Source organism: Heteronotia binoei, chromosome 2, assembly GCF_032191835.1.
Source record: "Heteronotia binoei isolate CCM8104 ecotype False Entrance Well chromosome 2, APGP_CSIRO_Hbin_v1, whole genome shotgun sequence".
Classification (NCBI taxonomy): domain Eukaryota; kingdom Metazoa; phylum Chordata; class Lepidosauria; order Squamata; family Gekkonidae; genus Heteronotia; species Heteronotia binoei.
The window spans coordinates 93,163,048-93,230,598 of NC_083224.1; the positions used below are offsets into that span (position 1 = coordinate 93,163,048).

Sequence of the window (67,551 nt, forward strand, 5' to 3'; positions counted from 1 at the left end):
TCAGCCAGCATCATGTTTCAATGAGGCCTCATTCTGTTGCTATGGCGTGGTTATTGTACCTTGTACATCCATACCTTATTGCAGCATTTTGCTGTGACTCTTTCCTGGGCCTTCATTTATAGGAGTAGGTTTGGTAGGAAACTAAAACAAGCCCTTACTATGTACAAGTTAAAGTCAACGTGTCTCCTTTATGAACATTCATCACTCAAATGGATTTGACTTTCCTTTAAATGGCTCCTCCATTGTATGTAAAGTGACAGAAAATGAAGAAAAAAATCCTCAAAACCATTCACTTTATATACTGCGCAAATCCCGTTCAGTCTTCTCATCATGCCTGCAAACAGCTTCAGAAATGTCATGGTACATATTTCAATAAAGAAAATACTTTTCGGGAGTGTATCCCTGAAAAGGAAGACACAACTTAAAATAAAGAATTAAAGAATAGCTAATGAAAACAACCAGCATTTAATTATTTCAAAGGACATAAATAGTACTTGAAACTGTGAAAACAGAAAACAATAGGACAGGGTTTATTTAGTGCATAATACTCTTTAAATATGAAAAGAAATAAAGAAAACATATGGTATCCATACAACCCTGCCTATTAAAGCAAGTTTTTCTTCTCCGGACTTCACTTGACCTCATAGGCACTGGAGTTTCACTTCAATGCCTTGTCCTCATGACTGTCTTCACCTCTCTACACAGAAGCCGGGCTTGTTTGGGGAAGAAACCCACTCCTGTCCAAACAATGGTCTTTGCTTCATAACTTTGTTTTCTTTTTCAGATAAATTCAGGAGCCTGGCAAGGTTTGCTGCAAATGAGCTACAGGAGAACCCCAAGCTTTCACTTCCTGCCTCATGCCCAACAGTTCCACATCTTTGGAGTGCTGGATCTAAAACCTGCCAATCCCTTCCAGCTGATGCCTCTCACAGGGACAAAGTGAAGGAGGCTGCCTGAATCTTCCCTTATGTTTTCAAAAATGTCACACCCACCCAACTTGCTGCACTCCTAACAGCCACTTGCAGTAGTGGCTTCACTGCATTACATTACCCATTGTGTGCATGAGCTGATCCAGTGTCTACCATGCCTGAACTAGAGCGACTGGGTGGATCTAGGCCTCCTGCCAATGCTGGCCAGATCCAGAGGAACATCCTGGAGGAACATGTGGAATTGTGGTGGTTCCAGCAGCCCAGAAAATCGTTCCTTTGCTATGGGGGTGGCTGTGGCACTCATCCTGGCCTGCGGGGTCGGTGGCATTGCCCTGCTGTACAGTACTAGCAGCCGTTCTGGGGAATGGAGGCTAGCAGTGGGCACCACACTCTGCCTACTGGCACTCTTAGTATTACTGAAGCAGTTGCTGAGCTCAGCCATCCAGGACATGAATTGCATTCGCAGCCGGGAGCAGGTTGAGCTGCTGAAGAGTGGTGGTGCCTCAGGACTGTGCTGTGCTGCTCTTGACAGCCCTGGTGCTACTGGTGTGCGGCACAGTCCTCACTGCCCTTTCCTCCACTGCTACTACCAGTAGCAGCACCAGCACCACACGGCCCCTTGCCAGCATGTTCATCAGTGGTATTGTGCTCACAGCTTCGGGAGCTATCCTCTTGCTCAGCCTGCTTCTTTATTTGACATGGACCTCTTGTCGCTCCGTCACATCTCACACCCGAGACACTGGCAATGACCGGGCCCTCTTCACAATATCAGGACACATTGCAGCCAATCAGCAGCTCGCCACTACCTCTAGCACAACCAACCTTATTTAAGCAATAGCTGCTGCCTCTGGCAGAGAGTAAGGTGGCTTTAACTCAAGATTCAGAACTGGCATTTCTTGGGATATTGAAGACTTTTTATCAGTTCCCCTTTTTGCACTTGTAGGTAGCATAATTTCCAAAATCACAAAATGTACACAGCCCTGTTATGACCATCCTATGCAGAGAAAAGGGTCAGTAGAAGTAGGTTAACTAATATGCACTGAATACCTGCTTCAAGAGTTTGTCTTTGGTACCTCAACACTGAGGATGGCGGCGGCAAAGCTCACAGTCTACCAGCCTGATCTGGCACTTGCCAATGAGGAAGGATGACTTTGGATGATGTTTCGTTATCTGAGATTGGTGTATATGAATTTGGGTTAGAAACAAGGCTACAGAAATGTTTATCAGGAAAGAAACATACAGTGAGTGTATGCACAGGCACGCAAAAGTGTTGGTATATAAGGAATGGTATGGTGACTGACATGTATGTGTTCCAGAAAGGTGCTATGCAGGCACCTAATTCACAAGGCGTGAAGAATTAATACTACTTTGCTTACTGGAACTACTCAGGAAACCTCTGTTCACTGGAAACTGTTAGGGCTGACTGAACTTATCATGGACTATCTTGCCTTTGGCCCCAAATTGCTACATGTGTAAAGTTCTCCAGACTGGCAGCTACCCTCTCTATCCATTTCCAGTAATGTCAGTTTTTCAAAAGGCCATGAAGTAGATTCTCATCTGTAGTAAAAAAAATACATGAATAAATCCAGGACTCACATATTCTGTTTTCTGAAGCTTTTCCTAGACTAGTACTGGCACCATCTATATCGGCGTTTCCCAAAGGTAGGGTCATGACCCGGCACCGGGTCGCAGAGCCCTCAATGCCGGTCCACGGGGCCTCCAGTCCCCTGGCTGCCCCTCCCCCCACCTTGCACCTCCCTCCCCTGGGTTGCGTGCCTCCGTACCTCCTTCTTCCACCCTTCCCCACCTCAGGCAGATCAGTTTCATGCTGCGCAAAGCCCTTCCCCGCCCTGACCGATTGCCCAATCACTAGGAAATGGACATTGAGCTCATCCCATGCTGGGCCAAGCTGGCGGCAGCTCAAACAGACTGTGGCCGAAAAGGACGCATGGTTCCTCCCTCTCTGGCACTTTCTTTCCATCCAGGAAGTGCCGGGGAGGGAGGAGCCATGCGCCCTTTTCGGCTGCAGTCTGTTTGAGCTGCCACCAGCTTGGCCCAGCGTGGAATGAGCTCCACGCCGATTTCAGGCCGTCGGGCGGGGTGGGAGGCTTTATGCAAGATGAAACTGACCTGCCTGCGGTGGGGAAGGGAGGGAGAAGGACTCATGGAGGCGCATGACTGGGTGGGGGAGGCACAATGCGAGGGAAGGCGGGGGAGCGGCCAGGGGACTGGAGGCTCCGCGGCCTGGCATTGAGGGCTCCATGGCCGGATTTCCCACTGAGAGTGAGCAGTTTTAAAGGTGAGTTGCTCCTGTTTCTTTTCCTTTCCTTTCTTCCTTTTTGTCCCTCCTTTCTTTCACTCTTTCCCTTCCTTCCTATTTTCTTCTTTCTTTCTTTCTTTCTTTCTTTCTTTCTTTCTTTCTTTCTTTCTTTCTTTCTTTCTTTCTTTCTCTCTTTCAGTCAGTCTTTTCCCCTGTCATTGCTAATCTGAGAAGACGTGGGGGGGGGGGGAGAAGCTTTAAACGCCCTGCCATTTCATGTTTTCCCAGGCTGAGAGCATTTTATATTTTTAGTTTTCTGCTGTGTTGTCCTTGTGCTTTTTCTTAATGTTTTATTTTTAAAATTGCATTGCAAAATCCCACTATTCTCCTACCTTTCGTAAACAAAATATTGCAAGAGTTTTAGGCTTATTTGTACATTATTTCCTGTCTCCTGGCTCCACCCCCAAATTTTAGTGGGCCATGAAGGAGAAGTGTAAAAATAACCAGGCCCGGGGGGGGGGGAGTTTGGGAAACCCTGATCGATATGACATAAGCATATATCTAACAGTGATTACTTGATCGGCCACAGAGAGGGAGGTAACCAAGGCTATGGCATATGTTTTTAAAAAGATATGGGGATACTCTCCTAGTGATTGGTAACATTTGCACATGAGGAGGTATTGTTTTTTAAAAAATAACAACATTGGTTGGCCAAGAGGAAGAGACATTATGACTCTGATGCTTGGGGTGGGGTGAAAAAAACATGCAATTAGGCAGAGCAGGCAGGGAATAAAGAGGAGGGATGGAATCTCCCCTCCTTTGCAGGTCCTCTTCTTGGTCAGATCTAATATTGGGTTGGGCCTAAGTTCTGCTTCATGAAGGAACCAGAATCAGTCATTTTCTTTTTTTGTCTGGACACTGTACGAAGCCACGGTTGCTGAAGATGGCATGGTTAAAAAAAGTTACAGTGGAGAGACCTGGAAGTGGCACCCAGGCTCAAGCAACTACACAGTGACCAGGTTGATGTTACACCCTGACCACTCATTCTTCTACCCGCATAAGCACATTAGGTTTTATGTACTAAGATGCTCTAAAATATACACCAAATCATGCAAATTAGGCAAACATTTATGTATTTACCATTTCCATTCAAAATCTGTTCACATTTGGACGGGCAGAATGGGGAAAACAGGCATGAGGAATACTTCATTGGTGTAGGAACAGAATGGTGTATTTACTGCAAAAGAAGACATAGGCTCAAGTTCCCTATCAGTTTTTTTGTTTTGTATTTCTGATAGGGCAGCTTCATTAATCTTAATGAACCTGGCAGTCACATAAAGCTGGTTTTAAGAAATTGCTGTTAGGACGAGCCTCTTTTAAAATCTGTTTATCTAGGTGTACTGAAAACCAATAAGGTTACCCAGGTTATGGATTGTTTATGAGTGCAAATGCAGCCAGTTATTTGCCAAACTGGTTCAAGGCCGGATTATGAGCTCTGATTTAGTCACAGACACAGTCAAAGCAAAACATTTGCTAAATTTGGTCCTAAATTCCATGAATATGTATAGTTCCTGTCTGACCTAAGAGCTTTTAGGCACAGATTTAGAGTCTGTGATGTGAAATGAGTCTTTGACACTTTTTCCATTTGACACAAATTCTTTCCCAGTTATAACACAATACCAGTTCATCCAGTTCTGCTCCCAATTTGGAAATCTTTTACCTATTTATAACATTCTACTCCACCCTGCCTCCAAGGAGCATAGAACAATTTATATGGTTCTCCCAACTTCCATTTTATCCTAATAATCCTGTGGTACAGGGTAAGATTCTGGCCAATGGTCACCTAGTGAAATCCATAGCTATGTAGGTATCTGAAGACAGGTGTCTTCAGCTTCATTTAGATGCACTAATCACTTCATTACATTGATCCAGGAAAGCTCCTCAAGTCAACAGGATTCACCAGCTCTTTGCAGATAAATTGATCACCTTGCTTCGCCTTTGCCATAGCAGCTGCTTGTTTAATACATCACAGGTTTTGACCAAACAATAGAATCCATATGAGTGAGCTGAAAAAGAGCTCCTACTGAACAAGCCACCAAAAGGCTCAGACTAAGGTTTGTTATCAGGCTTGGAGCAAGCTCCACAGCTTCTGAACATGCACTCCAAAGTGATATAACACTGTGCATTTAAAATGATCTACAAAAGCAGCTCTAACACTATTCAGGCTGGCAGCTTCAAAAATACTCTCAGCTCCTGGTATCAGTTCCAGGTACAGAGGTGCACAAGGTTAGCTTTCTTCCACTGATTTCCATTGATTTTATACTATAGTGTGTTGGATGAATTGAGAAGGCAAGGTTGTAGTGAAAATCAGCTCTTTATTAGATACAGCATAGTATAGGGCTGCACTAAAAGACTGGAGAACAGGGCCAACGGGGCCAACTATATACAACTCTGGGTTCCTGTGCAAGCACATTACTGAATCAGCCAAACTAGCAGGGGACCCGTGATTGGAGCAGGGCAGCAGGGATTTGGATCCTGCTGCCCATTGTTCCCAAGTCCCCAAGCTCAGTCCTTCTGGCTCCAATAAGCCCAGCAGGAACACTCATATCAGTCTACAGTTTGGTCCGCATACATAACAGATTCCCACTATTGAAATTATCTGCAGAAAAATACTGCACACTACGTGACCAATCATAAGTCTTAGTAGTGAACACATGCACAAATACCATTCTTAAAGATGTATGTTTGAAGCCATGTGCCAGTTACAGAAGACATATAAAGAACCATAGTAGATCTGGCCCTTTGACTCTCCTGAGCCTAGAATGCATCATGCTTGGTCTCAGCTGCACAACAAGTCCCCATACAAAGCCAGCTATGTGTTAGGAAGAACAGCATGATAAGAGTCACAGCTTCCAGGCAAACTATGAATAAGCAACAAGATTAGGGGGAATTACAGAAATTCTGCAACTGGCTATTGTATGTGGACTCTGCAAAAGTACAAATGCTTGTGGCAAAATTAGTACATGGTTAAAAATGCACATGCTTAATATCCCAAACACAGAGAGAACACTTTGGTACTCAAGGAAAACTGATGGGTCTGTTACCCATAGGGGTGGTCTCCTAATATTTGGGGGAATATTAGCTCTTAAAGAAGACCTTAAGCCTGGCCAGAGGGGACAACGGCGAGATCTCTCCACAAATTGTATACTAGGATTTTTCCCTTCAAGAAACTCTCAAAATGAACCAGGTTGCTTAGCCAAGAAAAGGTTGTTTTATTGAAAGAAGAAAATGGTATCAAAGCTAACGCACATACAGGTATAAATACACATGGGAAGAAAACACACAAGATGAGATAAAATAGGCGAGAGAGGGAATTAAAGCAGGGCTTTGGGGGAAATACATTTACCGTTCAGAGTTCCAGAAGTCCATGGAGCTGAAGCTGTGAAGATGGAAAGTGACCCAAATGAAGTTGGGAGTGAACTGTTGTTAGGCACCCAGTACAGATACACTTCATTGGAATGTGTCCATCTAGTTATAGGTATAATGTTGCCTTGGGGCATGATGATGCAATTCCCCACTGAAATAATGTACTAATGAGGTTACTCTGAATGGTGTTCCCAGGAAGAAACAAATACATTGTATAACTGCATTTTGTGTGAGTAGATGGGTTTCCAGGTGTAAACAGGAACTCTTAATGTCTCGACATAATTTTGCCAAGAAGGTAAGCATTGCTAATGTTTGCTGATGATCCTAGAAGAGAAAAGGCTTCCTGGCTGTATGAATAGCCCATTAATCAGGGTGATTTGATCAGGAAGTAAGGAACCAGGTGTTTGGATTTTTCCAATAAGGAGGTCTTCTTTGCTGTGGGCTCCAATATAGAAATATCTTTGTTTTGAATTTTTTTTGTGGGGGGGGGGGGATATAAGCCTGACAGATGCCATAAACCCACCTCCCAAAATAGCAAGTCAGACTTGTTTTTAGCTACTAGGAACCATTGGTTGGCTCTGCTATATCTTGGGTTTTAGTGTACATTTTCAGGCCACACTCTGGCTTACTACTAAACCAAATATGGTCAGTACTTATACACCAAGAGAACTGGGGGTGAAAGATGATAAGGAGCATCTTATGCCAGTGGTTCCCCTTTGCAGGGACACACGGGGGGCCTTACAGGTCCACACCATTTTCACCACCAGGCTGAGTTCAAATTAATAACATTCCACTGCTTTGTCACTTACCCAAACTTATTCAGTTGATGGCAAAGCACAGTTGTTCACAGCCCACAGAAGCAGCAGGAGGAAGTGGAATGTAATATAAGGGCAACTCTCATGCTTGGAATCTGCATATTCAACTGGAAAAGGAATAGGGAGTTTATTCCTCAATGAACACACAGTCCAAAATTTCTGCTGCCCCAATGGGTATCACTACCACTAGTGTCAGAGAAACCTGAAACGTTGGTTTAGGGGAAGAAGCAGTGCATTTCTCCTCAAGGGCTTGAAGAGACAGATTGATGCAGTAAGCACTAGAGGTCTAGACAGAGATGAGATCAGAGCTGTTCTGTCAATGCAGAACATAGTTCAAAGGCACAGTGAAAGACTTTGTTCAACAAATGTTATTCCCAGGTCAGGTATTCACAGATATCCACACAGCAGAAAGGTTGCAGCAGTGTCATATGAGTGCAACGGTGTTTCTTACCCAGATTCTGATCCAGCTTTGGCTTTAGTAAAGGCTAAACTTGTTCCAATATCTAGGGAATAAAATAGTGTAGGGCTCCCCAGGCATCTCACCAAAAGGATAGGCCAGAATTGCCATAATACTCTGGTTCACACTATGAAATAGAAAACTATAGGGAATAGATATCAGTTTTTCCATCTTCCCGCACCAAAATGAGGTTCTCACCAAAAGGATAGGCCAGAATTGCCATAATACTCTGGTTCACACTATGAAATAGAAAACTATAGGGAATAGATATCAGTTTTTCCATCTTCCCGCACCAAAATGAGGTTCTCACCATTGTGGACAAGCACCCTGGATCTTCTCACATGACTCTGGTCATTCAGCACCACCTTCCCAGTCTAATTTTCTGGTGAGAACTGTATTGTCTTGAACTGATCAGTCAGAATCACAGTGGTCATCACTGAGGTCAAAGGCTTCAGTACACTGAGAATCAGCTCAGCTTTCTTCATGATGATAATCTGCTTCTTGATGAAGTCTGAAACAATAAACTCCTCCCAGCTCTTGAGTCAGTGAACAAAAATTTCCCTCCTTGATAATCATGTGGCTAGACTCTGCCAACACAAAAGCCTGAAGAGCTGTACAAAGAGATAGAACAGAGTCCCCTCACTAACAGCCACATATGAGCTCTGGTATAAGGCAAGAGCATAGGAGGACTCCAAGCCTCTCATCTGCAATTTATGGAGAAATACATCTTCAAGAAGCAAGAAAAAAGGCGAGTGTCTGATGAACAGAACAGGGTCTTTCTGCATACAGAGATTCCACAAAAAACAGTCATAAAGGCAGCCAGGCAAATGAATCACTTGCTGGAATTGACCAGTAGAGCTATATTGCTTCATCTCATTATTTGCCTGATCCAAAAGAAGGATTTGGCCAGTGTGGGGCAGAATAGTGATACTGGGCTTTCCCAGGGCCAAAAAGGATGATGGAATGGGCCTTTTCAGGACAAGGATTGTAAGACAAGAGGCTTTAAAACAGAAGAGATGCTGCCATCATGTGCCAGGATTGTGCCTGGGAGGAGCTCTTTGTTCACCTGTCTCTTGTGTATAGCCTAGGATTCCCAGATCACTCCTGGCAGCCAGTTGGGGATGGAAGGGGGTATAATTGCCAGATCCAGATTAGGAAACGCTTGAAGATCTGGAGATGGAACCTGGGGAGGACACATACCTCAGTGGGGTACAATGCCATAGAGTCTATCCTCCAGAGCATGCATTTTCTCCAGGGGAACTGATCTCTGTAGTCTAAAGATGAGCTGTAATTCCAGGGGATCCTCAGTCCCCACATGGAGGCTGTTATCCCTAGCACTGTGGCCAAAGCTGCCATTGTATAGCATGGAAGGCAAATTACCATAGTTCTGGCTCTTGACTGCTTGCATTTGTGACCTGAAATGCAGTTGTACAATTATTATGGGAACCTATATGATACTTAAAAAGAGCCCCATGGCGCAGAGTGGTAAAGCTGCAGTACTGCAGTCAGAGCCCTCTTCTCACAACCTGAGTTCGATCCCAGCGGAAACTGGTTCAGGTAGCTGGCTCCAGGTTGACTCAGCCGTCCATCCTTCCAAGGTCGGTGAAATGAGTACCCAGCTTGCTGGGGGGGGGGGAGTGTAGATGACTGGGGAAGGCAATGGCAAACCACCCCATAAAAAGTCTACCATGAAAACGTTGTGAAAGCAGCGTCACTCCAGAGTCAAAAATGGCTGGTGCTTGCACAGGGGAATACCTTTACCTTTTTATATGATCCTTGCCTGTGATGAAAATTATATCCAGGGACACAACTCCACAATGGCTCTACCATGTAATTTTTCTTGTAAAATATTTTAAAATGATGTGGAGGATCTATGTTAGCATGAGATGAAACTGAAAGGAGGGCTTAACAGACTTTTCCAGGGTCTGGGAGTTAGTTTTGCCTTAGTAATAATGTAATGAAATTGACAAGGCTCTCCCCCACCAGGGTTTCAGAAGGATTTGTTTCGTAAGTGAAGACAAAAGGTTATTTTACTTTTGCTAGCAGTAATAGAATGGACAAAACTCTCTGCAGCAAAGGAAATGAGACATGCACTGCTTCTACAAGGTGAGGGTTCTCATTATTTTAACATTCCTATGCTGCCTTTCCACCCAGTTCAGGGTTCCCAAGGTAACAAACACTGAAACATTCAAACTAAAAAAATTCAAAATACATACATATATATGTATTTAAAATGCTTAAATAAAACAAACCCATAAAACACACACAAATAAGGAGGGCGGCTAATAAGAGTTAGTGAGGGAATACCAAGCACAACAAAAAAGTCTTCATCTGAGGATGGACAACAATGATAAAGGGAGACAGATGAACCTCCCTGGGGAGGGAATTCCAAAGTTTTGGTGCAACCAAGAAGGCCTTTCACAGGTTCCCACACACCTAGCTATAGATAACAGGGGCACCCAAAGCAGGGCCTCTAAAGATGACCAGACTGGTCAAGTTGATTTATATGGGGATAGGGAGTCCTTAAGGTATGATGGCTCCAAATCATGTAATGCTTTGAAGGCCAATATCAGCACCTTGGGTTCAGAAGCAAACTGAGAGCCAGTGTAGATGGAACATGACTGGAGTGATAAGGTCCCTGGCCGCAGCTTTCTGTAGCAGCTGAACTTCCTGATATATTTCAAGGGCAGCCCCACATAGAGGTCATTGCAGTGGTCTAATCCATATGTTACTACTGGGTTAAATGTAAAAAACCCCATTTGTCTTGGAAGCAGAGAAGCTTTGCACAGTACTCCTGATTCTTCATGTTTTCTGGTTAAGGGGAAAATACTGTTAAAAAAAATTACAAAGATGATCTAACTCCAATGGTACCTCTCTCCCAGATGCCCCCCCCCCCCAGGATACTCTGTCTTTCACCAGTCACGGACCAGCGGGCGGGGGGGAGGGGTGGCACTATTCATACGAGAGGCTTATTCCTTCCGGGCTCTCCCGGCCCCAGAGATCAAGGGCATTGAATGTGCCAGTCTGGCATGGGACGTTGGGGAGGGGTTGGCGACCTGGCTGGTGTACTGACCGCCTAATGCACTGCCTAGCGCCTGACCATCCCTGATGGAGGCCGCAACAGGCTGGGCATTGGAGCACCCAAGGCTTGTGATCCTGGGTGACTTCAATGTTCATGCCGATGACGTGACCTCCAATCAGGCGATGGACCTGGTGTCATCCATGGCGACACTAGGACTCCTCCAAATTGTTACAATGCCCACTCACCAGGCAGGGCACATGTTAGACTTGGTCTTCACGGCAGGAGTTTCAGTGAACGATATTACTGTTAAAGCAGTGCCATGGTTGGATCACTATGCCCTAAAGGCTTGTGTGGAGGTCCCACCCCAAGCCTGTTTAGGCGGTGAGCGTATTTTAGCTCGCCCGCAGAGCCTGAGGGACCCGGAACGGTAGACACAGGATCCCTGGCCTCCTGGCGATTCCTTAGATGACCTGGTGGAGTCCTGGAATGATAGGATCGCCAGAGCCATCGATGAGATTGCACCTAGGTGCCCTCTGTGCCCTCGTTTAAAGCCGACACCTTGGTACAACTAGGAGTTGCGGCAATTAAAACAGGGACACAGACGACTAGAGAGGCAATGGCAGCGTACTCGAGACGAAGCGACTAGAACATCTTATAGAGAGTTTATGAAGTTCTATGAGATGGCAGTCAAAGCCACAAAGAAAACATACTTTGCGGCTAAGATTGCGTCTGCAATTTTGCGCCCGGCACAATTGTTCAATACAATTCGGACCCTTACAATGCTGCCACAAGGCAGACCAAATTCTAATGAATTGGCGATCGGCTGTGAGGCTTTTGTGAATTTTTTTGCAGATAAGATCGCGTTGCTCTGCCGCGACTTCCCTGCCCTATTAGAGACAGTTTGCAAACCCGAGGCTCCGTGCCTGTCTTCGGATCGTGTTCTGGATGGCTTCGGTGCTCTCAGCCTGGGGGAAGTTGACAGGATCCTCTTATCTGCACGCCCAACAACTTGCAATCTGGACCCATGTCCCTCCTGGCTTATTAAAACCTGCCAGAGGGAGCTTAGATATCCTGTGCGGGATATCATAAATAGATCCCTAACGGAAGGGCATTTTCCAATACCACTTAAAGAGGCAGTGGTCCGCTCCCTCTTGAAAAAAACGTTAGACCCAGCCGAATTGCTGCATTATCGACCGGTCTCGAATTTGCCCTTTTTGGGCAAACTTATTGAGAGGGTAGTGGCGTTGCAGCTACAGAGTTTCCTGGAGGATGCTTCCGTTCTTGATCCCCATCAGTCTGGCTTTCGCCCGGGCCATGGGATGGAAACAGTGTTGGTTGCCCTGGTGGATGACCTTCAACGGCATCTGGATCGAGGCAGCTAGGCGGTACTGATGTTGTTAGACCTATCGGCAGCGTTCAATACGGTTGACCATTGGTTGCTGACTTGCTGCCTCACCGACGTGGGGATTCAGGGGCTGGCCTTACAATGGCTTTCCTTGATGGTCGGGGACAAAGGGTGGCGATTGGGGGGTGAACTGTCTCGGAGACACATGCTTGATTGCGGAGTGCCTCAGGGGGCAGTGCTTTCCCCGATGTTGTTTAACATCTACATGCGCCCCCTTGCCCAGATTGCCCGAAGATATGGGTTGGGTTGTCATCAGTACACTGATGACACCCAGCTCTATCTACTTATGGACGGACGGACGGCCTGCCTGTGCCCCAGAAAATTTGGACCGGGCATTACAGGCCATGGCTAGGTGGCTCAGGCTGAGTGGATTGAAGCTGAATCCGGCGAAGACAGAGGTCCTTTGCTTGGGTCGTCGTGGCCCGGGAGGGGAAATCCCCCTGCCAGTTTTTGACGGTGTGCCACTGACAGCGGCGCACAAGGTCAAGAGTTTAGGGGTACTATTGAAGCCTTCCCTAAGAATGGAGGCTCAAATAGCAGCCACTACCAAGTCCGCATTTTTTCATCTTAGGCGGGCGAGGCAGCTGGCCCCTTTCCTGGAGCACGACGATCTAGCAATAGTGATTCATGCCATGGTCACCTCGAGGTTGGACTACTGTAATGCCCTCTACATGGGGCTGCCCCTGTGCCGAACTCGGAAGTTGCAGTTAGTGCAGAATGCTGCTGCCTGGCTGTTATTAGGGCTCCCAAGATGGGAGCACATTCGGCCGGGGCTCTGGGATCTGCACTGGCTGCCAATAATATACCGAGTCTCGTACAAGGTGCTGGTTATTACCTTTAAAGCTCTATATGGCCTAGGACCTGCCTACCTTAGGGACCGTCTCTCCCCACATGTTCCCCAGAGAGTACTGAGATCGAGCTCTCAAAACCTGCTTGTAATCCCCAGGCCAAAGGAGGACCGTTGGAAATCCACCAGGGACAGGGCCTTTTGGGTAATGGCTCCTTGCTGGTGGAACCAGCTGCCGGAAGAGGTGAGGGCCCTGCAGGACCTTGGGCAGTTCCGCAGGGCCTGTAAGACAGCCCTCTTCCGGCTGGCCTATAATTAACTGACATTGGAAACTTTATGGAAGGTTGTAGTGTAGCACTTTGGCAGATCATTTGTTCTATATGTTTTTTATTTTACTGTTTTAAATTGTTGCAAATTGATGTATTTTTAAAACCAAACTCTATGTTAGATTTTATATGTTGTGAGCCGCCCTGAGCCGCCTCGGTGGGAATGGTGGGATATAAACTGAAATATACTGAAACTGAAATAAACTAAGACAAAGAAATTTTGCTTACAAAAATAGAAGCACATCTTACATGACATATTCAGGTAGGTACATTTAACTTATTGTGACCAGATTAACTTCAAAAAGATTAACTTGCTACAGGTCCACGCTCAGGTAAGAGAGAGAAGAAAAGTCCTATATAAAAGGGGTGGCCAACAGTAGCTCTCCAGATGTTTTTTGCCTACAACTCCCACCAGCCCCAGCCACTGACCATGCTGGCTGGGGCTGATGGGAGTTGTAGGCAAAAAACATCTGGAGAGCTACCGTTGGCCACCCCTGCTATATAAGATAAAACAAAAGGCAAGCAATGGCCAAAGAGACTCAAAATCTAATCAGTGAGAGATGGGGCCAAGTGCCAAGTGTATTCCAGTAAGAGAATTCTCTTAACTCTTTTCCTTCCAGATCCTCTTGCATGCAGTTACCATGACATGTACTACAGTAGCCAGATTTTTGTGCCCAAGAATGGTCACAGTTGGCTCACCAGCCAAAGCTGGTAAAGGAATCCCTGCTTACCGTTGTCATCTGTTTATCCAACAGGAGTCTTGAGTTCAGCAGAATTCCCAACCTACAAACCTGCTCCTTTAGGAGGGATGCAATCCTTTCAGAACTAGAGATATCCCAGTTCCTGGGTCAGACCTTACCCCCACCAGTAGCACCTTGACTTTATCAGAATTTTCAAGTTGCTAGCCCTCATGCCTCCCAAAACTGCCTCCAGGCGCTTATTCCCAGTTTCCACAGCCTCCCTGGGATCTGCTGGAGGCACAAGATTGTTATCTGTATATTGGTAGCAACTCAGCCCAAATCTCTGGATTACCTCTCCAGAGACTTCATGTAGATATTAAAAAGAAGGGACCTTGTGAGATCTCATAGGCTAGAACCCAAGGAGTACCCCTGCACCATACTCTGAGACCTACTTTCAAGGTAGAACTAAAATCAATACATAGGGGTGCAGAAATGTAGTATAGCTAAGACCCTTGATACCAGTTGGGAAGAGAGGCCATACTGGAACCAGGGCAGAGAGAAAAGCCAAGGCTGCAATCTTACACACACTTACTTCTGTGTAAAAATGGATAAGATCAAGCTGTACAAGTGAAAGGATATTGAAAACATGCTGCAATTCATAGTACAGAAAAGCTTGTTTAAACCCCTTGAGGTTTAATGAAGGAGAACAGATTCCAGAGTTTGAGAAGCTGTTGTGAGATCACTGGAAGCACTTAAAAGAAAGGTTCAATACAAGTACTGGAGGGTGAAAATAACTGGGCCATTTTTCCTACTTGTCCATCAGAGTTTGAAATGGGGTTCCATTTCCTCTTCTTCCTCCTCTTTCTTCATTTCATGACTTGGTTCAATGTAGTTATCCTCAATGAAACCATCATCATCTTCTGCATGGCAACCAGCTACTCCAGGCACTGGCTGGTTCCTCCCATAAGCCACATCCATATCAGCTTCCTCCCAGCCAGGTACATCCTCAGTACGGCTGCTCCCAACTGAATGGGAATCAGGCAGCCGTTGGTGGTGGTAGCTGGCACGATTCCTCTGGAGCAATTTGCATTTTGCAATTAGTGCAATTCCAATGGAGATGCCAACAGCCAAAAGCACAAAACCAGCAAAATATGGCCAGCTGTTTGCAACTTTTCCAGGCGGTGGCATGGATGCTGCAAAGGAAAGACAGTTGAGTGGGACTGAGTTATTTAGGAAATGCCTAAATTCTCACTGAGGAAAGACCCTAGGCCTCTCTCCCCTTACTCAATAGATCTGAATAGAAAGCATTCAGTCCCAACCTGAAGCTGTCCAGAATACAGCAAAGGTACTGACTGCAGTAACGGACAATTATTCCTGACAAAAATAACGCCCATTTCTTTGAAGAAAGCTGAGCTGTGACAATTGATCAAATGTTGCTATCATTTGGCAGATGCCTCCTTTATATCAGTGATTTGCACACAGTACATTGGGAGAGGGGGAGAGAGAAGAGAGAAGAGGACAGGAGTTGGGTCTGACTATATTTGGGAGTTATTTAATGTCAATACTTAGCCAAAGTGATTGCTGTATTTATAGTACAAAGAGGCCTGATGTCTCCTTGAATACAAGATTATCTAATCTTGGCTTAATGTAAAAGAGGGACATAATGACTGGAAGAAAGTTTGTGGAGGGTAATTTCCAGGATAAATTGAAGAAAAACAAAGGTGAAAATCCTACTTGGTTGGTTTGTGGATCAGGATATTTTGAGGTTTGGTTGTTGAGGGGTGCCCTGCTGATTATCTGTTTTGTTAAGGAAATTTGAATATAGAAAAATTGCTAAAATCTGAAAAAGACAATGGCAGAAAATATGTGATCCAAGCACATGAAAGATCTCTAAATCTGAACAGGTTCTTTTTTCTCTCTGGGTTTTTTGTTGTTTTGTGCTTTGTTTTAATTCCCTCAGAGGGAATAATCTGTAGTTAGCTGGAAGAAAAAGAGGGTGAAAAAGAGACTGCTCAGATGCCTAATAAGGATCTAGACAACAGCTGTTATTCCACCAGTTAGATGTGTTCATACAGAAAGAATCCATATACACTAGGGCTTCAGCCCACACTGGTGCCTTTAACCAGCCACAAAGATGATAGGGCCACCCATGAGATCTGTTTGGATATGGATCAATTTCCAGTATAAGGGCTGCCTGTGGGGGGCACCTCCATGGAAAACAGTGCCATGGACACTGACTATTCCTCTGGTTGTCTGCTACCACATCTAGTGAGAGTAGGAGCTGCTGTATGTGGCCATGTCCTCAGACTTTTAAAATCTCTTGTAACCATACTAGTGACTCTTGCTTTGCTCTGATTATATCCACCATTAGAGAAAAAGATTCTAACAATTGTGGTGAAGCTGGTATGTGGGATCAGCTAAATTTCCCATTTGTTAATAGCTGTTCCAGGAGCACAAACAATCAGATAGACCAGGGCTGGCCAACGGTAGCTCTCCAGATGTTTTTTGCCTACAACTCCCATCAGCCCCAGCCATTGGCCATGCTGGCTGGGGCTGATGGGAGTTGTAGGTAAAAACATCTGGAGAGCTACTGTTGGCCACCCCTGAGATAGACTTTCCTGATCAAATGTGTTACTCCAATAAGCAATGGTATCCAGTAAACAGGAAATATAACAGGAAATAACTCATTTAAAAAGGTAAAAGTTAACAACGAACATAGGGATTTTTTGCACTATAGCACCTGTCTGCCCCGCCAGTCTTCTAAGTCCATCTGGGTTAGCAGTGAATACAACAGTTAACAGTCAACTAAAGAGCTTGTGTTTTTAGGAGTATTCAAAAACTCCCAAATGGTACAGATTGCAGGTGCAACTGATAACTAGCACATTAGTGTGGAAACATATCTCACTAGTGTTAAAAGGATTTTTCTGGCTGCTAATTTGTTTCCAAACACAATTCCAAATGGTGGTCTTTAAGTCCTAAATGGTTTGGGGCCAGGGTTTCTGAAAGTCCACCTTCTCCCACACAGATGTTTTAATCTGGAACAAAGGCCTTGCTCTAGGTGCTCTGGGCTAGGGACACCGGCTTTCAAGTGGGACCTGGGGATCCCCTGGATTTACAGCTCATCTCCAGGCCATAGTGATCAGTTCTTCTAGAGAAAATGGATGCTTTGGTGGTTGGACTCTTTGTGGCATTGTACTCCTCTGAGATCCCTGTGCTCTTCAGATTCCATCCCCAAATCCCCAGGAGTTTCCCAACCCGCATCTGGTAACCTCATCTCTCCATCCCCTGCTAGTGCAAGGGAGGACCTGGCAACCTTATGCTCCCATCTTCTTATGTGATGGTCAGAAGAGTCAAGACCTTTTCTGTATTGGCACCTTGGTTACAGACACATACACATGCCTAGAACAATCTAACTGGTGCCTACTGGTGCCTGTTGTTTTAAATAGGTGAAGGCATTCTTGTTCTTCCATAGCTTTAGTGATAATTAATGTTTCATGTCTGATCATGTGACATTGCTAGCTTTCAAATCTTTTTCTGATTGCTGATTTTTAGTTTAGTTAATCTGCTGCTTATTTATTATTTTATTACAGAATGTATTAAGTTTTTAATATTTTATATTATTGTTAACTGGCTCAGGTACTTTAGCTGGGACTTGGGAGGCAGTCTAGCAAACTTTGAAATAAATAAATGGGGACTTCATCTTCTCAAAAAGTCCTACTTGAAAATCATCAGCTAGATACTGATCCTAGGCTCAGTGGAGAAAAATGCCTCACTGGAGAACCGTGGGATGGTCTGTGGGATCAAGGTCTTACGTTTTGCATTGCTTAGACCCAAATCACACACATTTGGTAGCAAGCAGGAATGCTGAAATGCAGCTATAAATCAAAGTTCTTACATGTCAATTAATTGATTCAAAAGGCCACTGCACTTCAAATGCACACTTCAGAAACTTGACATTCACATATTAGAACTGCCTTTCTGTTTTTCACACATGCACGCTGATAGCAGAAGAGGGGCTGAAAAGTGCATTAGATACCATATATTAGTTCAGCCTTACTGTTATTTGTTGATGGAATTGTGTTGTTTATATGTTCATCCCGACGGATCCGATATTTTCGTCTTTGGACAATATCATGATAGCTAGGAATGGTAATTTCCTCAGTTTTTGGTTCTGGATGTGATTCATAGAGGATCTGTTTAACTAGGAAACACAAGAACTAATATGTGGATCTCCAGATTGATTTGATTCCATTCCACCTCCATTCTGTTGGTGTAATATGAGATACCAGTCTCTTACAAAATCTTATAGGATAGCACATCAAATCAAAAACTTTTCACCCACTTCCCAATATAGGGTGGTCTAAAGTCACTTATCAACAAGGAAAACTTTAAGGTTTAACTTTAAGGTTGACTGTGAAGACATTGAAATTATTAAAGGTTTTCTATTCCTTGGTTCCATAATCAACCAAAAGGGAGACTGAAACCAAGAAATCAGAAGGAGACTGAGACTGGAAAAGGTAGGCATGAAGGAGCTAGAAAAGATCCTCAAGTGTAAAAACATGTCTCTGGTGACCAAGGCCATTATAATTCATACCACAGTATTCTCCCATACTTTGTATGGGTGTGAAAGTTATTTCCTCTTTTCTTCCTCCTGGATCAACTGGTCTATCAGGTACAAGCCTTGTGACCTAAGCCCTACCAGTCCCAGCATTCAGTACCCTTTCATGGCAACTGGACTGCAGAGAGCAGGACACCCATCTCTTTCCACCCACCAACCAATCTGTGTTTGTGAAGTACTATCAGGTAGCAGCCAGTTTATGGCTGTTTGCACTGACTTATAATAACCCCAGCAAGGAGCTTTCAAGGCAAGTGAGAAGCAGACAGGGTTTGCCATTGCCTTTCTCTGCAGTCTTCCTTGATAGTCTCCCAAGTACCAACTCTGACTAGCTTCCAAGATCTGATAACATTGAGCTATACCATGCAAGCTTCCCTCCTACCAGCCACTCTACCTACCTTTCATCTGCTACCCATGTTTGGCTATATTTATTATTTATTTACTTCTGTATACCCTGCCTTTCTTCATAATGGAAATCCAAAGCATCCTGCATTGTTGACCTCCATTTTATCCTCACAACAACCCTGTGAGGTAGGTTAGGCTGAGAACGCATGACTGGCTCAATGTCACCCAGTGACTGTCAAGGGCAGTATGGTGATTCAAATCTGGGTCTCTCAGATCCTAGTCTGAAATTCTAACCACTACACTACTGTGTCTTTTGTGGGAAAGTTGCTGTTGAACAGAATTAAGCAGCCAGACCTGGGCAAGTCACAAAAGCTGGGTGATTGCTGCCAAGCCTGGACTCAATAAGCCTCCTCTCAAAGGCCAAAGTAACCCTGGAAAATGTCCTGAGCCTTCCTTTGATTTTTGCTAACAGAGAACAAGGCTTGACAGTTCGTGATACTGTTGTGGTTGCCTAGCAATGCCCACAGTGGTCACTGAGATATTGGATGTTTTTACATTCAGTTTGATCCAGAGTTTTAGAGTCTTCAATTCGCCTGCCACCATTCCACTTTAATTATTTTCCTTTTACATTTGTGGATTTGCTGCACTTATTTTGTGTAGCCAAACTTCTATATTTCCTGCTGAAAGCGTTTAAATTTGGGGGGGGGGGTGTCTCTGATCAGAGGGCAGATGGAATACCAGTACTTAGTTAAATGTATACAATTGCTTGGAAATGGTTTTAACACTGCAAAAACAATACTAATTTAAATTACAAGATGAGGCAAGCAATGATATGTAAAAATTTCAAGCGCTGTCAGTTCTCATGCAAATTTCTGCACCTTGTGGCTTTTGGAGGAGTCTTTTAAAATGCATGAAAACTTCTACAATACAAGTTTGAAACTCCTGTAGAGAAATGACTGGATCAAAACTAGTTTCGAGAAAAAACATTGCAGCAGCAGCGCCAGAACTCATCTCATCTAAACAAATGTAGATGCTTCGGGCAGCAATGATACAAAACAGTTGTGAGAATGTTAGGTAATGTAAAAGGTGAATTTCCAATGCGGTGATAGAGAGTCACCAACTGTCAGTGTAAAAACACCCATCATTTACTTCTTAAAGCTACAGGCAGCTCTTCTATTATTTGGAGGGTTAACCTCCAGGGTTTAAAAAAAAAAATAGTTATTTTTATATTTCAGATTTTCCTACAAACTCGTAGCTTTTTCAGATTTGTAGAAAGATCTATCTTGTCTGTTCATGACCCCAGTCTCTGGATTTAAGTTGAGAATGTAATATGGTGCTTCATACATTGATTAGAGTTCAAGTCCCATTCCTTGTCTCACCTTCCCTTTGTTGTAGCCCTTGCCGGACAGGAGTTATGGAGCCATTGTACATCCAGTCGGTCTCTTGAAGCTTGACATGGTTGATTCGTTTCACAAGTGGTGGAATGAGTTCACCTCCAGAGGACAGCTCATTGTTTCGAAGGTCCAATTGAAAAAGGGTCCAAGGAATAGGGAACATGGAAGGGTCAAGAGACTGAAGTTTATTATTTTTTAGAAGTAGTGTTTGAAGATTCTGCAAGCCCACAAAGCTTTTTGGGTGTATGACAGAAATGCTGCAGTTGCTTAAATCCAAAAGGTGGAGGGTCTTGAGGTTACAAAAGACAGCTGGATAGAGAGTAGGAATGATATTACTGGAAAGGTTTAAGAAGCGCAGAGAAGGGAAGTTTCTCAGAAAAGTTCCATGTTTAGGCATCGTCAAGGAGTTAAAGGACAGGTCCAGGCTGGTAATATGTCTAGGGAGGGAACTGGGAACCTGGTGAAGACTCTTCCCATAGCAAGTGGCCGATCCCTGTGAAAACACAATACCTGCATCTCAAGAAATTCAAGCATCTTCTACCGAATCAATGCTTCAGTTAATAGCAATCTCTTCCCTACCAGAATCACTGGGCACTAGGTGTCAAAAAATGCATCTTGCAGCCAGTGTTCCCTCTAAGCTGAGTTAGTGTGAGATAGCACACAGATTTTTGTCTTAGCTCAGGAAAAATAATTTATAATTTATGCAGTAGCTCACAACTTTAATACTAGTAGCTTGCAAAGTAGAATTTTTGCTCACAGGACTCTGCAGCTTAGAAGGAATATTCAGTGCCGGATTAAACCCTGTGGAGGCCCCTAGGCAGTTGAAATCTTGGGGGCCCCTCGCAAATTATCCTAGAATCTGAGTGCCCATCCCACTGCCCATGGCTCCTGCTGCAGGCATCTTCTTTAAAAGCCCCTTTTACCAAGCTGCGGGGGAGAGGCAGAGAGAGGCAAACTTGGTGACAACACTGGCAGCAGCTGCACTAGGTAAGTTGGGTTAAGAGCAGCTGAGTTGCTGGCTGCTTGTGCAGGCTGGGAGGGCTGCAAGCAGGGGGGAAACCGGGGGTGGGGGGAGTCAGCCTGGGGCCCCTAAAGGCATAGGGGCCCCTAGGCCAGTGCCTACTTGGCCTAATTGTTAATCCGGCTCTGGGAACATTGCTTGCAGCTGTTACCTAAAACTGAAAGTCATTGCAGCTACTTACCAAGTAAATGGAAAGGAGGTTCAGTGATAAAGCATGTGTTCTGCATACAGAAGTCTGAGGTTCAGTCTTTGGAAACTCCAATTAAAGAACTGAATGTTGGGAATGAAATTTCTTTGATTGAAATCTGGAAAGCTGCAGCCAGTCTAAGTAGACTATACTAAACTAGATAGGCCGATGGACTGAATTGTTCAAGGATGGTTTTGCATATTCCTATAAAAGCAGTCATAGTTTGCAGGGGGCATGACTTTAGGTAGCAAGTAAACAAATAGTAAAGCATTTAATTAAGTGATGAGCTTGCATTGAAAAACTGCATTGCTGAACTGAGAACACTTCTTGCACTCATGGTTGCACAGTTAAGCAGCACACTGGAAATGTAGAAACCATTAGTTGAAAAATGCAGAGTTTGTGCACCAACCTTCCCCTCCCCCATTAACCTGCTGACCCTGCTAATATGTCTTTCCCCGATCCATTTTTATACAAGCAGTGATCAGTATGGGGGCTGACACTGCTAAAACTGAAGACTTTAATCCTTTTCAGGCCCATTAAGCAGAGTTTCTTAAGAATTCTGCTTAAGATTCCAGCATTGTTATTGATCCAGTTTTAAAAAGATAAATCCATGTGGTATCTGAGTAAAAGCGGTTACTTCACTGCAACCCTATGTACAATTCCATTGAATTCCATGGGATTTACATTTGAACAAATGTGCACAGGATCAGACCACAGGACACCCAACTCTATGACATTAGTTCATTATTAAATAGCAACTAAAGAAGCCAGCCTGAAGGCAAATGCTGTTGCCATAAATAACAGCTAGAACCAGTTCTTGTGTTGACATTCAATGAAATAAGGTGCTCAGGATGACCCTGGAACTAAGTCTCACGTGGAAGGATCAAAATGTCCTATGACTAACAGAAGCATTCCTTGCTCACCTGTTGGTCAATGTTACAGGGATGTGCTGATACCACAGAGCAGACCCAGACAATGCTGGAGACCCACAGGTACCAGGAATCTGCCATTTTCCTTTAGGATGCTGCAAAAGAAAGAAAAGGGAACATCATACAGCAACCAGTCCCATAGTATGAAGGCAATGACATAGGTGGAGTATGGTAAAATCATGAAAGAATATGCCTCTGTCATGTAAATAGAGGTGGCACATGTCAACTCACGGGCTACAGAGATAGCATGCAATTTCCCTTATTATTCAAATTATGTGTGTGCACACAAAGATAGAAGAACTATGAAAGGGATGGGCTTTACAGCTACAGGGTTTAGAACAGGGGTCCTCAAACTATGGCCCGTGGGCCAGATGCGGCCCGCTGAGGACGTTTATGCGGCCCGCCGGGTTATGGCAAAATTAGACCGGAAGTGACGTTCGATCTAAACTCGCGTTAGCAACGCACGCTTCCGGCACTGGGCTGAGGCGGCGGAGACAGAGTGTGAGGTGATACCGAGGTGAGGTGAGTTCCCAGGCCGGGGTGTGTGGTGTGGGGAAGGGAGAGAAATGCAGAAGACGGAGAACTGACGGCCCGCGGCCTTGTACAGTAACGGCAGTCCGGCCCTCCAACAGTCTGAGGGACAGTGAACTGGCCCCCTATTTAAAAAGTTTGAGGACCCCTGGTTTAGAACAAGAATGTAGGATTAAGACTCAGTAGCAAGATTCAGTCAGGAAACAGGGGCCTGAATTTCTGCCTTGCAATGCCTCTTTGACCTCAGTTATTTCCTTTTACTGTATGTGGCCTGATTTATTTTCCCCCCATCTCCTGTCCATCACTCAACAGCATAGTCCTCCTTCATTCCAATATCTAATTCACCATTCTTCTGGCTTTGTGAAAGGATCAAGTTCTTGATTTGACCTGTGGCCTGAATCAGAGCCTCAGTTTAGTTCTTAACTTTCTCACCTTTCTTGCTTCCTTCAATTTTTCTCTGTCTTTGACATCTTGCCTTGAACTGACATTTTGAACCTTCTGGGACTGAACCTGAGGGAAGTGAGATAGGTAACCAGTTAGATTTGGAGGAGGAAGTGCTGAGTCCAATCAACCACTGACATTCTCAAAATAGTAAAGTTTTCCTGACTGTCCTCTGTACTGGCTAGAGTTGCCAGGTCAGTTTTGGAAAATACCTGGAGACTTTGGGGGTGGATCCAGGGGAGGGCAGGTTTGGGGAGGGGTCTCAGCAGGGTACAATGCCATAGAGTCCACCCCTCAAAGCAGTCATTTTCTCCAGGGGTATGTAAATAAAAAAAACACTAAGAGACACCATAAATTTTAAACAACAAAACAGTGTAATGTAGAGGCCAGTGGTGTTCTGACAAAGCTTGCATGTAGAACTTCAAATAGACAAGAGAATGTAGCAAAAAGACATTCACAGAAGACAGTTCAAAAACAGTCTTTCCAAGGCGTAACAATATTCCAGTATTTAGTTTGTGGAAGTAAAAGAAGCCCTTTCAAAGACCTCTGTTCTAGATATCAAGACGTTTCATCCGTCTTTCTTCAGTTTGGAGGCTTATTTATCATTGGAATGCAATCTTTACAATACATTCATAGGAGACCAACAAGGTTCAGAACATGTTACTCCTTGGAAAGACTGTTTTTGAACTGTCTTCTGTGAATGTCTTTTTGCTACATGCTCTTGTCTATTTGAAGTTCTACGTCCAAGCTTTGTCAGAACACCACTGACCTCTAAATTATACTGTTTTGTTGTTTAAAGTTTATGGTGTCTCTTAGCAGTTTTTTTAATTTACACAGCTGTATGCTAAGATCCTACATTTTCTCCAGGGGAGCTGATCTCTGCCAGCTGGAGATCAGTTGTAAAAGTGAGTTCTCCAGGCCTTACCTGGAGGCTGGCAATCCTAACTGGTTCTGATGTCCATTGCCTGTAAATCTGATGTCAGGCTTTATAAACTGTGGTTACACAGAAATAATGTTATTTGCTCACACTGCTGCATACAAGACGCACCAGAATGCAAATGCACTTTTGCTTGCCTTGTTCTGGGAGAGTGAATTAGTTTCCTGATGCTGGGTAACAACCAAGTATCACCTTACCCCCAGCTCCATGCAACAAACTTGACTGTCCAGTGCCAGAAAAGACATTCCCCTGCTCCTAGCTTCAGAAAAGTACATTGCTATGAGGAATATTTGCTGCCTTTGGCTGGCCCCCACTCTTCCCCAAATATTCCCAACCAGAGGGGAAGTTTTTACCTTGGAAATTATACCATGCTGGGAGTGCTCTGTCTGTCTTTCTTCTCTCTCTTTTTCTCTGTCACTCTCAATCTTCTTCCTGGGTCTCTGTACTGAGGGAGTGGCAGGTACCTGAGGAAATGAAGGTTGCATCTCGCAGAGTTAAAAGGTAAAGGAGCCTGTTACACATTAACTAGAACCAGCTGCCCTTGCCCTGTGACAGCAGGGAGGAGTGCCCACAAGGCACCTTACCAAATAAGTTGTTACTGAAAAGCCAGACCCAAATGTGTACGTTGAATTCAAATGTTTACGTATTAACTGTGAAAGATAGCCTCAGGGCTTTGCCTTTCCTGCACTTTTTTTTTAAAGACAGAACTATTTCTTCCCATTTATTTTATTGTCTGTTTAAGGCAACAAAGGGGCCTCTCCTAAATTTGTGCAAAAGATCAGGAACTTCCTTGTTAAAAAAAAAAAAAGTGAATTGTAACTGCATGGGACTCAGTTTGGATCAGGGCCTTGGTGGGATGTTTAACCCTTCAGGAAGAATGTGCAGTTACCATGTGGCATAAATATGTACAGAATGCCAATGTTTCTGCTTTGGGAGTTCTGGTTTCGTGTCCTTGTGGTGGTTTTCTTAGAAATAGCAACAGCTATAAAACATAGTTGGAAATATTGTTTGCTGGTAGATGTAATATGATAAGACAGGAAACATAAAGTAGGAGGAGATTTGTCCTGGGTCCAATCTACCTGGGTGAGTAATACAGCAGTTATACCTGCTTAGTTATACAATGAACCTAGTTTTTGTACTTAAGTCACATTCAGCTGCTTGACACAACAGTCCTATCTTCAAGGACACACCTGCTTAAAATAATATAGATACAAGCAAGAGGCTGTCTCTTGCCAGCTCTCATACACTGAGGCTTCTAAAGGAACTTGGCCACTGCAACAAGATAGTAAATTCCAAGAGTACAGATCCCTTCATTTCTCTGACACCAGAGATATAGCCTTGGTAGTTTCTACATGCCACCACATGGATGTAAACCTTTAAAAATTCAGATCCAGACTGCTTGGTATCTAAGATAAGCAGGCCTCATCTTGGGCAGCAGCTCACAGCAGTGGAGCTCCAGAACCTCTAAATTTTATTGTGCTCTTTCTTATCCCACTCCCAAATACTTGCTTCTAGACTCCATTGTTCAAACTGTCTGTGAGCATTTTGCTGAACTCTTAAGATTTGACAAACTTTCTAATATTTTCCTCCACACAAAATGGAAAAATAACCAAAACATATAAAGGAGACAGATGAAAATCTTCATCTTGCCACTGTGGCCAAATAGGAGAAAGTAATTTAAAAAGTATCATGGGAGTAAGGTTTTATTATGACAATCCGGGATTTTTTTGTAGAAAAAGTTCAGCACAAAATCATGTGCATATTAGGCTACACCCCTGACATCACCATTATTTCATAAAGGGCTTTGTTGTGGGGAAAGCCCAGCAGGAACTCATTTTCATATTAGGCCACACACTCTGATGCCAAGCCAGCCGGAACTGCGTTCCTGCTTTAAAAAAAAAGCCCTGATGACAATTACAATTCAAGAAGCATTTTAAGGTAGATGCTGAGCTAATATAATTTAGTACACCTTCCGGTAATGTCAGGGGTGCATGGCATATGCAAACAAGTTGTGCTAATGAGCTACAACATCTCTTTTTCTATTAAATTACCTCTGCCCTTAAATATATGTCTGTGTATGTGAGAAAGGGCTGGGGTCTCCGCTTTCTTTTTCCAGAGTGTTTAGAAGGACAGGTACATAGGTAAAAATTACTTCAGGAAGTTCCTCCATTCGTCTCCTTCTTGAGGAAGCAGTCCCTCCCCAATCCTATTTTAATGCAACAGTAGACCAGCTGTGGGGGAAACTGCCATCTGGCAAAGAACAGGAAAAGCATGTCAACGGACAGCCAAGTACTCTGGAGAAGGGGAAACATAAAACACTCCCCACCCTTTTTCTTATGCTATGAGGAACTGAACAAATGAAACAAAGTATTCTAGTTGACTTCCAAAGCAGACTCTCTTACCTCCCTTTCCCCCTCCTTTTTATACCCCCTGGGTCTGAAAGTAGGGTGTTCTCTGTGCAGATTCTCTAAAATATCTGACACCAAAATGGTATTGTTGCCTTGTAGCTGAATTCCCTGGCTTAAGGACAGGATGGCTTCTCCGATTGTCTGAGAGGAATTTCCTGCCTTCTTTTGGCAGACCACTGTCTTTTCTTCTGTTAGAGCTAGCCAGGTGGGCCAAAGCAAAGCTTGCTTGCATTTTTATCCTTTGTAAATTGCCTTATGCCTATGGGTTTTAAATGAAAGGTTTCAGTCCCTGATCTACTCTGGGTTTAGGGGTGGACTTGGCAGCTGAAGATTAAGTAGCCTCAAGGAAAGAACCATCTGTCCCAAAATGATTTTGATTTTAACATTTCTTTCTAGTAAGAAATAATGTAGATATTTTACCTAAACTTCTTGGCTAAATTTTATCTGTTTTAAAAACAGCTTTATTTCTTCTTTAGGGGTAGAGACCGTCTGGCCCGAGGGCCGTTTATGGCCCTCGAGATAACTTGGTCTGGCCTTTGGGGATTGCTGGGCAAAGCCACACAGCGGCCTCCCTGGGGCCTGGCCAGCCAGACAGGATTGCTGTGGGGCCTGGAAAAGTCATTGTCACAGTTCAGGTAAGTTCCCCCCTCATTTCATTATTGCCCTTTCTTTCTATTTCTTCTCCCCATTTCTTTGTTTCCCTTAATTCCCCCATTTCTTTATTTCCCTTTATTCCTCTTTCTGCTCCTCTTTATTTTCCTTTATTACGCTTTCTTCCCCCATTTCTTTATTTCCCTTTCTTCCCCTCTTTCTTTATTTCCATTTATTTCCCTTTCTTCTCCATTTCTTTATTTTCCTTTATTACTCTTTCTTCCCTCCATTTCATTTCCCTTTCTTCCCCTCTTTCTTTCTTTCCCTTTCTCGTCCCTCCCTCTTTCTCTCTGTGGAGTCTGAGTAGTGGGCATTGTGAAGGACTGCTGCTGGGGTATGTGGGTGCCTTTAAAGGTCTGCTGGGAGCAGCTGCAATTTCTGCATGAAGGATGGGAGGAAGGGGTGGCAGGGATGGGGGATGGGAGCCAGCTACCAGTAGTTCAATTTGCACTTGATTATTCCAGATGGTGTGGCCTAATATGCTAATGAGTGTGTGACCCAATATGCTAATATTAGGGGATGTGGTCTAATATGCTAATGCATTCCTGCTGGGCTTTTTCTACCAAAAAAAGCACTAGGGTAGCAGGCTGGGTGTGTGTGCATGTGTGCCAAATTAGGCTCTCCCCACATGACTTCAAATAGAAAAACAATTATTTGCATTAATTTTGCCTGCCTGAATTATACTCCCTCGGCAGAGCACTGTTTTTTAAGTTGATAATTTTGTATGGCCCGCAAATGATGTTATAAATATCCAAATGGCCCTTGGCAGAAAAAAGGTTCCCCACCCCTGCTTTAGCCCAACCTTCCCTCAAGAAGCTCAGGGCAATGCACAGTAACCCTGTATAGTAGGTTAGGCTAGACAACAAGGTTGCCATGTGAGTTTTGTAACTGAGCAGGGCCTTAAATCTGTCTTTCTCCGATCATAGTCCAGCACGCTGATCCCTACAGTACATGGGCTCCAGAGGGGCCAGGCTGTTTCAAGCTTTTGAGGTCACTAATGTCATCAAATAAAAAATGATGTAGATAAAAACAAGTTGGAAAACTTATCAAAAACCAACAAATTAATAAATATCTACAGTTGAGGCCCACTTTGAGCTTGAGGCTCAGCCCAGGGCAAATGGCCTTCCTGGTCCCCTGATTACCTCTGGCTCTTGTCACCCTAAATCTAACAAGACGGCTTGGAAATCTCATAAATAAATAGTTGAAATGTTCCCCAAAACAGGGCATATAACACATTCCCCACCCCAGGAATCAAATTGGTAAGAATGGCCTCTGCTGATGCAGGGAAATATACAGTTTCTCATGTTCCCCCCCACAACAGAAAAGAAAAGAGGCAGAAAGCCTTTGGTCAGTGCCCTTTTTGGCCCTATTGCCACCTGGCAGCCCAGGACCTGGATTCTTCTATAGAAGCTAATAGGGAACTCCTGGCACTGCCCTTTCCTAGAGTGAAATATTGCTGACAAGTCTCCCTGCCCTGTCCTGCTGCTTCCTTCCAAACACAAGCCACCCTTCCTTTGGTCAGAATCTCTTGTTGTCCCACCCCTATATGACCCTTTTGCATTCTACTAGCTAATGCTCCCATGCACTTTATGTAGTCTTTCCGGATTAGAGTTGCCACCTTTGTTGCAAAGGTTTCTCAGACATTTTCCAGTTTGGCTTACAGTTTGTTCACCAGAGAGGAACCCAATGTTTTGTCAAGCAATTCAGTTGTTCACAAACAATTTAAGCCTGTTTATTGGGTTACTTTTCATGTACTCAGAGAGTAAAGTGCAGTACAACTGGCAATGTTTCATACATGTGCATTCTTACAGAGCTGGATGGGAGTCCAATTTTTGCCTTCTCTCACAAACATGTTGTTGCTGCCTGCCAAAACAAATACTGTCTTATAAAGTCTTAAGATTTGGTTAAGACTTATAAAACAGTGTTTATAATTATTAGCTGACTGATTGGACAGTGTTTGTTTTTGCCTGAGAAATCAACCTGAGAAAGTACTTATTTTAGGCACATAATTTAGTACTGGGACACCCCACCCCCCAGCTAGTCATGCAACTGCTACAATAAAATGTACATAGGACTGTGGATCCATGCTGTGAACTCAGTTTCTGAGTGTGCAGGGATCTGTTTCCAATTGAGATCACAGCACACAGGGAGAGGTGGCTTAAGCCTTCCCCCTCATGCCATGTTCCCAGCCAGAAACAGCCCCAGAGGCCACTGCTTGCTCCACTGGGGAAACCAACTTGTACTATCAGCACATAGTTTCCCCAACTGAAGCAAGGGGCAGCTTCCCAGGGCTGTTTCAGAATGGGAAAATGTCATGGGGGAGGCTTAAGCCCTCTCTCCCTGCATGCCATGGCCTGAATCTGAATTGGGCCCCTGCACAGCTGAGAATAGAGTACTGAACACCAAACCTGCACGGCACACATGACTGAAAGTCCACCTGGCAAACCTGGGAAGGGATACAAGGAAATATAACATACTGTTAGTTCCTCAGTCCTTCTAGGTAAAAAAAGACAGGCACAAACCATGTACCAGGCCATTTTTTACTGCTGGGGCTTGAAGCAACCTGGGGAGCACTGTTTCTGATTGGGGAAATGACACAATGAGGAGAAGAAAGAATTAAACCTTTCCAGCTATGGAACTCTGGCATCCTGTGTAATCTACCCCTAGTCTGTAGCGTAAATGCACTCCTAAAACTTGTAAACTAAATGTTTTTTTTGTACTCATCATACTTTGAGTTCCTGCCATTGGAGGGAGCCATAGCCACATCATGGCTGAACTACTTTATCTGCTTCAAAAGCAAGCATTTGATAAAAATTGTTGCATGAATTGCTCTGCAGCATGCACAATGAAGCAGAGGCCACAGTCTGGCTTTGTGATAAAGTGCTGCAAGTTACACAATGTGGAGAGATGCAGAATTGCCTGCTGCAGCAAGCCCACCACCACTACCTCTTTCTCCTACCTCACAATCAGTAGCTCCTACTCAGGTTTCAGCTCTCGTCACTACATACAGCTCACAACCAAGGAAGGTTCCGCTCTTGTTATTTTAGCTGTAGCTTTCTAAACACTGGAATGACTGCATTTATTCATAGTGGAGTTTGTCAACAAACACATAGACTCACCTTCTTCTCCTATCTGGCCTGTGCATTGATTGGAATTAGATCAAGGAGAGGTCAGTTCCTGCCTTTATGGAATGCAGGCAAAGTTATATTTGCCAAGCAGCTGCCCCTATGTTATGTTCACACAGCATTTCTCTAAAGGAAAAGAAAGGAGTACCTCTTGGGTGACTGCCTTGGCTGTTGGGGCAGGGTGGGAGGCAGCCTGTTGCCTTTTACCAGGATTTTCACATGTGACTCTTTAAAAGGCCTTTGTATCTCCCATATGCTGTTTGATAAATATGTAAATGTTTTTTATGTGAGATAAAAGGTGGAGTCTGTTGTACATTCTAACCAATGCAGCTTTTAATTGGGACCGGCTTCATGAGGAGGGAACAATCTTACTCAGCAGGAACTCATTTGCATATTAGGCCACACCCCTGACACCAAGCCAGCTGGAGCTGCATTCCTGTGCATTCTTGCTCAAAAAAGCCCTGATTCATACATTACAAACTGTGTAGCCCCCATACGACCTTTTTACAGATGTGCACTAGCTGCCTTCGCACCATCCTCAACATCCACTGGAGTGACTTTGTGACCAACACTGAAGTCAAGAGGGCGGAGGTTACAAGCATCGAGGCACTGCTGTTGAAGACGCAGCTGCGCTGGGCAGGGCATATTTCTAGGATGGAAAACCACCGCCTTCCCAAGATTGCTCTGTATGGCGAACTTTCCACCGACCATCGAAATAGAGGGGCACCAAAGAAGAGGTACAAGGACTCCTTGAAATCCCTTGGCACCTGTCGCATCAACCATCACCAGTGGTCTGACCTAGCCTCAGATTGCAAAGCATGGAGGCACACCATCCACCAGGCTGTCTCTTCCTTTGAGAACGCACGCATAGCTGGTCTTGAGGACAAAAGGAGATTGAGGAAGAATCGCACTGCTACAGCACCAACCCCAAATCAGACTTTTCCCTGCAGCCACTGTGGCCGGATCTGCCTGTCCCGCATTGGTCTTGTCAGCCACCAATGAGCCTGCAGCAGACGTGGACTACTACACCCTTCTTAAATCTTTGTTCGCGAAGTCAAGCTGAGAGAGAGAGAGACTAGGAGCAGGGCCGGATTAAACCCTATGGTGGCCCCTAGGCAGTTGAAATCTTGGGGGCCCCCTCACAAATTACCTCAAGAGTTGGAGCACCCACCCCACTGCGCGTAGCCCCAACTGCAGCCTACAAGCACCGGTGGCTAAAAAGGCAAATGCAATATTGGGCTGTATTAACAGAAGTATAGTGTCCAGATCATGTGAAGTGATGGTATAGCTTTACTCTGCTCTTGGTAAGACCTCACCTGGAGTATTGTGCTCAGTTTTGGGCACCACATTTTAAGAAGGATATAGACAAGCTGGAACGGGTCCAGAGGAGAGCGACGAAGATGGTGAGGGGTCTGGAGACCAAGTCCTATGAGGAAAGGCTGAAGGAGCTGGGCATGTTTAGCCTGGAGAGGAGGCGGCTGAGAGGTGATATGATCATCATCTTCAAGTACTTGAAGGGCTGTCATATGGAGGATGCTGTGGAATTGATTTCTGTGGCCTCAGAAGGTAGGACCAGAACCAATGGATTGAAATTAAATCAAGAGTTTCTGACTCAACATTAGGAAGAACTTCCTAACAGAGCAATTCCTCAGTAGAACAGGCTTACTCCTTGGGAGGTGGTGGGCTCTCCTTCCTTGGAGGTTTTTAAACAGAAGCTGGATGGCCACCTGACAGCAATGCAGATCCTGTGAATTTAGGGGGAGGTATTTGTGAATTTCCTGCATTGTGCAGAGGGTTGGACTAGATGACCTTGGAGGTCCTTTCCAACTCTATGGCTCTATGGCTGGTGAGGACTGGGGAAATTATTTTAAAATTTACCACATATATGAGAATATGCTTACATTTCATGTTGAAGATGAATAGTTAGCACAAAGTGACTAACACAGAACAGAATTCACAATATCTGGCATGCACTGGAAAGTAAGTGTGGAAGAGGAAGCATCAACAGAGGCAGCACCATCAGGAAGAGGGAGGTGCAAGGAGGCGAGAATAACGGAAGGAGGCGGTTTATTTGTTGACATGACTGCAATGCGAGTGAACGTCAATCCGCTTTAGCCAAATCCAGTAACTGGTGAGTAGAAGGGAGAGAGCGTGCGGAGGGCAACAGCAAACAACGACTCGGCTCCAAGCCCTACGAACAGCCAATCACTTAGAGCAAAGGAGGAGTCCAGGGGCACCTTTACGACCAACGAATATAATATAATATTCAGAATATAAGCTTTCCCGTGTATGCCAATCACTTTTGCAACAGGGGCTGCACTCACAACAAGTCCTTCTGCCCAGCAGCCTCTTGGAGAAATTCGCAGCTCCTTCCTTCTCACGATGCACAAGCTCCAATGTATCCGGTCAAGAAGTTGCTGCAGCCCACGCTGCTCACCCTCCCTTGCCATAGGTGGGGAGGAGCAGACCAAGCGATCCCAAACCCTCCTCTCTGACCGAATGCAGTTACCTGTTGTCTGCTGATATCTTCCCCCACAGCTCGCTGCAGCTTATTCTATCACGCCCTCTTTTTGGTTGAGCAAAATGCGCGCGCGCCCTCCTCTCTGCCTGCTTCACACCCAGGAGGAAAAGGGAAAGCGGAGGGGGGGGGGGGCAGAGTTGTGCTGCCGGCAAAGAGCAGCCCTCGGAGTCTCAGGCTGCTGTTGCTAAGTCTCCTAAACCGGCACGGAAGAAGAGGTGAGGAAGCAGCTCTGCTTTTGACGGGGTTGGGCTGCTTTCTGTGGCCACTTTGCTAGCCGCTCCTGCCGCAGCTCTTCAGAAGCCAGCTGAGCAGGCAACTGCCGGCTGCAGCTCAAGGGTCACCATGTGAGGTCTGGCCGCAGGGGAGGAGCTGACACGCTTTCCCCGCCCCCTACCAATCCGCGCAGCGCTACTGGAAGGCAGAGTGGTGGCAAGGGCGAGTGCGGCAGCTGCGACCAAGGGGCGCAAGGACGGCGGGGAGGCGAATGAGGAACATGCCGGCCATGAAAACGGGGGGGGGGGAGGGGGAGCCGCCCCTAAAGACGCGGGAGCCGCAGGCAGGTGCCTCATTGTTAATCTGGCCCTGACTGGGAGTTCCCATTAAGGGTCTGCTGAAGCTCTGTTTGCTTGTTGGGGAAAACTTACCTGTACTGCTGCCTACAGCCACTTTTCCCCAAGGGGCAACTAACTCCATAAGGCTATTTCCATTTGGGAAAGAAATGGCATTGGGGTGGGGTTGGGGTTCAAAGAGTCTCTTCTCTTTGAACACCATGGTCTCAGTCTAGTGAAGACATAGGTCCTGTACCTGAGCCATGAAAGTGTGAGATAGGAAATTTGGCTCCCAACTCTTGATAGAGTGCCACTGACACCAACACCAAGGGCGAGGATCCTAGGGGTGATCCTGGATGCCTCACTTTCTATAAAAGTCCAGGTCAATGCAATTGCCAGGTTTGCACCACCTTTGGCTGGTCAGGCAGCTGGTTCCCTAGCTCTCCTTAGATACAAGATTTAGCTACAGTAATTCACGCAATGATCACTTCCAGGCTGGATTACTCACTCTATGCAGGGCTGCCCTTGAACCTCAACTGGAAACTGCAGCGGACACACATCCAGCTGGTGTTACGCCATTTGTACTGGCCACCAGTTGTGTACTGGATCCGGTTCAAGGTCATGAACCCTATGTGGTCATAAAGCCCTATGTGGCCAGGAATCAACCACAGTCTCTCCCAGTATGTGCACCAGAGACAGTCCCTGGCCCAAAAGACATCTGCTTAGCCTTGACCAGAGCCAGGCTTTTTCTGCCCTGGTCCCGGCCTGGTAGAACATGCTCTCAGTTGAAATCAGGGCCCTGCGGATTTGCTGCAATTCTGCAGGGCCGGTAAAATAGAGCTGTTCCGCCAGACCTTGGGTTGAGGAGGTTGTCAACCATCTCGGCCTCCTCTGCTCTCACTGCTGCAGTGGTTACAGTGCTCCTCACAACTTGCCCTGCTCACAGAGACCAATAGAGCATCACTGTGGAAGGTGCTATGAATCTGCCTGACTAAAGCTATTTATTTGATTGGACTGAATCTTGATTGTACAGGACTTTTTTGTAGAACAAAGCCTAGCAGGAACCCCTTTGCATATTAGGCCACACCCCCTGATATCACCATTGTTTCACATGGCTTTTTTGTAGAAAAAGTCCAGATGGAACTTGTTTGCATATTAGGCCCCACCTCCTGGTGCCAAGCCAGCCAGAATCGCATTCCTGTGCATTCCTGCTAAAAAAAAAGCCCTGTGATTTTTAATTTTAATGCTAATTTTGTTTAATCTGTTTATACTTACACCTTAATGTTTATTGTTTTTAAATTGTTGACTGAAATGCTGTGACCCCCCTGAGCCTTCCCACAGGGAAGGGTGGGATATGTCAAATAAATCAAATTGGTCACCTATGTGACTGAGAATTGAGTTCTCAGCAAGGAATTCTAGGCACATGTCTGACACAAAGCCCTGTGCCTCATGTCCACCACATGGATTTTGTAATGTGTGGGCCAAACTGCTCCAGTACTGGCCCTTTGTTCAGGGTTGTGCAGAACCTCAGAGCTTCAATAGTAGGGCAAAAGCCAAACATGCTTATCTCTTCTGTGTCTAAGCTGCAGGCAACAAGTTGGTCTTGTGGCAACTATAGCAATTTTGTTTCAGTGAAACCACTTCAACCCTCCCTATGAGGATCTTTTGACTCAGCAGCACCTCTCATACCTATGTCTTTTAGGAAACTCAGATTCTGCATCCATACATGGTTTGCTATTGTGTTAGCACTGTGCTGCAGAAGTCCTTTGCAATTGGGATTGTCTTGTCCATACAGAAAATCTAGTTGCTAATTGTTGTTGTTAATAGAGTTGCCAACTTTTAAATTGAGAAATCCCTGGAAATTTGGGAATGCAGCCCGGGGTAGGTGGGTTTGGGGAGGGGAAGGACTTAATAGGGTGTAATGCCATAAACTCCACCCTCCAAAGCAGCCAAGGGGAACTGATCCCTGTAGTCTGATGATCAGTTGCAATTCTGGAAGATATCTGTGTCTCACCTGGATATTGGCAACCTTACTGCAGTAGTGCAATTCTAGCAAAATATCCAATGGTGTATGAATGCAGAGTTTAAACAAAGGTATTTTACATTACTTAATCCTGATAAGCATTGCCTAGTTTGCAGTCAGTTTCTTACACTTTCTCCTTGAATAACAGAGTTTGAGTCCAGTGGCATCTTTAAGAGCAACAAATTTGCTAAATGTTTTGTGTGCATGCATATGTTTAATATTGCTACTGTTGGAAGTGAAGGACTTTATGGTATCTCTTAGCCTCAGACTTCAGAGGAGGTTCATAAGACAGTCAAAGAAATAGAGAGACCAGGACACTGAGGATCCTTCCCTTTACTCTTTGATGCTACTCCTTTTATGTATAGGTTGCTACTCTCAAGGAATCTTCCTTACTTCCAGTCTAACACTGTCTCTCCACACTATGCCAAGCCTTCTCCATCCTGGCAGTATGAGAGCAGGACATGCCTCCTGTATCTCTAACCATCCTAGAGGCCTGTCTCTACTCTCTCCTGTCTAGAATTGTTGCTGTTCAGTCACACAGTCCGACTCTTCTTTAAATAAAAGAACTTGCATTAGTTTACAAAGATAAAGAGGCCTCAAGTGTAACTTCATTTTTGGACAGCAGACACACTCCAGATGAGCTCTGCTGCCTTGAGCACTCTCTTCTCATCATATTCCTTCAGCTACTAGGACATAAGTATCTTTAAAGAGCACATTGCTATGCATTGCGTAAAGGGGATTATAGGTTCTATGAATTCTTCCCTAGGGAACTGGCCCTGGTAAGGTGCAGACTGGGTACACTGTATTTGCCCACTCTAGGCCCCCCTGTGCAAGGGCATCTGACTTCCTGAGTTCCATGTCAATAGTCGGAAACAATGAATAGATTTCCTTTTCCTGTCCATGCTTGCTTTAGATTTTCAGCAGGATAGTATGTGGCCAGCTAATTAGCTGTTCTGCCTTTCTTTAAAATGGTCCCAAAAGTTGTGCAGGAACAGTTCTTAAATAGGGTTAGATGACTTTTCAGGTGAGATTTAGCTGCAGGCCTTCACTGTGTGCAGCTGTAGAACATAACCATGTACTTAACATTGCTAAATGCTTAACTGCTGCATAGGCTGGTTACATTACAAAGTCCAGCTTTGTACGTTGTGGACTTTGTACAGACATATTCTGGGCGCTTATTTCCCAGGCAAATGTCGGCCCAGTTTGGATGAGCACTGCAGCATGCAAGAAGGAGAAGAGGCTTCAACTATGCTGTTTTCTCAACCTGAAATAGCTCCAAGGGGCCATTGTCTGTCTCCTAATAATAATAATAATAAACTTTTATTTGTATCCCGCCCTCCCCGCCGAAGCAGGCTCAGGGCAGCTAACAAGACATGGTATCCCATGATTTACATAAAACAATTTTAAAATACAGTTAATACATACATTTAAAAACGGTTACATAAAAAGTTAAAACTACAATAAATTAAGGTGCTATGTTCAGTAGATATGTTTCGATGGCTAGATATCGTTTTCAGGGCTCCTTATATGCTTGCATAAAGAGGGTGGTTTTGCAAGCCCTGCAGAACTGGCTAAAGTCCCGCAGGGCTCGCACTTCCTCCGGTAATTGATTCCACCAGTGGGGGGCCATTATGGAGAAGGCCTGCTCTCTTGTTACTTTCAGTTTGGCCTCCTTGGTCTAGGGATCCTTAAAAGGCCTTGGGAGCTAGATCTTAGTGCTCTCTGGGGAACACGTGGGGAGAGGCGGTCCCTAAGGTAGACAGGGCCTCGGCCATATAGGGCTTTAAAGGTAATAACCAGCACCTTGTAGCGAACTCGGAATATAATTGGAAGCCAGTGCAGTTCCTGCAGCCCAGGCCGCACATGTTCCCACCGAGGCAGTCCCAGTAGCAGCCTGGCCGCCGCATTCTGCACTAGCTGCAACTTCCGAGTTCGGCACAAGGGCAGCCCCATGTAGAGGGCATTACAGTAGTCTAGTCTCGAGGTGACCGTTGCATGGATCACTGTTGCTAGGTCGCTACGTTCTAGGAAGGGGGCCAACTGTCTCGCCCTTCTAAGATGGAAGAAGGCGGATTTTGCAGTGGCAGCTATCTGTGCCTCCATTGTCAGGGAGGACTCCAGTAGCACTCCCAAGCTTTTGACCCTGCGCACTGGTATCAGTGACGCACCATCAAAGGCCGGTTGGGGGATCTCCCCTCCCAGCCCACAGCAATCCACGCAAAAGACCTCTGTCTTCGCTGGGTTCAGCTTCAGCCCACTCAGCCTGATCCAGTCTGCCACGGCCTGCAGCACCCGGTCCAAGTTTATAGGGTCCGGCCGCCCATCAATAGATAGAGCTGGGTGTCATCAGCGTACTGATGGCAACCCAGCCCATGTCTCCGGGCAATCTGGGCAAGGGGGCGCATAAAGATATTAAACAACATTGGGGAGAGAACTGCCCCCTGAGGCACCCCACAATTAAGTAGGTGTCTCCGGGACATCTCTCCTCTAACCGCCACCCTTTGTCCCCGACCTTCAAGGAAGGAGGAGAGCCATCGTAAGGCTAGCCCCTGAATTCCTGCGTCGGCAAGACAGCGGGTCAGCAGCCGATGGTCGACCATATCGAACACAGCCGATAGGTCTAGCAACAGCAATACCGCCGAGCCGCCTCAATCCAGGTGTCGCCGGAGGTCATCCATGAGGGCGACCAACACCGTCTCCACCCCATGGCCCGGACAGAAGCCGGACTGATATGGATCCAAGGTGGAAGTGTCATCCAGGAAACTTTGCAACTGCAACGCCACAGCCCTCTCGATAATTTTGCCCAAAAAGGGCAAATTTGAGACCGGCCGGTAATGAGCCAATACGGCCGGATCTGATGTAGCCTTTTTCAGGAGAGGGCGGACCACTGCCTCCTTCAGGGGCGTTGGGAAATGGCCCTCTGAAAGAGATCTATTTATGATATCCCGTATAGGACATCCTAACTCCTCCCGGCAGGCCTTAATTAACCAGGAGGGGCATGGGTCCAGATCGCATGTAGTAGGGCGTGCAGTTACCAGGATTCTGTCAACCTCCTCCAAGCTGAGTGGGTCAAAGCAGTCCAGGGTCAAATTTGAAGACACGCACGGAGCCTCGAGTTTGCTCACTGTATCTAATATGGCCGGGCAGTCATGGCGGAGTGATTGGACCTTGTCTGTAAAAAATTTCGCAAATGCCTCACAGCCTATTTCCAATTCCTTAACATTTGGCTTACCTTGTGGCAATGTGGTAAGATTCTGAATTATCTTAAACAATTGTGCCGGGCGCGAATTTGCAGACGCAATCTTGGTCGCAAAGTATGTTTTCTTTGCGGCCTTGACTGCCATCTCATAGGACCTCATAAAAGTCCTATAAGATGTTCTAGTCACTTCGTCACGGGTGCGTCGCCATTGCCTCTCTAGCCGTCTGAGGCCTTGTTTCAGCTGGCGCAGCTCCGGGGTGTACCACGGAGCCAGCCTACTCCGAGGCCGTAGAGGGCGTCGAGGTGCGATCTCGTCAATGGCCCTGGATAGTTGAGCGTTCCATATCTCAACCAGGCCATTGAGGGAATCGCCAGAGGGCCAGGGATCCCGCAGAGCCGATTGGAACCATTCCGGTTCCATCTGGCTCCACGGGCGAGCCATAATGGGCTTGTCGCCTAAACAGGTTTGGGGTGGCATATCTATACGAGCCCTAAGGGCGAGGTGGTCCGACCACGGCACCACTTCAGTAGTTATATCGTCCATCGTAACCCCGGCCGCAAAGACCAGGTCTAACATGTGACCGGCCTGGTGGGTGGGGGCTGCAACAAACTGAGAGAGTTCTAGTGTTGCCATGGATGACACCAGGACCGTCGCCTGACTAGAGGCCGGGTCATCAGCATGGATATTGAAGTCACCCAGGATCACCAGCCTTGGGTTCTCCAATGCCCAGCCCGTCGCTGCCTCGAGTAGGGACGGTAAGGCGCCGGCTGGTGCGTTAGGCGTACGGTATACCAGCCAGATCGCCAATCCCTCTCCAGCCTCCAATGCCAAGCCAGCACATTCAATGCCTTCAATCTTTGGGGCTGGGAGCGCCCTGAGGGAGTAAGCCTCATGTACAAATAATGCCACTCCTCCCCCCCCGCCCACTAGTCCGCGATTGGTGAAAGACCGAATAACCTGGTGGAGCTGTTTGCGAGAGGCCTAGTGTGTCTCCCTCTCGGACCCAAGTTTCGGTCACCCATGCCAGGTCCAGGTCCTGTTCGATTAGGAACTCTCGAAGGACAGAAGTCTTATTATTAATGGACCTGGCATTGCATAACACCAATGACGGAGGCGGGTTATTCTTCCGGGCCCTACTCCCTGTCACCATTGGGATGGGACGCAGATTGGAGGGAGAGCGAGCACTGACCTGTCTCGGTCTCCCTCCCTTGTATCGTCTGCTCCCACCGCCATACCTCCCCCTCCCCAGGAGCACTGGAATCCCTAGACCAGCCATATCCCACTGGTGGTTACCGCTGTCCTGGCCAACACTGATGCACAATCACACCGTCCTACTAGATCCCAATATTCGAATTAACCCAAGAACCTACCCCCCCAATTCCCTTATATGTGATTGGTCAGATACATAATTTAAGTCTGATGGCTAGAATTAATTATAAATCCCTCCCCATAACTTAACCTCAATTTAATTAGCCAATAAAATTCATAAATTCAAGTCCAATACATACAATAAATATCTAATAAATTAAACAAATGAGCCAATTCTCAAATCAATTTTTAAACTAGTAGTCCATAAGTGAGGTGGAACGTTACTAAAGTGCAATATAAGATCTTCTTGGTGGAGGTGGTGCGATGTGGTATGAGGTAGTAAGTAGAGTGTAGTAATAAAGTGATAAAGTGCGGGAAGGTGCAAAGCCAGCGTTAATGTTAATGTAGGGGGTGGTACTGAGCCAGCCGTAGCACCGGGTAGCGATGCCAGGTGCAGGTCCAATGCCCGCCGCTCTGCGAAGCCCCACCGCTCTCCCCGTGAGGAAGCCAGTCCACTTGGTACCCGGCAACGTCGGGACCGTCGTTTGCAGCTCCCCTCGGTGGCAGCGGCACCCCCAGCCCTATCCGCCGTCGCCCCCGGGCCTCCCCCGATGAAACACTCCTCCTTGGGCTCGGCCCCACTGGTCACCCGGCACCTCCACACTCTGCACTCCGTCGGCAGCCCACACGAGCAGCGAGCAGACCTCCGCCTCACTCCCGCAGGCGTCCCCGACCTCGCGTTGGCTCCGCTCGCCGCCTCGATGACCGTCGCCAACTCAGCTGCCTCACCCGCTCTCTCCATCCGGCGATACCGGCCCTGCTCGTCGTTCGGCCGGTCGCCTCTCACTCCACCCCGCCGCCTCCGTCTCGTCTCACACAGCGCTTGCCGGCCCTCCAACGGCTCGCCTCCTTCCCCAGGGCGAAGAACGGCCAGGCTGGGTTTCTAACCGGCCAGGCTGGATTTCTGACCGTCTCTGACCGTCTCCGCCGAACTGGGGTGATAGGCGGGCAGGTAAGGCTCCCCCGGTTTAGATTTTCTCCAGGAGCTCTAGCACCTGAGCTCCTGCCATTGCCGCTATCATCTCCTGGGAAAATTTATATTTGCTGATGGCTACATGCAGTACTTTTGTTTTTAAAAGCCCAGCATGAACTCATTTGCATATTAGGCCACACCCCCTGGCACTAAGCCAGCTGGAATGGCATTCCTGCTCAAAAAAAGCACTGGCTACATGTAAGTTTTCCCTGGCAAGCCCAATAGCAGCTTCTCTGGGCCATTTCAGGATGAGAAAATTATACAGATGGAGGAGGCTGAAATTCCTTCTTCAGGCATGCCACAGTCCTGGTCTGAATTGGCTCATAGTGCCTGGAAATTGTGTTTCTAGAAAAGAACTACAAATGTTGCCTGACCAAAATGTTTGTGGAAGCCACAGGTCTGCCACATGGAATTTTGGCCTGTGAATTGGCCCTTAAAGATCATCACACATACGGCTGGGATTCATGCACAGTATATTTTTGCAATATGTGAAATGGGTTTAGTGAGCTGTAGTAGGCATAGGAGGTTTGTGTATAGAGCTCTGGAGTGTGAACATCAAGTGGCTCAGACTGAGACACCTCCAGAGTAAGTTCAAACAAGTAATGCCTTGCTTATGTTGCTAGAACATGGATATTTTGCTTAAGTGTGGGAATGGATGGTAAATTGAAACTGGTTAAAAGAACGATTATTGTTATTGATTTCACCGTTTGTATAAATAGGGAGTTGTCCAAAAAGACCGCCACAACCACGTTTAACTTTAAAAGGGGTAAATACACTGAGATGAGGAGGCATGTGAGGAGGAAACTGAAAGGAAAGGTACATACTGTCAAAACCCTTGGGGAAGCTTGGACGCTATTTAAAACTATAATCCTAGAAGCTCAGATAAAATACATACCACAAGTTAGGAAAGGCACAAACAGGCATAAGAAAAGGCCTGCGTAGTTAACAAACAAAGTAATGGAAGCTGTAAAAGGTAAGAAGGACTCCTTTAAGCGGTGGAAAACCAGTCCAAGTGAGATTAGTAAAAGGGAACACAGGCTGTGGCAAATCAAATGCAAGACTGTGATCAGGCAGGCAAAAAGGGACTATGAGGAGCGTATTGCAAAAAAACATAAAGACCAACAATAAAACTTTCTTCAAATATATTAGAAGTAGGAAACCAGCCAGGGAGGCAGTGGGGCCCTTGGATGACCATGGGGTAAAAGGATTACTGAAGGAGGATAGGGAAATGGCTGAGAAGCTAAATGAATTTTTTGCCTCCGTCTTCACTGTGGAAGATGAGAACTTTTTGCCCGCCCCAGAACCACTAATTTTGGAAGGGGTGTTGAAAGACCTGAGTCAGATTGAGGTGACAAAAGAGGAGGTCCTACAACTGATAGACAAATTAAAAACTAATAAGTCACCGGGTCCGGATGGCATACATCCGAGAGTTCTGAAAGAACTCAAAGTTGAACTTGTGGATCTTCTAACAAAAATCTGTAATCTTTCATTGAAATCTGCCTCCGTTCCTGAGGACTGGAAGGTAGCAAATGTCACCCCCATCTTTAAAAAAGGTTCCAGAGGAGACCCGGGAAATTACAGGCCAGTCAGTCTGACTTCAATACCGGGAAAGTTGGTAGAAACCATTATCAAGGACAGAATGAGTAGGCACATTGATGAACACGGGTTATTGAGGAAGACTCAGCATGGGTTCTGCAAGGGAAGATCTTGCCTCACTAACCTGTTACATTTCTTTGAGGGGGTGAACAAACATGTGGACAAAGGAGACCCGATAGATGTTGTTTACCTTGACTTCCAGAAAGCTTTTGATAAAGTTCCTCATCAAAGGCTCCTTAGTAAGCTCGAGAGTCATGGAGTAAAAGGACAGGTCCTCTTGTGGATCAAAAACTGGCTTAGTAATAGGAAGCAGAGAGTGAGTATAAATGGGCAGTCTTCACAGTGGAGGACGGTAAGCAGTGGGGTGCCGCAGGGCTCGGTACTGGGTCCCATGCTCTTTAACTTGTTCATAAATGATTTAGAGTTGGGAGTGAGCAATGAAGTGGCCAAGTTTGCGGATGACACTAAATTGTTCAGGGTGGTGAGAACCAGAGAGGATTGTGAGGCACTCCAAAGGGATCTGTTGAGGCTGGGTGAGTGGGCGTCAACGTGGCAGATGCGGTTCAATGTGGCCAAGTGCAAAGTAATGCACATTGGGGCCAAGAATCCCAGCTACAAATACAAGTTGATGGGGTGTGAACTGGCAGAGACTGACCAAGAGAGAGATCTTGGGGTCGTGGTAGATAACTCACTGAAAATGTCAAGACAGTGTGCATCTGCAATAAAAAAGGCCAACGCCATGCTGGGAATTATTAGGAAGGGGATTGAAAACAAATCAGCCAGTATCATAATGCCCCTGTATAAATCGATGGTGCGGTCTCATTTGGAGTACTGTGTGCAGTTCTGGTCGCCACACCTCAAAAAGGATATTATAGCATTGGAGAAAGTCCAGAGAAGGGCAACTAGAATGATTAAAGGGCTGGAGCACTTTCCCTATGAAGAAAGGTTGAAACGCTTGGGACTCTTTAGCTTGGAGAAACGTCGACTGCGGGGTGACATGATAGAGGTTTACAAGATAATGCATGGGATGGAGAAAGTAGAGAAAGAAGTACTTTTCTCCCTTTCTCACAATACAAGAACTCGTGGGCATTCGATGAAATTGCTGAGCAGACAGGTTAAAACGGATAAAAGGAAGTACTTCTTCACCCAAAGGGTGATTAACATGTGGAATTCACTGCCACAGGAGGTGGTGGCGGCCACAAGTATAGCCACCTTCAAGAGGGGTTTAGATAAAAATATGGAGCACAGGTCCATCAGTGGCTATTAGCCACAGTGTATGTGTGTATATAAAATTTTTTGCCACTGTGTGACACAGAGTGTTGGACTTGATGGGCCGTTGGCCTGATCCAACATGGCTTCTCTTATGTTCTTATGTTCTTAACGATGGATTGGCAACCACTTTTAATTTCCTTCCCAACATGTTTATCTAAAAAGGAACTGCTATTGTTCTCTGTCTGGCCTCTCCCGCCCTCTTGACCAGAGTTTGGCCTTTTGTTTGTTTAGTGAAAACAAGGGTCTCATAAAGCAACAATATGTGCTAAGGGAGCAAAGGCTAGGAGGTAGCCTATTCACAATCCTGCCAATGCAAACAGTACATTCCCCATGCAAACCAGGCCACAGATCTGATGAAGTGTGCTTAGGGTTGCCAGGTCTGACTCAAGAAATATCTGGGGACTTTGGGGGTGGAGTCAGGAGCAAGGGTGTGACAAGCATGCCTGAACTCCAAAGGAAGTTCTGGCCATCACATTTAAAGGGACCGCATGGCTTTTAAATGCTTTCCCTCCATTAATGAAGAATAGGGGCACTTTCTTTTGAGGCTCACAGATTTGGACCCCCTGGTCCAATCTTTTTGAAACTTGGAGGGTGTTTTGAGGAGAGGCACCAGATAATATGCTGATCATTTGGTGCCTTTAGCTTAAAAAAACAGGCCCCCCCAGAGCCCCAGATACTTGCAGACTCTCTGTTTGGGGCTATGATGCTCTGCATTCTTGGTGCTTGGGTGCGGGAGCAACAGTGGGAGGGCTTCTAGTGTCCTGGCCCCACTGATGGGCCTCCTGATGGCACCTGTTGTTTTTTTTTACCACTGTGTGACACAAAGTGTTGGACTGGATGGGCCATTGGCCTGATCCAACATGGCTTCTCTTATGTTCTTAGATCAATTCTCCATTTATACCCAACGGAAACCAGTCTCTATAGGGAATAATAGAGTGCCCAGCAGACATTTCCCTTCCCCCCCCCTTTCTGATAAACCTGAAGTGGGGGGGAGGGCCTCTAAAGTGGGGGATTGCTTGCCCCCAACTGAGGATTGGTAACCCTAAGTGTGCTCTTAGCACACAAAAGCTGACATTCTCAGTAAAACTTTGTTGGTCTTAAAGGTGCTACTAGACTCCAACTTTGTTCTATTGCTTCAGATCAACATGGCTGTCCACCTGGATCTATCGGCAAAGATCCAGTTTCAGTTTGCAATTTTATTAGTTTTCCAGAAAAGTAAAGAGAACAAGGGAAGTGGAAATAGAAAGGTAAAGATACAACTCTCAATACAATTATAATCTGCATGTCAATAAGTTATTAAAATAAAATGTTTTTAGAACATTGTTACTTGCTTTACAGCATATCACCATAGTTTATGTAAAATGTTATATAGATTGTAAGTCTTCATTTAAACTATTTTAAGTTGTATTTCTAGTATATATAGTGTATGTCGTAAAAGATAGAAATAAAAGTTCACACCAGTAAATCTTAGGTATCTAACCACACATATAACTTCTCCCAATATTTCCTTGCTTCTTTCTTAGATTTCCCAGAAAGCAACTGGGATAATTCAATGCTTGCAGCTTGCAACAATGCTGCTAGGCTGTAGTAGCAAGGTTTGCCTCCCTGGGAGGGAAGGGAGGATCTACAGCCCGTTTGGGCATGTATTTGAGGGGGCGGGGCCAGGCCGTTGTAACGGCCAGACCTCCACTCCCTGCTTCAGTCTCGACAATTGGTCGGGGCAAGGAGTGTCTGTCGGGGCTCTGGGAGAGAGGCCTTGCTTCGGTTTGCATCGGCGTGCCAGGCAGCGGGGTCAGGAGCCGCTTGTTCCCGGGTGCTGTTGTGGCTGATTTAGCCCTGGAGGAAAATTGGAGTGGGAGCTGTGTGCTCATTGGGTCAGAGGCTGCCTGCAACCTTCTTTTAAGGCTTGTGTATTGGAGCTGTCTAATTGTTCTTCGCTTTGGGTGGTGTCTCTCTCCCTCCTTTGGGGCAAAAAGGGCTTTTTGGACTCCCTGCAGAGGTCGAGAAGTGTGTTGCTCTGGCTGAGGCAGCAGACTGGGCTTCCCTTATTAGTTGTGTGGGGTGGTGGCCATATTGGGTTCCCTTTCTTGTCAGGGGATGGCGGCCATTTTATAAGGTTCTTTTAAGGAGGCCATTTTGTGAGTCTGCCCTAGGTGGTGTTAGAAGGTGGCCATTTTATAAGGTTCTTGTAAGGAGGCCATTTGGTGGGTTTGCCCTGGGCATTGTTATCAGCTCATAAGCGGCATTGTTATTTTCTGGGGCGGCTAACCAGTGGGCACTACAAAGATGTCGGGTAAGAAGGGGTCTGGTAAGTCCAAGGGGAAACAGCCTGCACCAAAGGCCCCTAAGGCCCCCGCTAAGAGGCCTCCACCCCCGCTATCTTCTTCTGATGAGGAGGGGAAGGAGGTAGTTACTGCTAACATAATACAAAGGCTGAGGGCGCTGGAAGAGGCGTCTGGTATGCCTCCTGCTGAAAGGGTAGGAAAGGAAAGGGCTTCTAAAAGGGCGCTCCAAGCGAATGTGTTAACCTGGTTGTCTATTCTTGAGGGCAGGTCTGGTACATTCATCAGTGGCAGTTCCATGAGCCTTGGTGGTCCAGACACGGGATCGGGGCCATCATCAGGAGCTTCTGGAACTGGGTTGACGCTGGTGCCTGCTGGATCCGTTGGTAAGGCTGGGAACATCTCACAGGCGTATGCTGAGCTGGCTTGGCCTTGGGGTCCTGCTTTGCCTACTGGGCAAGGCATCCCTGCTGGGAGTATAGGGTTTGATTCACCCACAGGCAATGGCTCATTGTCAAATTGGGCTTGGCCAGCTAGACAATGTGGCCCCTGTGGAGCTTGGCTGGGTGTGGGGCAGCAGGGTACTGCAGGCTCTTTTATGGGGAGTTGGGGCACCCCTTCTCCTTATGGGGTAGTCCCTTTTATCGCGTTACCTTTTGGGGATGTAGCCTTGCCTTTGAGGGATCATTTGTTGCCAGCAACAAAAGAAAATTTTTTAAAGGGGGAGTATGTGGATATTTTCTCCCTCCTTTTCCGGGAGTTGGAAAAAAAGGATAAGGAGGATCTAGACGAAAAACAAAAAGGAAAAGTTAAAGAAGCGCAAAGTAGATCGGACTTCGGCTAATTGGCTGCCTGGGTTTTTTATCTACAGCGGGATGATTGTATGGGCTCAGCCTTGGAGGGCAGCTGCCCTCATCCAGTACATGGACATAATTTATAAGGGGTACACATAACATAAGAACATAAAAGAAGCCATGTTGGATCAGGCCAATGGCCCATCCAGTACAACGCTCTGTGTCACACAGTGGCCAAAAAAATTATATTTATACACACACACACACTGTGGCTAATAGCCACTGATGGACCTCTGCTCCATATTTTTATCTAACCCCCTCTTGAAGCACAACGTTTAGTGGGCCTGCTTGGATGAGTACGACGAGGAATTCAGGATGAGGGCTGCTTTGTACCCTTCCCTTCAGTGGGACCGGATTCACCAGCAGCTGCGGCTGCAGGTCATGTCTCCTGCGTGGCCAAATTTGGGCGACCGCTCTGACAGTGGTCATTTGGTGGCCATGTCACCTGCAACTTCTTCAGCTTTGGCAGCCTCTTCCTGCAGTTCTGCGGGGCAGGCGGTTCATCCCCGCCTGCTTTGCTGGGAGTTCGGTTCTCAGGGAATGTGCAGTAGAAAGGCTTGTCAGTTCAAGTACGAATGCCCCATGTGTGGCGGGCCTCACCCTTTCAATAACTGCCTGAAAGCCCGGGTATGAAAGAATCAAAAGATGCCAGGAGAAGGGGGAGGAAGTTAGGCTGCAAAAGGGGCCCAGTCCGATAAAGGTGGGTCCGCTTGAACACTGGCTGTCCAGGTACCCGTGGAGGGCTGATAGCGTTTACCTGCTATAAGGTTTTAAGCTTGGTTTTAGGTGCCCTTTTCATGGGCAGAGCATTGCCAATGGGCTGCTCTGTATCGTTTTCAGCTTTTGAGTGTTTCAGCACATTCTTGGAAAGGGCTGTTCGCAGAAAAGTGGGTTTGCAGGATGTCATTCTTTACTTGGATGACTACCTTTTTGTGGGTCCTGTGGGGACTGGGCGCTGTGCACGGCTGCTGTCAGGCTTTATGGAGCTGGCTGCAGAACTTGGGGTTCCTTTGGCTCAAGAAAAGACGGAGGGTCCGGCCCCAAAAAAACTGATCTTTTGGGGGATTGAGCTGGATACTCTGGGGCAGCTGTCCAGGATACCTTTCCAAAAATTAGTGGACTTAACAGGATTCATTCCTTTCTTCTTAAATGGAAGGTCTCCTTGATTGAGTTGCAGCAGCTGGTTGGGCATCTTAACTTTGCTTGCAAAGTGGTTGCCCCTAGGCGAACCTTTCTCCGTAGGCTTTGTGACGCCATGGCAGGTCTACGCTTGCCTCAGCATAGAACATGGGTTACCAGCAGCATGTGGGAAGATTTGGGGGTTTGGCAAAAATTTTGGAGTCCTTTAATGGGATTTTCTTTTGGAGAACAGACATGAGGCTTGAAGCTGAGCTCCACGTCATGTCTGATGCAGCTGGATCTTTGGGTTTTGGAGTCTATTTCCGCAGACATTGGTGTGCTGACGGTTGGCCAGACTCCTGGATGCAGGTAGGAGTGAACCGAGATCTTACGTTTCTCGAGTTCTTTCCCATTCTGGTTGCAGTTTGGCTGGGATGATGGATATGGCCAATCGCACAGTTCATTTTTGGTGTGATAATATGGGGGTAGTCCATGTCATTAATTCCCTTTCATCCAAATCCCAGCGGGTTATTAGGTTGGTGAGGGCCTTCACTCTGGTTGTCTGCGGCTTAACATATTGTTGTTAGCCAAGCACATTCCTGGGGTGAATAACGGGGTGGCTGAAGCTCTCACTTGTAAACAGACGGAGAGGTTTCATCAGCTAACCCCAGATGCCGATCAAGAGGCGGCATCACTGCCCCAGAAGCTATGGCTGATTGGAGAGCCAAGGCCTGCAGAGCGATAGGCCTAGCCATTGCGCCTAGCACCAAGAAGTCTTACGAACGTGTTGTGCGGCAGTTTGAGGACTTTACGGCTGAGGTGGAGTATTGCATTGTTTGCCTCCTCCTGGTGGAGCAATTGCTCCACTACTGTGTTTCTCTACGAGGTAAGGGACTGGCCGTGCGATCTATTAGGGGGCACCTGTCTGGATTGGCTTTTGCCAGTAAGGCACTGGGTTATAAGGAGGAAACAACTGATTTTCGTCTCCGAAAAATGCTGGAGGGGTAGGCCAGAGAGGCTGGTCCTAGGCTGGACACACGGAAACCTATTTCCCCTCTGATTCTTAGGGGCCTGAAGGGGGTTTGGGGCACGGTGTGTGCTTCATATTTTGAGGCCACTTTGTTTCATGCTGTGTCCTTGGTAGAGTCAGTGAGCTAGTGGAATGGTCCAGAAACGACATTTCTGGTAATGCTTTGTTGCGATGGGACCTGAGGTTAACTGAGGGTAAGGCGGTCATTACTGTCCGTTGCTCTAAGACAGACCAGTGTCAAAGAGGTACTGTGCTGGAGTTGGCACCTGCTCTGAGTTTGAGCTGTGCCCAGTTCTTCTTTGGCTGCTTATTTGGCAGTTCGGGGGCCCAAGGAAGGGTTTTTGTTTTGTCAAAATAAGGGTAGCCTGCTTTCAAAGCATCAGTTTTGGGCTGTGACATCACGGGCTTTACCTGGGATTGACTGGGGTGTGGTTTGGGACCCACTCCTTTAGAATTAGGGCAGCTTCAACAGCTGTTGCCCTGGGGTATCTTTCCTCCTCCATTCAGCGCTTGGGGTGTTGGCACTCATCGGATTACAAATCTTATGTTCGACCTTTGCTCAGTCCCTAGCTTTGCTTGTTTGACTGTAATGTTACTGGTTTATGTTCTTGTTTGACTGTTTTTTCTTTTTAGATGCTGTTGTTCCTGGCCAGAGGAGCCGAGTTCTCGTCTGTGGCCATGGCCATGTGTTTTGGACCGCTCATCAGGCACGGAGAACTTCGGTTGGCTCTCAACTGGGACTCAGCCAATATGTTTGTGTTGAGTGGCAGGGGTGCCGGGGCCTTCAGTGGCCAGTCTTGCTGCCTTTGTTAGCCCAAGGGAGCATGGGCCTTCCTCCTCAGGTTTTAATTATTCACCTAGGAGGGAATGATCTCGGGCTAGTACAAGGCAAGACGTTGTCTTGTAGGCCCATGAGGATTTTCAGTACATTTGGAAGCGATGGCCTGGAACCATAATAATTTGGTCAGCTATGCTTCCCTGCCTTGTTTGGCGCAGTGCGTGGGACCCTGCAGCTATTGAGAGGGCATGCTACAAAGGTAATAAAATAATTAGGAAGGCATTTGAAGGGGGGGTTGGGCCACTATCTGCCCCATCTGGACATTTCTATGGAATTTCCTGACCTCTACAGAGGGTACATCTCTCAGAAAAGTGTAATATGCTTTTCTTGAGGGATCTCCGGCAAGGGCTGCAGGTAGCGATGGGTGCTAAGCCCTAAGTAGAGACTTGGCCTTAGTGGTGGCAGGTTTTTCTGGATTAGTGTACTATGCGACAAGGGGAGGACCATGACGCATCCCCCTTTTGGGGAATTTGGGGTCTGGCATGATCAACCTTGGGGTTTGATGACCCGGGGTGAGAATGCAGACTGTCCCGGAGGCTCGACTAGAGGGTGCCTTCCATTGAGACGTGCGTCTAGTGGTTGGGCCCTCTGGGGCCTGCCTCCCAGCTGGGCTGGCCTGGCGGGAGCTGTGTCACACAGCTCCGGCTGGGGGCTGGGTTTCTCGCCCGTGAATGGCAGGGAAGCAGTCTGTTGAGACCCCTAGCCCTGACCAGGCCGCAGTTTGGGTGCCCTTGCTGTTTTTATTATGATGATTAATAAAGTGGTCCATTATTTATACCAATGCATTGTGTCCGACTCTTCATTCCGACTTGGGGGGGCAAATAGTCCATCTCAGCCGTTTCCAATATTTTCCCCAGCAGGTCCAATCTAGTGGGGATTTCCTGAAGTTTCCATTTCTGTGCAAGTAAAATCCTAGCTGCTGTTTTAATATGTGCCATTAAACGTCTTGTTTTTTGTATAATCACTAGGATATATGTTCAATAAAATTAGTTCTGGTTTAAATTGGATTTGTGTCTTCAAAATTCTGTAATAGTTCATGCACCATCTTCCAATAGTCTTTCACCACCTCACATGTCCACCATATATGATAAAATGACGCAACCTGTTTTGTACCTTTCCAACACTTGTAAGACATATTAGAATACATTTTGGAGAGTTTCTGAGGAGTTACATACCATCTATAAAACATCTTATACAAATTTTCCTTAAAAGCTACTGATTTAGTTAATTTAATATTAGATTTCCATAATATCTCCCATTCTTCTAACATTATGACCTACATTCTTAGCCCACTGGACCATACAGTCTTTTACAATCTCGTCTTGCATCTTCATCTGTAACAGATATGAATATATTTTTGAAATCAGTTTCTCTTGGGGGCCCAGAAAAATTTTGTCAAATGGATATTGTTTCGTATTAAAACCTATTCGCTCATCTTTAGCATATCTGGATTCTATCTGTGTTCTCAACCACCAAGATCCAGTTTCATATGTGCAATGATATGGCTTGTTGTGAATAAAGAATGAGTTTATCAATGCAGAATTCAGAACAGAATGCCATCATTGCATTCCTGATGACTGCATGTAATGGTGCAGTAAAGATGGATTGTGTGTGCATGCACACAGAATCAGTTATATGATGGTTTCAGCATGCATCAACCTTGCTTACATCAACTGGCACTATACTGAAAACATGTCTATTTGGTGATGTGAATGACTGTTCAGAGTGCTGGGCACAGGAAGTTTCGACAAACTCATTTTCAGTGACTTGAGGAAACATGAATCTCTTCTCCCCACTGGAAAGACTGCAGTGCATAAGTAAGCCTACACAGCCCACAAGTGATGAAGGGTTGTTTCTGTTACCAAGCCATGCATGCAACTGATTGAGGTGCTAGTGGTCAGCAAAAAGCAGTTTATGAGGCTCAGTGCATCCTGATTTTTAAAGCCATAGCTGCTGTTATTATTTTTATTGTTTGCTTGTTTTTTTATGAATACCATGGACATGTGTTGCATCTGATGTTCTGAATTGTATTACAAAGCTGTATACATACATAGCCTTTTACTTTTGAAACACACTGAAAATACATTTGGGGACACCTAAGGTTAAACATTTTGATGCCTTAACCCAAGCTTGTCCAACCCACAGGCCACGGGCTGCATGTGGCACTGGACAGCTTTGAATGCAGCCCAACACAAACTCGTAAACTTTCTTAAAATAGCACCTGGAACTGTGGTGCGGCAGTGGCAGATCCTGGGAATGAGGCTATATCTGGTTGCTTTTTCCTCCTGCTTGTATTTCCCCCCTGCCGCCAGAAAGCTAATGCAGAGCACCTGTGTGTAAGTGCTCTTCCTTTGCTCCTGGGCACTCTCCGACCCCTCTGGATCTCCATCCCAGGACAAAGAGCCCTCTATGCTGTGCTCTGGAGGTATCAAGGGTAGCTGTGGGCCTCTCTCTGGGAAAGTTGGGGAGTAGCATAGCCAGCCTCCCAAGCTCCTGGATGGGCTTGTGGGATGGGGTGGGAGTTTTCCCCGTGGGGGGCTGCTAGCCCCTCTCTGTGAAGGTTGGAGCTGGGGTGTGTGCAGTGGAGCTGGGCTTGCTGTCCCCAAAATGGAGATGTTCCACTGCTTTGGGTGGATTCCGTTGCATTCCCCGTCTCTCTCATCACTGTGGGATTTCCAGAATCCCCTTACCCTTCTCTGTAGCAGGGACTGGAAAAGAAACACACATAGAGTCCCCGCCCCCCCCCCCCCGAAGTCCAGGGAGAGAGAGGTTTTTTAAAAGCATGTAGAAAAAAACAGCCTTCCTGCTTAAAAATAAAGCAATGACACCCCCCCCCCTTTTTTTTATTTTGCTTCTGACAGTGAGTCTTCTGCACTTGGGATGACTTTAAAAGCAAGTCTGTGTCTATCAGCAAAAAGCCAGCTTCAGATGGGAAGCAGGGGCCAGTGTAAAAAAGAAAAAATTTGCCCACTTCTCCCCCCCCCCCCACTCCAGGCTTCTGAAAGAGGGAATGGAGAGGAAGCAATGATTTCCCTTCCCCATCTGTTGGAAATTTAGAGGCATGGTTTGGGAACAGAGCAAAACAAACATCTTTCATCTCCAAAGGAAGCATTTTGAATATAGGCAAAGATCTCTAGGACTGTTGGAGCTGGGATGTCAAACATCCGGTCCGGGGGCCACAACTGTCCCACCCAGGGCTTTGATCAGACTTGTGGGGCTCTTTTCCCCCCCTCCTGTCCTTACACTTTGAAGCTCCTAGGCTGCATCTCTTTCAGTTCCCAGGCTCTTTGAAACTCTGAGGCAGAGTCTCTTTCAGCCTGGGAGCTTCAAAAGCTGAGTCTCAGTTCCTGGGTTCTTCCTGCCTTTCTTGCTGGCTCCTTCAAGGAAAATGTGGGGCGGATTTTAAGATCCATTTCACGTTTTTCTTGCAGCTTTGTCTTTCCTCTGCAATGGTTTCAAATGCAGTGCAGATGGGTTACATTTTCAGCGCTCCTATAGCCAGCTGAAACTCATGCTTCCTGGAGTTGTGTCCTTGCAAACAAAAGGTTGATGTTTTCAGCCATCTTATCTCTGTTGAATGGCCCTAATCTAGTAAGTACTCTAATGTGGGAACCCACAGCCAAAGGGGGATATTATACTGAAAAGCCATTGCCAATCTGAGTAGACTCAGGGTGTGTGTGTGGGGGGGAGGGATTTACAATGCCATGTCATTGTTTCCACAGAGTCAGAGCCTTTGTGGGTTTTTTTTAATGTTTCATACTAAAAATTGCACTGCCAAATTCCACTATTCCCTCACCTTTCCAACTTAAACAAAATATTGGAAGAGTTTTAAACATATTTGTATTTTAAGTTTTAAAATAATATCTTTAACTGTATTTGTCTGTGTCTGTTATAAAATTATATCTCCTCTACCTGGGCATTATATTTTATGATATACATGGCCCAGCCCCACAAAGTCCCATTTCTGTCAGAGCTGGCCCCCCTAACAAATGAGTTTGACACCCTTGTGTCAGAGCCTTCCAACTTAGGCATTTTATAAGTGAAATCGATCAGCGTTTCTTAGCATTTTCTCATGGTGCCATTTCTGAGTATTGTTTTCCCTTTGCTTGCTTGCTTGCCCCCTCCCCTCTCTCATGATTTCTGCCAGTCCCTCCTCCAAGTCTCTGAATCAGTAGCTCTTGTGCTCAGGCTTCACAGTGTTGAGACCATAATGGAGTCCTTCATTGATCAGGATAACTGATCATAAACATGCTACATGGAAGTAAATCCCTATAATTTCATTCACTCATTAATCAACTTGCTTATGTAAACTTCTCAGTTCAGTCCGAAACTGAGTTACACCACTCTAAGCCTGTTGACTTCACTGGACTTTGAAGGCTATAACCCTGATTAGGATTTCACTGTGTATGTATTCATATACCAAATGATTTATTATTTGTGTACTAAAACTTTTCTATATGAGGAAGAAAATGAAGGACTGTTGTATTGCTTGTTCTCATAATTTTTTTAAGTAGCAATTTTAAGTTGGTTTCTTGGGGGGGGGGGGGTTGTGTGTGTGCACACCCAGAAGTCATGTCAGCCTCTGGTGACTGACCTCTACTGGGGGCCTGGAGGACCTGCTCTACAAGTTTTAAATACCCTCCGAATGGAGCAATGCATAATTAGGTGGTGGTGGGTATCACAAAAATTATGTATGCATCTTTTCTTAGCTCATCAGCTAGCGTTAGTGTATTTTATGTGCGGCCCAAGACAATTCTTCCACTGTGGCCCAGGGAAGCGAAAAGATTGGACACCCCTGCCTTAACCATTTCTCATGAGAAATTGACTTAAAATGCAATTTGTAGGTGCTATTGTGGAGGTTTTTTTCTGCTCTGCAGTAGCCTGGGTGTTAAATGTAAATTAGCTTTTTTGCTCTTGGCTATTTATTTATTGCCCTGTAGAGCAAAGTGGTAAGATGCAGTACTACCATCCAAGCTCTGCTCATTACCTGAGATCAATCCCAGCAGAAGCCAGATTGAGGTAGCCAGCTCTCAATGATCACTCAGCCTTCCATCCTTCTGAGGTTGGTAAAATGAGTACCCAGTTTGCTGGGGATTAAATTAAGGAAGGCAATGGCAAACCACCTCATAACAAAAAGTCTGCCAGGAAAACATTGTGATGTGACATAACCCCATGGGTCAGTAATGACCCAGTGCTTGCTCAGGGGACTTCCTGTATCTATTTATTTCTGAAGGTCTAAGCAGACAACATAAAGGAAGTTCTGTATCAGGAGCGGAGCTCCCAGTGTTAAAAGTTACTTATCAGGCAAGCAGTATTCCAGGTTGGGATTGGGATCACATTGCAGCAGGAGAGGCAATTTCAGTCTTTCGTTCTGTGCCATTTTCCCAATTAAAAATGCCCCACTGAATCATGTACAGGATACCGGTGTGTTTCCAAACAAGGGAAAGGTGGCTCACTGGGACTGTTGTAGATGCAGTAAATGGTGTGGATATAATGGCTTAAACCCCCTTTTGTCCACACTACAGTACCAGTCTATATGGAGACTGGTACTCCATATAGACTAGATTCTGAAGAGTATTTTTCTTCTTGTTTCTTTTATCAGTAACAACAAAAGGGGTAGAGTTGTGGAAAACAAACTGGTTTCATGAAGTCAGGAGATGGAGGGAAGTGAGTTAATGTTATCATTTCCTGGATGTAGCTTGCTGGTGGGATCTATGCTTAATTTCTAAAGACAGAGGTGTTGGTGTTAAAATCTGTGTGGAAGTCATTCTATTCCTACGTAAACTCTGTTTCTTAATTCTAAATATGTGGAGGAAAGGAGACTGCAATTCATTGGTGAGGAAAAACACTCTGTATATGTTCAGGGGAGATGGCCTAGATTCAGCCACATTAAGTGAACTTAAATGCCATTAAGTTTTCTTAAGAGAGGACAGTGATGTTTGTTGATGTCCCTCCTGCTGCAGACAATATATTTAGTGTCTGCTGCCCTCCCCTTGTGAATTTTCAGGGGCTAAGTAAGCTGCTGTGGGAGAAGGAATCTGAAAAATTTGCCACCCCCTCTGAAGAAAACTGTGTGACAGAGAGCCTGGAAACCATGCTGTGCCTCCCCCCTTCCTCCCAAGGCTTCAGACAATGGAGAAAAAACTCCTATAACCGCTATCATTATCAGTCGTTGAAGGTATCTGTAGTGAGCAGTGACTACAAAAGCTCATACAGTGTTTAAAACAATTTTATTTAGTAACATTTGGTAACAATATCTATTTCTTGCATCATTAATAACTTCTTTTTATCCAGAGATCTGGAAGCATGGGGGCACAGTACTACATAGCACACTTCACAAAGTACTTGTCACCTGCTGGGAACAAGGCAAATTACCACAGGACTTTCGCAATGCAATCATCATCACTCTACACAAGAACAAAGGGGAAAAGTCAGACTGCTCCAACTACCGGGGGATAACCCTGCTCTCCATCGCAGGCAAAATCCTTGCCAGAATACTCCTGAACAGACTGGTGCCCACCATTGCAGAAGAACTCCTCCCAGAGAGCCAGTGCGGCTTCAGAGCTAACGGGAGCACTACCGACATGGTATTTGTTCTCAGGCAGCTCCAAGAGAAATGCAGGGAACAGAACAAGGGTCTATATGTGACTTTTGTCGACCTTACCAAAGCTTTTGATACCGTTAGCAGGAAAGGCCTGTGGCAAATCTTGGAACGTTTAGGATGTCCCCCAAGGTTCCTCAGCATGATCATCCAGCTACATGAAGACCAGCGAGGCCAAGTCAGACACTGCAATGACCTCTCGGAGCCCTTCCCAATAGGCACAGGTGTAAAGCAAGGCTGCGTTCTCGCGCCAACTCTCTTTACGATCTTCTTTAGCATGATGCTTCAAAGAGCCGCAGTAGATCTAGATGATGACGATGGTGTCTACATCCGCTATCGCACCGATGGCAGCCTGTTCAACCTGAGGCGACTAAAGGCTCACTCCAAGACAATGGAAAAACTTATCCGAGAGCTACTGTTTGCTGATGATGCTGCACTCATCTCCCACTCGGTATCAGCTCTGCAGCATATGACGTCCTGCTTTGCAGAGGCTGCCAAGCTATTCGGCCTAGAAGTTAGTCTGAAGAAGACAGAAGTTCTCCACCAGCCTGCACCCCAGGAAGATTATCACCCTCCCTGCATCACTGTGGGTGAATCAGTTCTGAAGACAGTCCAGCAGTTCAGCTACCTGGGGTGCATCATCTCCTCAGATGCCAAGATCGACAAGGAGATTGACAACAGGCTGGCAAAGGCAAACCGTGCCTTTGGCTGACTGCACAAAAGAGTGTGGAGCAACAAGCATCTGAAAAAAGGCACAAAGACCAATGTTTACAAAGCGGTTGTGATGACAACCCTCATCTACGGCTCCGAATCGTGGGTTTTATACCGTCATCACCTGCGACTCCTTGAGCGCTTTCATCAGCTCTGCCTTCGCACCATCCTCAACATCCACTGGAGTGACTTTGTGACCAACACTGAAGTCCTCAAGAGGGCGGAGGTTACAAGCATCGAGGCACTGCTGTTGAAGACGCAGCTGCGCTGGTCAGGGCATATTTCTAGGATGGAAAACCACCGCCTTCCCAAGATTGCTCTATATGGCGAACTTTCCACCGAAATAGAGGGGCACCATCGAAATAGAGGGGCACCAAAGAAGAGGTACAAGGACTCCTTGAAGAAATCCCTTGGCACCTGTTGCATCAACCATCACCAGTGGTCTGACCTAGCCTCAGATCGCAAAGCATGGAGGCACACCATCCACCAGGCTGTCTCTTCCTTTGAGAACGCACGCATAGCTGGTCTTGAGGACAAAAGGAGATTGAGGAAGAATCGCACTGCTACAGCACCAACCCCAAATCAGACTTTTCCCTGCAGCCACTGTGGCCGAATCTGCCTGTCCTGCATTGGTCTTGTCAGCCACCAGCGAGCCTGCAGCAGACGTGGACTACTGCACCCTTCTTAAATCTTCGTTTGCGAAGTCAAGCCGAGAGAGAGAGAGAGAGAATAACTTCTTTTTATCTATCCCATATATTACTTTCTAACCACCCCTCCCCCCCCCCGTTACTTGACCCCCGCCGGTGTTATTTACTTAATACTAATATTTAAAGGTACCCTTAACTAATAAAAACAAAATTTAATATTTTCTTCCTTCTAAGACTTAATCATCAAAGATTGTCCAATGTCCTTTTATTTTCCACTCTTTTTCTACATATCTTCTAAACCTTTTCCACTCCATCTTAAAAACTTCTAAGTCATAGTCTCTTAAAATTCTTGTTAATTTGTCCATTTCACTCCATGTCATAACTTTTACAATCCAATCCCATTTTTCTGGTATTTTTTCTTGCTTCCACAACTGCGCATACAGTGTCCTAGCAGCTGAAAGCAAGTACCAAATTATAGTTCTATCTTCTTTTGGAAATTTTTCTATTTGTAATCCCAACAGAAAAGTCTCTGCAACGTTCTTAAATTCGTATCCCAAGATCCTAGAAATTTCTTGTTGAATCATCTGCCAATACTTTTTTGCTCTTTCACAAGTTACCACATATGGTAGAAAGAACCTTCATGTTTTTTACATTTCCAACATCTATCTGGCATCTTATTGTTCATCTTTGCCAACTTTTTAAGAGTCATATACCATCTGTACATCATTTTAAAACAATTCTCTTTAATACTATGACACGTCAAAAGCTTTATAGAATTCTTCCACAAACATTCCCAAGTTTCCATCTGTATTTCTTTATTTACATTAATTGCCCACTTAATCATTTGAGATTTCACTACTTCATCTTCCGTAGACCATTTTAAGAGTAATTTATATAATTTTGAAATTTTGAAATTAATTTTTCATTGTCTCCAAGCAAGAACTTTTTCCATTTCTGTTTGCTCTTTTCTTATTCCAGTTTTAATATCATTTTCCACCAAGCTCTTTATTTGTTGCATTTGGAACAGTTATTCAGTTATTCAGCAGTTTTCAATTCTATTTTGCCATTTTGTATTTTTAATAGTTGATTATATGACAACCACTTTTCTTCACCCGTCTCAGCTGTTATTTTTATTACTTCTGCTGGCACTATCCATAACGTTTTTCTCTCATCCCCATATTTCTTATATTTCCTCCATGTATTTAGCAAATTGTTTCTTATATAATGGTGAGAGAAAAAACCATCCATCTTTTTTTCCCATAGTACATAAGCGTGCCAGCCAAATTTATTTCCATGACCTTCCAATGCTAAAAGTTTTTTGTTTAACAGCGTCACCCATTCTTTTGTCCACATTAAACAAACTGCTTCATGATATAGTTTTAAATCTGGTAATTGGAATCCTCCTCTCTCTTTTGCATCTGTTAAAATTTTCATTTTGATCCTTGGTTTCTTCCCAGCCTACACAAACTCTGAAATTTTCCTGTCTTTCACAATCGGAATAGTTTGAAACAAATACATTATTCTTGGCAGAATATTCATCTTAATTGCAGCTATTCTGCCAAGCAATGACAAATTAAGTTTATTCCATTTTATCATATCTTCATCCATTTTACGCCATAGCTTCTCATAATTGTTTTTAAACAAATCAATATTCTTCATTGTTATCTCCACACGCAAATATTTTACCTTAGCGGTAACTTCACATTCCATTATCTTCTGCAGTTCCTTTTGTTTGTTTACTTGCATATTTTTACATAGAAGTTTTGATTTTTCTTTATTAATATAAAGTCCCACCAGTTGAACATATGAAGCTGCCTTATACTGAATCAGACCCTTGGTCCATCAAAGTCAGTATTGTCTTCTCAGACTGGCAGCGGCTCTCCAGGGTCTCAAGCTGAGGTTTTTCACACCTATTTGCCTGGACCCTTTTTTGGAGATGCCAGGGATTGAACTTGGGACCTTCTGCTTCCCAAGCAGATGCTCTGCCACTGAGCCACCGTCCTCCATATTCTTGTATTTTAACTAACAACAAAGGTGTTACTTGTATGGGATTTTCATTTATAAACATATCATCTGAAAATGCCCTATATTTGTAAGTAAATCCTTTTACTTTTAATCCTTCTATTTCTTTGTCTTCTTGGATTTGCATCAGTAAGATTTCAAGAGTCATTATAAACAACAGTGGGGAAAGAGGACAGCCTTGTCTTGTACCTTTGCTAATTGTCATATCTTCTGTAAGATCTGCATTTATACATAGCCTTGCATGCTGTTCAGTATATATTGCTTTTATCATCCTTATAAAGTTTTCCCCCAACTCCATTTTCTCCATTACTGCAAACATAAAGTTCCAGTTTAAATTATCAAATGCTTTCTCTGCATCCGCAAAGAATAATGCAACTTCCTTTTCTGGATGCCTTTCATAATATTCCACGATATTTACAACAGTTCTAATATTGTCTCTTTTTCCCTGCAGCCACTGTGGCCGGATCTGCCTGTCCCGCATTGGTCTTGTCAGCCACCAGCGAGCCTGCAGCAGACGTGGACTACTGCACCCTTCTTAAATCTTCGTTCGCGAAGTCAAACCAAGAGAGAGAGAAATATTGTCTCTTATTTGCCTTATGGGAAGAAACCCCACTTGATCCTCCTTTATAAAATTTATCAAATGATGTTTAAGCTGTTCTGCCAATATTCTTGTATATATTTTATAATCATTGTTTAATAGTGAAATTGGTCTATAATTTTTTACATTCGTAACATCTCTCTTCTTTTGGAATCAACAAAATAACAGCTTCCTTCCATGTATTTGGTATTTTCCCTTTTATTCTTATAATGTTCATCAATTTCTGAAGTTTCGGTATTAATTCCTCTTTGAAGTTTTATAAAATTTAGCTATATATCCATCTGGCCCAGGTGCCTTTCCATTTTTCATTGCATTAATCGCTGCTTCAATTTCTATTTTTTCAATTGGATCATTCAAAACTTTTTTTCATATTTTCTGTTAAGGGTGCTATTTTAATATTTTGTAAATACGTTTCCATTTTTTCTTTATTTTAACACCCTTAAATAATTTGGCATAGTACTTAAAGAATTCTCTTTTTATTCCTTCCTGATTCACCATCTCTCTTCCATCAACCACAACAAAGTCAATAATTTTACTTTCTCTTTTTTTTATTTGCCAGGCCAAATACTTTCCAGGTTTATTTGCACCCTCAAAAGATTTCTGCAGTAATCTTTTCAGATTCCATTCCAGTTCTTTATTTAACAAATGTCTCATTTGTGTTTGTAATACTGTAATCTCCCTCATAATTTTCTTTTTCCCTGGTCTTTTTCTCAGTTCCCCTTCTTTTTTCCTTATTTCATTTTGAATGTCCAACATCTGTTTTTCTTTTGCCCTCTTGTCTTTATTATTCAATGTAATTAATGTTCCTCTCATTACTGCTTTATAAGCATCCCACACCGTCTGAAATTCTATATCTTTTTTGTCATTTATTTGGAAGAAAACTTTAGTTTCATTTTCTAGAGATGTCACTATTTCTTTTACAAAAGCTCATACCGTACCATAAATGTTGTTAGTCTTAAGGTGCTGCTGGACAATTTTCTTCTGCTGCAGAGAGGCTAACATGGCTACTCATCTTGATTTATCAATCCTTGTTATTCCTGTGTAAGCAACAACAACAAGATGATGATGATATTGGATTTATATCCTGCCCTCCACTCTGAATCTCAGAGTCTCAGAGCGGCTCACAATCTCCTTTACCTTCCTCCCCCACAACAGACACCCTGTGAGGTGGGTGGGACTGAAAGAGCTCTTACAGTAGCTGTCCTTTCAAGGACAACCTCTGACAGAGTTATGGCTGACCCAAGGCCATTCCAGCAGGTGCAAGTGGAGGAGTGTGGAATCAAACCAGGTTCTCCGAGATAATAGTCCGCACACTTAACCACTACACCAAACTGGCTCTATGCTAACAGATCCTAGATTGTCCCTTATTGCTGTGTTTCAGTATTCCTCAGAAGCTATAGCTTGGGGACCCCATCCTCTAAATAAGGGGTATCAAATGTGTGGCCTGCAGGCTATATCTGGCCCCTGGAGGTCTTCTATCAGGCCTGTGAGCAACTCATGGTCCTCTGCTTCCTTCTCCCTCTCTCTTGCTGTCTTCTGCATTGCTGCAGCTTGGTTTGCCAAGATTACTCAATTACACAGGAGCTACAGAGCAAACCCTCTTTTTTCTCCATTGGCTGAGGCTCCTCCCTTCGGGAGGAAGGGGAGAGGGACAGCTTGGTTGCCAGGCTGAGAGAGCCAGTTTGGTGTAGTGGTTAAGTATGCGGACTCTTATCTGGGAGAACCGGGTTTGATTCCCCACTCCTCCACTTGCACCTGCTGGCATGGCCTTGGGTCAGCCATAGCTCTGGCAGAGGCTGTCCTTGAAAGGGCAGCTGCTGTGAGAGCCCTCTCCAGCCCCACCCACCTCACAGGGTGTCTGTTGTGGGGGAGGAAGGTAAAGGAGATTGTGAGCCACTCTGAGACTCTTTGGAGTGGAGGGCGGGATATAAATCCAATATCTTCTTCTTCTTCTTCTTCTTCTTCTTCTTCTTCTCCTCCTCCTCTCAATCACACAGCAAAGCTACTGAGCCAAGCCTCTCTTCCTTCTGTTGGCTGAGGCTACTCTCCCTCCTTGTCCACTGGGGACAGAGGGAAAGAGTGAGAGCTTCTTTTGCCCAGTTCCCTTGATCACAGAGAAACAAAGAAAGCACCTTTAAGACCAATGAAGTTTTTTCAAGGTATGAGCTTTTTGCCTTGCCACATACACACACACAAACACACAGAGGGAGGGCTCATTATGACAGGGTTCTCCTGGGTACAACTGGGTTTGCCTCCTTTTCACTGTATTCATGCCTTCATGATCCAGTCTTCTCAGTAGGGAAGCAATGTGAACTATTTAGATGAGGAATAACAACAAGCTAGAAAGGTGGATTAGGCTGAGAGTGTGTCTGCAGACCAAGTTCACCCAGTACATTTCCTTGCAGACTGCAGATTTTGAATTTAGACTTCCCAGATTGTAGGCCAATACTGACCACTATACATTGCTGTCTCTCTGTTCTTGCACTGCCTTACAGGCATTGTAGTTATTTCTCTGGGGAAGACTATAGTTTTGTGATCAAAAACATAGCCCTCGATTTGCCTTCACATGTTCTTCACCAGCACACAAAGCAATTAATCTACAAAAGCTCGCAATGCCCAGCCATTTCATGTTTTTCTCTGGGTCTTAGGCTCAAAACATTGACCATGAGATTTCTGTAATGAATGTCAATAAATCAAAAGTAGGTTTGCAACTTACAGACGCACACCTGAACTGCATACTCAAGATTGCTACAGCACATTGTCTCCAGATTTTGATGCAATAATTCAAAGCAAGAGGTATCAGTTTTTAATATATATATATATATATATATATATATATAAGATGACAGCTAAGATGGCGGCGGTGGAGGAGCCCTAGCGTTAGAGCTCCTCGAGAAACAACTCTCACTGCCACACAAGCTAAGCCAAGCTACTCGTTTTCTACCTCTGACTGAGTGATAAACAGTTGAGAGAGGGAGGTGAGGAAATTTTGAAGTCCATCAACCCGTCTTCCCTCCCTGAAAACAACAAACGTGCTTGCGGTGCTCGGCCGAGTCACGCCGCGCTGGGCCGCGGAGTTGAATGGAAAAGCGGCGGCGACAGGACCTGCTGCGGGCGGTGTGCTTGTAACAGGAGATACGAGTTGAGTCGGCCGGGGCCGTGGTCGGGCGTAACTGAGGCGAACGTGGAGGTTGAGGAGCTGAGCCGACCGGACCGTAGCTGGACGCCTCTGAGGCGGTCGCGGAGGCTGAGGAGCGGAGGTCGAGGAGCGGAGTCGGGGGCTGGAGGAGCCAAGCCACGAGCTTGAACTGTGAGCCGAGGAGATAGTAACAACGCCGGACGAGCTGTGGGATCTATCCCCCTTACCCCCCCTCCTCCCTGCGGGGGAGTGTGACTTTGACTGGGGGGAGTGCGGGATTGACTGGTGGCCGAAGGGTCTGGAAGAACATTGGAAGGGGCCGAATTGAGTTGCTGACGGGCGGATTAGGGCAGAGGCTGTGCAACGAAAGGGACGCGGAGGGCTTATACCCTCCGGGCCCCCCGAGTCTGTACAGGGCGTTGCCCGAGTCTGCCGGTCGGCCAGTCGGCCATACAACCAATATAAGAACATTTCAATGACCCTTACCCAGCTATCTACTTCTCGGCATCCCCCCCCCCCCCCACCGCTCTACAAGAAGCAGGCTCCATATGGATACCAGTACGCCAGAAGATAAAGATAAGGACACGGCAAAAATGAGAACACTGCACCCATAGGCACTAGCACTTTAAAATCATAGCACATTACTCAACTGTTTACATCCCCTGTTTTAATCCCCCGCCCCATCAGATCTAAACCGCCAATTGAGTGACATTATTTATTACTGTTTCTGATTTATAGGCTATTTAAATTAATTAGAGATTGTTTATTGGCTAAAGTGAGAGTCGGAATTATAGCAAATTAATTAGGGAAGAATTTATTGGGAGGGTTTCTTATGATTAATGAGCTTCTGAAATTAAAATTGACCTGTGGCAAATTAATTAAGGAAGGATAATTATTGAGAGGGTTTTATAGTTAATAAGCCTTTAGATTAAATTAATTTAAATTTTAGCTAATAATCGTTGGGAAGTTTAGAGGGGATCTAGTTAAATAGCTAATTAGTAAATTGGCGGATTAGTTTAAAATAGATAGATCAGCTGGGAGGAGGGGGTGGAAGAGAGGGTAGCTTTGACGGCTCCATCAAACCAGGGGGACATTAACAGGAGATGATTGGCCTGGGGATTCCAGTGCTCCTGGGGAGGGGAAGATATGACGGTGGGACGAGGCAGAATTATAAGGGAAGGAGATCGAGACATAATAGTGCTCGACCCCCTTCCAGCCTTCGTCCCATCCCAACGGTGACAGGTAGTGGGGCCAGGTTGAATTACTCGCTGTCATGGGTGCTGGGGACCCTGCAGAAGAAACCGAGCCTGCAGAGCCTGCAGAAGGAACGGTGCCCCTGCCACCTGCACCAGTGCCCCTGCCTCCTGCTGAAGAAGATCCAAGCCCCCCTGCCTCGCCCTCTCTGGTGGGTCGTGTGCGTGACCGCCTTCGTCAGGACCTCAGGGATCGGAGGAGGGCGGCACGCTCACAAGCAAGACGCTCCCTGAGCCCTGAGTGGCGAAAGGATTCTGGCCCTTCTAAGTGTGAGGATGCTTAAGTTTCGGCAGGATCCTGGCTGCTGCTCTGAGACAGCAATTAGCCCAAATGAGCAACAGGCAGCAGAGGGCTATATAGCTGTGGGCTTTGGGAGGAGGCTTTGTGGAAGCAACTAGTCACATACCTGACATCCTAGCGTCCACTCCGGCTCTTGACTTTGGCTTTTGGATTCCTGACTTTGGCTTGGACCTCTGGACCCCCTGACTTCGGCTTCTGAACCTCTGACCGGTGATACCTGGATTGCGATTCTGTTTTGGCGCCTTGGACCCACCTTGCTCACGAGTTGCCGACCTTGGACTGCCCCTGGACTTTGCCTGACTCAGCCCCAGCTCGTGACACTCGCCTCCGTCACTGGTGTTATGCAATGCCAGGTCCATCAATAATAAGACCTCTGTCCTGCAGGAGTTTCTGACCGAACAGGACATGGACCTGGCTTGCGTGACCGAGACCTGGGTGCGCGAGGGGGAGACGGTAGCTCTCTCCCAGACCATTCCCCCAGGATACTCAGTCTTTCATCAGTCATGGACTAGCGGGGGGGGGGGGGGCGGGGGCGGGGTGGCACTTTTCATACGAGAGGCTTACTCCTTTAGGGCTCTTCCGGCTCCAGAGATTCCGGGCGTTGAATGTGTTGGCCTGATGTGGGATGTTGGGTAGGGGTTGGCGATCTGGCTGGTGTACCGACCACCTAACGCTCCGGCCGGCGCCTTACCATCCCTGGTGGAGGCTGCGGCGGGCTGGGCGCTGGAGCACCCAAGGCTTTTGGTCTTGGGTGACTTCAATGTCCATGCCGACGATGCGGCATCCAGTCAGGCGATGGACCTGGTGTCATCCATGGCGACACTAGGACTCTCCCAGGTTGTTACAACACCCACTCATCAGGCGGGACACATGTTAGACCTGGTCTTTGCGGCCAGAATATCAGTGACTGATATTGCAATGGAAGCAGTGCCATGGTCAGATCACTTTGCCCTTAAGGCCCGTATGGAGGTGTCACCCAAAACCTGTTTAGGCGGAGAGCGTATTTTAGCTCACCCGCGGAGCCTGATGGACCCGGAACGGTTCCTAACGGCTCTACGGGATACCTGGCCCGCTGGCGATTCCCTGGATGATCTGGTAGAGTCCTGGAACGATGGGCTCTCCAGGGCCATCGAGGAGATCGCACCCAGGCGCCCTCTGCGCCCCCGCCCGAAACCGTCGCCTTGGTTTAACCGGGAGCTGCGGCAACAAAAGCGGGGGCTCAGACGACTAGAGAGGCAATGGCAGCGTACTCGAGACGAAGTGACCCGAACATCTTATAGAGAGAGTTTGAAGGCCTATGAGATGGCAATCAAATCCGCAAAGAGAGTATTCTTTGCGGCTAAGATTGCGTCCGCAACTTCGCGCCCGGCGCAATTATTTGACATAATTAGAGGACTTACAACGCTGCCGCAAGGCAGGTTAAATTCTATTGAATTGGAAATTGGCTGTGAGGCTTTTGCGAAATTCTTTGCGGATAAAATCGCGTCACTCCGCCCCGACCCCCCTGCCAGTTTGGAGACAGTTAGCAAACCTGAGGCCCTGAGCCTGTCTTCGGATTATATTCTGGATGGCTTTAGCCCCCTCAGCCTGGAGGAAGTTGACAGGATTCTCTTATCGGCTCGCCCAACAACTTGTAAATTGGACCCATGCCCTTCCTGGCTTATTAAATCTTGCCAGGGGGATCTTAGATATCCTGTACGGGATATCATAAATAGATCCCTAACGGAAGGGCACTTTCCAACGCCACTCAAAGAGGCTGTGGTCCGTCCCCTCTTAAACCATCCTTAGATCCGGCCCAATTGGCACACTATTGGCCAGTTTCAAATTTGCCCTTTTTGGGTAAACTTATTGAGAGGGCAGTGGCGATGCAATTACAGACTTTCCTGGAGGACGCTTCCGTCCTTGACCCATTTCAGTCCGGCTTTCGCCCGGGACACGGGACGGAGACAGTGTTGGTTGCCCTA

The 67,551-nt window shown here is 45.8% G+C and overlaps 2 protein-coding genes and 1 pseudogene across 4 annotated transcripts; 1 reads left to right on the plus strand and 2 right to left on the minus strand.

The window, feature by feature from the left end:
- Positions 1-796: 796 nt before the first annotated feature.
- TMEM125 (transmembrane protein 125) lies at positions 797-1,818 on the plus strand. The gene is given in 3 exon segments (XM_060233300.1): positions 797-1,212; positions 1,214-1,435; positions 1,437-1,818. Coding segments are annotated over 3 exon segments (675 nt in total). The 5' UTR covers positions 797-1,083; the 3' UTR covers positions 1,761-1,818.
- A 6,305-nt stretch (positions 1,819-8,123) lies between these two features.
- Positions 8,124-14,476, minus strand: LOC132567330 (uncharacterized; annotated as a pseudogene).
- Positions 14,477-14,780: 304 nt separating this feature from the next.
- C2H1orf210 (chromosome 2 C1orf210 homolog) lies at positions 14,781-33,566 on the minus strand. 3 transcript variants are annotated; one of them, XM_060231627.1, is made up of 7 exons: positions 33,201-33,566; positions 24,861-24,971; positions 23,562-23,639; positions 22,593-22,693; positions 20,447-20,954; positions 18,165-18,308; positions 14,781-15,300 (listed from the first exon to the last, which is right to left on the minus strand). In XM_060231627.1, the coding sequence occupies exons 4-7, from the start codon at positions 22,677-22,679 to the stop codon at positions 14,927-14,929; spliced, it is 1,113 nt and encodes a 370-aa protein (XP_060087610.1). In that variant the 5' UTR covers positions 22,680-22,693; positions 23,562-23,639; positions 24,861-24,971; positions 33,201-33,566; the 3' UTR covers positions 14,781-14,926. The 3 variants fall into 3 exon arrangements, with proteins under 3 accessions (XP_060087610.1, XP_060087611.1, XP_060087612.1); XM_060231628.1 differs by lacking the exon at positions 33,201-33,566 and having other exon boundaries at positions 24,843-24,962; XM_060231629.1 differs by lacking the exons at positions 23,562-23,639; positions 33,201-33,566 and having other exon boundaries at positions 24,861-25,015.
- Between the last annotated feature and the right edge of the window lie 33,985 nt (positions 33,567-67,551).

What these genes read in the sequence shown, in the direction of transcription:
- C2H1orf210 (XM_060231627.1), bottom strand. Translation starts at nt 22,679, where the DNA reads ATGGCAGATTCCTGGTACCTGTGGGTCTCCAGCATTGTCTGGGTCTGC. An exon ending in AGGGCTACAACAAAGGGAAG is followed by an intron (nt 18,309 to 20,446) that starts GTGAGACAAGGA and finishes TGTGTTTCCTAG; the next exon opens with TTAAACAGATCCTCTATGAA. An exon ending in AATTCCATCAACAAATAACA is followed by an intron (nt 15,301 to 18,164) that starts GTAAGGCTGAAC and finishes TTTCCTTTGCAG; the next exon opens with CATCCATGCCACCGCCTGGA.